Source organism: Arachis ipaensis, chromosome B1 (genome assembly GCF_059453495.1).
Source record: "Arachis ipaensis isolate K30076 ecotype BB chromosome B1, ASM5945349v1, whole genome shotgun sequence".
In the NCBI taxonomy this organism is placed as follows: domain Eukaryota; kingdom Viridiplantae; phylum Streptophyta; class Magnoliopsida; order Fabales; family Fabaceae; genus Arachis; species Arachis ipaensis.
In genome coordinates, this window is record NC_142436.1 from 31,810,548 (window position 1) to 31,882,636 (window position 72,089).

Sequence of the window (72,089 nt, forward strand, 5' to 3'; positions counted from 1 at the left end):
CCAAGATGAGTGACCAACTTTGCTACACACTTAGCATTATGGTCTATTTGAAAAAGATCCATTTCCACCCCTATTGGATTTGCCTCCTTTTCTCCTTCTTCGACCAAGAGATGTTTGTGTAAAATGTTATTGTTCTTGAACAGTTTTTGGTTTTCTAAACATTTTTAGCATGTCATCATGTGCAAGGAGAAGAATTTCTACCTTTACAGAGGGAGAATGATTCTAGTTTTGAGTTGATCATAATAAAAAGTATTTGATAATCTTCATCTAGCCCTTCAAAAAAGATATTAATATGTTTCTTAGTAGAGAGAGGACTACCTAGAGCATAGAGGGAATCAACAATAAGCTTGATTTTGGAGATGTACTTTGCAGCACTTAAACCATGCTTCTTGATTAACTTCAGTTGAATTTTGACTTGCTTCACCTTGTGTTTAGTAGATTTGTAGAAGTAATCTTTAATTTTATTCCAAATTTCATAAAAAAGAACAATCGACCATCTTGTTGGCGAAGATGGTTCCTTGGAAGCAAGCAAGAAGAAATCACATTGTAATATTTTTGTCTCCATTGTTTAATTTGTATGCCTCGAATTTAGTCCTAGTATTTTACCAGATTTAGAATTGAATTATTGTGGAATAGAATCTTTATTGAGGTGGTTTTCAAGATCTTGAACCCTTATGGTAGTTAGAGCTTGTTGCTACCAAGTTTTGTAGTTATTTTTACCTAGTTTATTTGAAATTGGATTTTGGTAAGACTTTAGGATAAGAACAACAGAAGTAGAAGGAAGGGCTAACTGGTTTTCTGGTGTAGCAACTATGGATCATAGAATTATGTTGTTAATACTATAAAGGAAAATTGATTGAACATGAAGAAGTTGATGTGATTAGAAGAGAAAAGGAATGAACTAAGACTAATGAAAGACTTATCTTGTGGATCAAAGAAAAGAAAAACAAAGAAAATTTGTAATGCAAAAAAAAATTGTGAAAATTAATACTACATATCTGAATTACATTGCTAACGACACTGAGTATATTTATACACTTTTATATTGACTTGGTCTATCAATTTGCCAACTAATGTAACAATATTATCAATTATAACTCTAACAAACTTAGAAACTGATTTTTAGCTACTGTAACTTATCTATAACTGCATTAGGTAACCTTTTATACGCTTATACTCTTTACGTTCCTAATTGTTGTGTATAAACTCTAAATTCAATTGTAATTTACACACACACACCCCCTCCAACAAATATTTGGTCGACATGCATACATTAGTTTAAAGGGTTACTTACACATACTCTAAAACATCATGCATTTACATATATTTTAACTCGTAAGTTACACATATTTTGCACTCTAAATTACATGTGTGTGTGTGTGAACTCTCTAAATTACATATATTGTTGAGTCAAGGTTTGGATATTAACCCTTTTAATAACAAATATGATTGATATTTTCTATGACTAATTTGTTACTCTTAGTATTATAGGTTTTTATTAGAAATCAATAAAGGACAACTAAACAAGAAAACTAAGATTTCAAAACAGCAATGAATAAAGAATATCAAGAAACCAAACAAATAAAAAAGTTTTTGCATAATTATATGAAGCAAAAGAAAGAAAATCTTCTCAATCAAAGCCAATGGTCTTAAACCTTAAATCATGCAGTGGCTACTACAATAAAAGAGAAAATTCTTCCCTCATTGAAGATAAGATTACATATATATATATGATGTTTTTCGCCCAAGGAAGGAGCAAGAAATCAAATTAAAAAAAACACAGCCTTTGCTACTAGAGTTTCTTATTTGAGATTGAATGTTGTTCTATTTTCTCTTATGTCTAGATTAAGTTTAATTTAAGATAGAGATAGAAAAGGTAAAGAGAGTTAGATCATACAAAAACTATTATTGATTTTGTTTGAGTATTTGATCCAAAATTGTACTAGGTGAGAGTGTAATTGGTTCCCCTTTTTCTAAGTTGGGTTAGAACTTAAAGTTGCAGTAAGATAGGTGTAGCTTAGATAAATGAAAGAATGGTGAAGTACTTTGTATTGGTGTTTATCAAACTTTGAGTATAGTGGAAATTCTATTACAATTTGAGGTGGAAACTAGATGTAGGTTTCAGAAGTGGATATTAAACCAGGTATTTTGCTATGTCACTGATGAGCGGATATTTTATACGCTTTTTGGGGATAATTTCATATAGTTTTGAGTATGTTTTAGTTAGTTTTTAGTCTATTTTTATTAGTTTTTAGGAAAAATTCATATTTCTGGACTTTACTATGAGTTGTGTGTTTTTCTGTAATTTCAGGTATTTTTCTGGCTGAAATTGAAGGAGCTGAGCAAAAATCTGATTCAGGCTGAAAAAGGACTGCTGATGTTGTTGGATTCTGACCTCCCTGAACTCAAAGTGGATTTTCTGGAGCTACAGAACTCAAAATGGCGTGCTTCCAATTGCGTTGGAAAGTAGACATCCAGGGCTTTCCAGAAATATATAATAGTCCATACTTTGCACAAGAATAGATGACGTAAACTGGCGTTCAACGCCAGTCCTCTGCCCAAGTCTGGCGTCCAGCGCCAGAAAAGGATCAAAAACTGGAGTTGAACGCCCAAATTGGCACAAAAACTGGCGTTCAACTCCACAAATGGCCTCTGCACGTGAATTGCTTAAGCCTCAGCCCCAGCACACACCAAGTGGGCCCCAGCACACAGAAGTGGGCCCCAGAAGTGAATTTCTGCATCATCCATCATAGTTTATCCAATTTTTGTAAACCTAGGCTACTAGTTTAGTATTTAAACAACTTTTAGAGACTTATTTTGTATCTCATGACATTTCAGATCTAAACTTTGTATTCTCTGACGGCATGAGTCTCTAAACCCCATTGTTGGGGGTGAGGAGCTCTGCTGTGTCTCGATGAATTAATGCAAGTATTTCTGTTTTCCATTCAAACACGCTTGTTCCTATCTAAGATGTTCATTCGCGCTTAACTGTGATGGAGGTGATGATCTGTGACACTCATCACCTTCCTCAAATCATGAACGTGTGCCTGACAACCACCTCCGTTCTATATACGATTGAATGAGTATCTCTTAGATTCCTTAATCAGAATCTCCGTGGTATAAGTTAGAACTGATGGCGGCATTCATGAGAATCCGGAAAGTCTAAACCTTGTCTGTGGTATTCCGAGTAGGATTCAAGGATTGAATGACTGTGAAGAGCTTCAAACTCCTGAAGGCTGGGCGTTAGTGACAGACGCAAAAGGATAGTAAATCCTATTCCAACCGGATCGAGAACCAACCGGTGATTAGCCGTGCTGTGACAGAGCGCGTGAGCGTAGTTTTCACTGGAAGGATGGAAGGTAGCCATTGACAACGGTGATCCAGCAACACACAGCTTGCCATAGGAGGACGTGCGTGCGTGAATCAGAAGACAGAGGAAAGCAGAGATTCAGAAGACAAAGCATCTCCAAAACTCCAACATATTCTCCATTACTGCACAACAAGTAACCTTTAATTTATGCTCTCTTGGTCATTCACAATTCAACTGATAAACATAATTGACTTCCTGACTAAGATTTACAAAATAACCATAGATTGCTTCAATCCAACAATCTCTGTGGAATTCGACCCTTACTCACGTAAGGTATTACTTGGACGACCCAGTGCACTTGCTGGTTAGTGGTACGAGTTGTGAAAAGTGTGATTCACAATTCGTGCACCAAGTTTTTGGCGCCGTTGCCAGGAATTGTTCGTGTTTGAACAACTGACGGATTATTTTGTTGCTTAGATTAGGAAAAATTTCTCTTTTTTTTTTTTTGGTTTAGAGTCCTTTATTATTTATCCCTTGTTAAAACACTTTAAATTTATAGCTCAGTTAGTTAGAACGTGGTGTTTATGTTCATGGTAATTGGCTATCATATTTTTTAAAACCTTTTTCAAAAAAAATTTTTCTATTAAATCCTGTGCCAAACTTTAAGTTTGGTGTTTTCTTGTTGATTTTTCTTAAAATTTTCGAAAATTTTCATAACTCATTTGGCTAGAGCGTTAATCTGTGTTCTTGGTAATTGGGTTAGAGTCTTTTATATTCTTTTCAAAACCTTCTTTTTCATAAATAATATTTTCTCTATTAAATTTTGTGCCAAACTTTAAGTTTGGTGTTTTCTTGTTGATTTCCCTTTGGTTTTCGAAAATTTTGGTGGTTTTCTAAAAATTTTAAGTTTGGTGTTCCTTGGTGTTTTCCCTCCAAAATTTTCAAAAACAAGGAGCATTAGATCTAAAAATTTTAAATCTTGTGCTATCTTATTGTTTTTCTCTTTCCTCACTAAATTCAAAATTATCTTTTCTCTCCGTTTTTAAAACAAATTTTCAAAAATTATATATAAAAAAAAATATTTTTTAAAATCATCATATCCTTTTCAAAACTTCCTAAACACTTTCTCTCTCCTCAATTTTTTCGAAAATCATAATTTTTTATTATTTTTATTTTTGGTTAAGTTGTCATCTTTCTATAAAATAAAATAATTAAAAAGGTAAATCAATCCAAGTTATATCCCTTTGTCCATCATGGACATAAGTGGAAATGAACAGTCCAGGAGGACTCTGGGGTCATATTCTAACCCCTCTACTGCTTCATATGGGAGTAGCATATGCATACCCTCCATTGGAGTTAGTAGCTTTGAGTTGAATCCTCAGCTCATTATCATGGTGCAGCAAAGTTGCTAGTATTCCGGTCTTCCACAGGAAGAACCTACAGAGTTTCTGGCACAATTTCTACAAATTGCTGACACAGTACATGATAAGGAAATAGATCAGGATGTCTACAGACTATTACTGTTTCCATTTGCTGTAAAAGATCAAGCTAAGAGGTGGTTAAATAACCAACCTAAGGCCAGCATAAGAACATGGAAACAGCTGACAGAAAAATTCCTGAATCAGTATTTTCCTCCAAAAAGGATGACACAGCTAAGGCTGGACATCCAAGGCTTTAAACAAGGAGATAATGAATCTCTTTATGATGCCTGGGAGAGATACAGAGAGATGCTACGAAAATGCCCCTCTGAAATATTTTCAGAGTGGGTTCAGTTAGACATCTTCTACTATGGGCTTGCAGAAGGAGCTCAGATGTCTCTAGATTACTCAGCTGGTGGATCTATCCATATGAGAAAGACAATTGAAGAGGCTCAAGAGCTCATTGATACAGTTGCCAGGAATCAGCATCTGTATCTAAGCAGCAACCCTTCCATGAATGAAGAGGTTAAAACAGTAACTGCTGAATTCAGTACTGTAAAACAAGCTGCTGAATTCAATCAGCAATTGGATTTTCTAACAAAGCAGCTAGCTGAATTCAAGGACAGGCTACAGGAGACAAGGATAGCTAATATACATATGGACGAACAGTTTAAGCAAACAAAGCAGCAGCTATCAAGGCAAATAGCAGAAGAATGCCAAGCAGTTCAATTAAGAAGTGGGAAAACATTAAATACCCCACCTCAAGGCATCAAAAATTCAAGAAATGAGCAACCCACCAAAGATTCACCTGAGGACAGTAAGAGCCCAGGGAAAAATAATTCTGGCACTAAAACGCCAGAAAATGGGTGGAAGGCTGGCGCTGAACGCCCAGACCATGCCCAAAACTGGCGTTCAGCGCCAGAAACAAGACAGGATTGGCGTTCAACGCCAGAAATGGGCAAGAATCTGGCGTTGAACGCCCAAATGGGGAAGAATCCAGCGTTGAACGCCCAAAATGGGCACATTTCTGGCGTTCAGGCGCCAGGAACAGACAGTAAGCTGGCGTCCAACGTCACTCCAGCTTCTGACTCTGGCACTCAATTGCCAGTGAGGGATCAGACACACACAAGTGCTGATAACAACCCCTCTAAAAAGGCTTCCTTAACCACTAAGGTTGAGGAATATAAAGCCAAGATACCTTATCCTCAAAAACTCCGGAAAGAAGAGCAGGATAAGCAATTTGCTCACTTTGCAGATTATCTAAGGACTCTTGAAATAAAGATTCCATTTGCAGAGGCACTTGAGCAAATACCTTCTTATGCCAAGTTCATGAAAGAGATCTTGAGTCATAAAAAGGAGTGGAGAGAAACAGAAAGAGTTCTCCTCACTGAAGAATGCAGTGTAGTCATCCTGAAAAGCTTAAAGACCCTGGGAGTTTTCTGATACCATGCATATTAGAAGGTGATTGCACCAAGACAGCTTTATGCGATCTTGGGGCAAGTATCAACCTAATACCTGCATCCACTATTAGGAAGCTTGGCTTAACTGAAGAAGTCAAACCAACCCGGATATGTCTCCAACTTGCTGATGGTTCCACTAAATACCCATCAGGCGTGATTGAAGATATGATTGTCAGAGTTGGGCCATTCGCCTTTCCCACTGACTTTGTTGTGCTGGAAATGGAGGAGCACAAGAGTGCTACTCTCATTCTAGGAAGACCCTTCCTAGCAACTGGACGATCCCTCATTGACGTCCAACAGGGGGAAATAACCCTGAGAGTCAATGATGATGAGTTTAAGTTGAACGCTGTCAAAGCCATGCAGCATCCAGACACATCAACAGACTGCATGAAAGTTGATCTCATTGACTCTTTGGTAGAAGAGATCAACATGGCTGAGAGTCTCGAATCAGAGTTGGAAGACATCTTTAAAGATGTTCAGCCTGATTTGGAGGATTCAGAGGACATGAAAGAGCCTCTGAACTTTCTTCTGAAAGAGGAAAAACCTCCTAAACCCGAGCTCAAGCCACTACCACCATCCTTGAAATATGCATTTCTGGGAGAAGATGACACTTTTCCAGTGATCATAAGCTCTGCTTTAAATTCACAGGAAGAGGAAGCACTTATTCAAGTACTAAGGACACACAAGACAGCTCTTGGGTGGTCCATAGGTGACCTTAAGGGCATAAGCCCAGCTAGATGCATGCACAAAATCTTATTGGAGGACAATGCCAAACCAGTGGTTCAACCACAGAGGCGGCTAAATCCAGCCATGAAGGAAGTGGTGCAGAAAGAGGTCACCAAGTTACTAGAGGCTGGGATTATTTATCCTATTTCTGATAGCCCCTGGGTGAGCCCTGTTCAAGTCGTCCCAAAAAAGGGAGGCATGATAGTGATTCATAATGAAAAAAATGAACTGGTTCCTACAAGAACAGTTACAGGGTGGCGCATGTGTATTGACTACAGAAGGCTCAATACAGTCACCAGAAAGGATCATTTTCCTTTACCATTCATAGACCAGATGCTAGAAAGACTAGCAGGTCATGATTATTACTACTTTCTGGATGGCTACTCAGGCTACAACCAGATTGCAGTGGATCCCCAGGATCAAGAGAAAACAGCATTCACATGTCCATCTGGAGTGTTTGCTTATAGAAGGATGCCATTTGGGCTATGTAATGCGCCTGCAACCTTCCAGAGATGCATGCTCTCTATTTTCTCTGACATGGTGGAAAAATTTCTGGAAGTCTTCATGGATGACTTCTCAGTATATGGAGACTCATTCAGCTCCTGTCTTGATCACCTGAAACTTGTTCTGAAAAGATGCCAAGAGACCAACCTAGTTTTAAACTGGGAAAAGTGTCACTTCATGGTGACTGAAGGAATTGTTCTTGGGCATAAAATCTCAAACAAGGGAATAGAGGTGGATCAAGCAAAAATAGAGGTAATTGAAAAATTACCACCACCTGCCAATGTTAAGGCAATCAGAAGCTTTCTAGGGCATGCAGGATTCTATAGGAGGTTTATAAAGGATTTTTCAAAAATCGCAAAACCTCTAAGCAATCTGCTAGCTGCTGACACGCCATTTGTGTTTGACACAGCATGCCTGCAGGCGTTTGAAACACTGAAAGCTAAGCTGGTCACAGCACCAGTTATTTCTGCACCAGACTGGACATTACCATTTGAGCTAATGTGTGATGCCAGTGATCATGCCATTGGTGCAGTATTGGGACAGAGGCATGACAAGCTTCTGCATGTCATTTATTATGCTAGTCGCGTTTTAAATGATGCCCAGAAAAATTACACAACCACAGAAAAGGAATTACTTGCAGTGGTTTACGCCATTGACAAGTTCAGATCCTACTTAGTAGGATCAAAGGTGATTGTGTACACTGACCATGCTGCTCTTAAGTATCTACTCACAAAGCAGGATTCAAAACCCAGGCTCATCAGATGGGTATTGCTTCTGCAAGAGTTTGATATAGAAATAAGAGACAGAAAAGGGACAGAGAACCAAGTAGCTGATCATCTGTCCCGGATAGAGCCAGTGGAAGGGACGTCCCTCCCCTTTCTTGAGATCTCTGAGACGTTCCCTGATGAGCATCTATTTGCCATTCAGGAAGCACCATGGTTTGCCGATATTGCAAACTATAAAGCTGCAAGGTTCATACCCAAGGAGTACAATAGAATACAAAAGAAGAAATTAGTTACTGATGCAAAGTACTACTTATGGGATGAACCCTATCTCTTTAAGAGATGTGCAGACAGAATTATCCGTAGGTGTGTCCCCAGAGAGGAAGCACAGAGAATCCTATGGCATTGCCACGGATCTCAATATGGAGGCCATTTCGGAGGTGAGCGAACAACCACCAAGGTCCTCCAATGTGGCTTCTATTGGCCCACACTCTATAAAGATTCCCGAGAGTTTGTACGTAATTGTGACAGTTGCCAAAGAGCTGGTAATCTGCCTCATGGTTACGCCATGCCTCAACAAGGAATCTTGGAAATTGAGTTGTTTGACGTATGGGGAATTGACTTCATGGGACCTTTTCCACCATCATATTCAAACACTTATATTCTGGTGGCAGTTGACTATGTATCAAAATGGGTTGAGGCTATTGCCACACCCACCAATGATACTAAAACAGTGTTGAAGTTCCTCCAAAAATATATCTTTAGCAGGTTTGGTGTCCCTAGAGTGTTAATCAGTGATGAGGGCACTCACTTCTGCAATAAACAGCTTTACTCTGCCATGGTTCGGTATGGAATTCGCCACAAAGTGGCCACTCCATATCATCCACAAACCAATGGGCAAGCTGAAGTCTCTAACAGAGAATTAAAGAGAATCCTGGAACGGACAGTAAATACCCGTAGAAAGGATTGGGCAAGGAGCTTGGATGATGCTCTGTGGGCTTACAGAACAGCATTCAAGACCCCTATAGGGACCTCTCCATACCAACTCGTGTATGGTAAGGCATGCCACTTGCCCGTGGAACTGGAACATAAGGCCTACTGGGCAACCAGATTCCTAAAATTTGATGCCAAATTAGCAGGAGAAAAACGATTACTCCAGCTAAATGAGCTAGAGGAATTCAGATTCACAGCTTTCGAAAATGCCAAGCTTTATAAAGAAAAATAAAAAAAATGGCATGACAGAAAGCTGTCATCTAGAATCTTTGAACCAGGACAGAAGGTCCTGTTGTTTAACTCTAGACTCAGGCTATTCCCCGGGAAACTGAAATTCCGGTGGAAGGGACTATACGTGATTACAAGTGTGTCACCATATGGTTATGTGGAGCTTCAAGATATTGATTCTGATAAGAAGTTCATTGTCAATGGACAGAGAATCAAGCATTATCTTGAAGGCAACATTGAGCAAGAATGCTCAAGGCTGAAGCTAGATTAAAAGCTCAGCAAGGTCCAGCTAAAGACAATAAAGAAGCGCTTGCTGGGAGGCAACCCAGCCATGGGGCATCAATCCTCTAAGCATTTTTGCCCTATTTTTATTTTTATTTTTATTTGTTTATATAAAGTTCACTGACACTAAGGTACAGAATCATTTGTATAAGTTTTCAGGGTTACAGAAGGAATCTGCACACAAAACAGAGATAGGGAGCTCAATGGCAAGAAAACGCCAGTAAGGGCAGCAATCTGGGCGTTCAATGCCAGAAACAGGCACCCAATGGGCGTTGAACGCCAGTAATGGCAGCAAATGGGCGCTGAACACCCAGGAGATCAGCATTTGGGCGTTGAACGCCCAAAACAAGCAGTGTTTGGGCGTTCAAACGCCAGGAAGACAGGGAGGAGCCAAATCCATTTATCCCACACGTATTTCCATTTTAATTTCAAATTTTATGCTTCAATGCATGATTTTTACATGAACATGTCAAGAACCCTGATTTCTAAAATCCTTAATTTCTAAAAAATCCATCTTTCCAAATTCAATCCAACTCTTTTCAAAATCTTTTCTGAAAACAAATCTATCTTTTTCACTCAAAAATCTTTTCAACTAATCCATATCTTTTTCAAATATCCATATAATCTTTTTCAAAATTCAGAGTTATCTTTTTCAAAAATCTATCATATCTTTTCAAAATTAAACTCTATCTTCTATCTTATCTTTTTCAACTCAATCTTTTTATCTTATCTCTTCCAATTTTTCGAAAACCCACCCCCCCACCCCTTTAAAATTGGGTTCGGCCTCCCCCCTCTTCCATCAACAACTGCACCTCGATCTCCTTCTATCCCTCTCCTTTCTTTTATTTTACTTGAGAACAAGCAAACCTTTAAGTTTGGTGTGTTTATCCGAGATCACTAAGATCATGGCTCCCAAAGGAAAACAATCCACTCCAAGAGGCAAGAAAGAGAGCGTTCCAAAACCACTTTGGAATCAAGGGAAGTTCTTATCTAAAGAACATTCAGACCATTATCTTAAAGTAATGGGTCTGAGATCAGTGATCCCAGAAGTTAGATTCGATCTGAAAGAAGATGAATATCCGGAGATCCAGGAACAAATTCGAATCAGGAACTGGGAAGTCCTAGCTAATTCTGAAACGAAAGTAGGAAGGAACATGGTCCAGGAGTTCTATGCTAATATGTGGCAGACTGACAAGCAAAAACTATCTGGAACTGCCTACTATGAATTTCGGACCACGGTCAGGGGAAAGATTGTTCACACCACCCCTGACAAGATCAGAGAGATATTAAAGCTACCTCAGCTAAAGGATGATCCAGACTCCTTCAACAGGAGGATGATGAGAGCAGACATTGGCCTGGATAAAATTCTAGAGGACATATGTATCCCTGGAGCCAGGTGGACCACCAACACAAAGGGCGTCCCAAATCAACTCAAGAGAGAGGATCTCAAACTAGTTGCCAGAGGATGGCTGGACTTCATTAGGCGTTCTCTGTTGCCCACTAGCAACCGCTCTGAAGTCACAGTTAAAAGAGCAGTGATGATCCATTGCATCATGATGGGAAAGGAAGTGGAGGTTCATCAGCTGATTTCAACTGAGCTCTATAAGATTGCTAACAAAAATTCAAAAGAGGCCAGGTTGGCTTATCCAAGCGTGATTTCTCTGCTCTGCAAGGACGCTAGAGTAAGGATGGGAATAACTGAATATATCCTAATTGAAAAGTCAATCACCAAAGCATCAATGGAGAGACAACAAGCACAGGAGGATCCTATCAAGAAGAGAGCACAGGAATTCCTCCCAGAGATTCCTCAAGCAGAATATTGGGAATATCTTGAGACGTCTGTCACCAAGATACAGGAAGCTATGGAGCAAATAATAAAACAACAGAAGGAACACAGTCAAATGCTGACCTATATGTTTAAAGAACAAGAGGAGCAGGGGCGTGACTTAAGGGAACTGAAGCGCCAAAAGTCTTCTCTTGTAGGACCAAGCATCCCAAGGATCAGAGGAACCCCCGTGCCCCCACAATAAAGGTTGTTAATTTCCAATTTCTGCCTTAACTCTGTGACAGTGTCCTTATAAAAGTTTACCTTAGAAGTCATATAATAGTAATTAGTATCTATTTGATTTTATCTCCAATTAAGCCATAGTTTATTTTTCTCATCATCATTAAACATGAATAAAATAGTAGATCTCTTGAATAAGAAGCAATAAAATTTCGAGTTCAATAAAAGAAATTCTAATTGGTTAAATGTGGTGGCAATGCTTTCTATCTTCTGAATGAATGCTTGAACATTGCATATGTCTTTTGAATTTGTTGTTTAAGACTGTTAAATATGTTGGCTCTTGAAAGAATGATGAACATGAGACATGTTATTGATAATCTGAAAAATCATAAAAATGATTCTTGAAGCAAGAAAAAGCAGCAAAGAACAAAGCTTGCAGAAAAAAAAAAAAATATATATATATATAGAAAGAAAAAGCAAGCAGAAAAAGCCAATAACCCTTAAAACCAAAAGGCAAGGGCAAATGAAAAGGATCCCAAGGCTTTGAGCATCAGTCGATAGGAGGGCCTAAAGGACTAAAATCCTGGTCTAAGCGGTTAAACCAAGCTGTCCCTAACCATGTGCTTGTGGCGTGAAGGTGTCAAGTGAAAACTTGAGACTGAGCGGTTAAAGTCAAGGTCCAACTCCAAAAAGAAGAGTGTGCTTAAGAACTCTGGACACCTCTAATTGGGGACTTTAGCAAAGCTGAGTCACAATCTGAAAAGGTTCACCCAGTTATGTGTCTGTGGCATTGATGTATCCGGTGGTAACACTGGAAAACAAAGTGCTTAGGGCCACGGCCAAGACTCATAAAATAGCTGTGTTCAAGAATCATCATACTGAAATAGGATACTCAATAACACTATCTGAATTCTAAGTTCCTATAGATGCCAATCACTTTGAGCTTCAATGGATAAAGTGAGATGCAAAAACTGTTCAGAAGCAAAAAGCTACTAGTCCCGCTCATCTAATTAGGATCTGAGCTTCAATCAAAAAACTCTGAGATATTATTGCTTCTCAACCTATTAGTCTTCTATTTTATTTGTCTAGTTGCTTGAGGACAAGCAACAGTTTAAGTTTGGTGTTGTGATGAGCGGATATTTTATACGCTTTTTGGGGATAATTTCATATAGTTTTGAGTATGTTTTAGTTAGTTTTTAGTCTATTTTTATTAGTTTTTAGGAAAAATTCATATTTCTGGACTTTACTATGAGTTGTGTATTTTTCTGTAATTTCAGGTATTTTTCTGGCTGAAATTGAAGGAGCTGAGCAAAAATCTGATTCAGGCTGAAAAAGGACTGCTGATGCTGTTGGATTCTGACCTCCCTGCACTCAAAGTGGATTTTCTGGAGCTACAGAACTCGAAATGGCGTGATTCCAATTGCGTTGGAAAGTAGACATCCAGGGCTTTCCAGAAATATATAATAGTCCATACTTTGCACAAGAATAGATGACGTAAACTGGCGTTCAACGCCAGTCCTCTGCCCAAGTCTGGCGTCCAGCGCCAGAAAAGGATCAAAAACTGGAGTTGAACGCCCAAACTGGCACAAAAACTGGCGTTCAACTCCACAAATGGCCTCTGCACGTGAATTTCTTAAGCCTCAGCCCCAGCACACACCAAGTGGGCCCTAGCACACAGAAGTGGGCCCCAGAAGTGAATTTCTGCATCATCCATCATAGTTTATCCAATTTTTGTAAACCTAGGCTACTAGTTTAGTATTTAAACAACTTTTAGAGACTTATTTTGTATCTCATGACATTTCAGATCTAAACTTTGTATTCTCTGACGGCATGAGTCTCTAAACCCCATTGTTAGGGGTGAGGAGCTCTGCTGTGTCTCGATGAATTAATGCAAGTATTTCTGTTTTTCATTCAAACACGCTTGTTCCTATCTAAGATGTTCATTCGCGCTTAACTGTGATGGAGGTGATGATCTGTGACACTCATCACCTTCCTCAAATCATGAACGTGTGCCTGACAACCACCTCCGTTCTATATACGATTGAATGAGTATCTCTTAGATTCCTTAATCAGAATCTCCGTGGTATAAGTTAGAACTGATGGCGGCATTCATGAGAATCCGGAAAGTCTAAACCTTGTCTGTGGTATTCCGAGTAGGATTCAAGGATTGAATGATTGTGAAGAGCTTCAAACTTCTGAAGGCTGGTCGTTAGTGACAGACGCAAAAGGATAGTAAATCCTATTCCAACCGGATCGAGAACCAACCGGTGATTAGCCGTGCTGTGACAGAGCGCGTGAGCGTAGTTTTCACTGGAAGGATGGAAGGTAGCCATTGACAACGGTGATCCACCAACACACAGCTTGCCATAGGAGGACGTGCGTGCGTGAATCAGAAGACAGAGGAAAGCAGAGATTCAGAAGACAAAGCATCTCCAAAACTCCAACATATTCTCCATTACTGCACAACAAGTAAACTTTAATTTATGCTCTCTTGGTCATTCACAATTCAACTGATAAACATAATTGACTTCCTGACTAAGATTTACAAAATAACCATAGATTGCTTCAATCCAACAATCTCTGTGGAATTCGACCCTTACTCACGTAAGGTATTACTTGGACGACCCAGTGCACTTGCTGGTTAGTGGTACGAGTTGTGAAAAGTGTGATTCACAATTCGTGCACCAGTCACTTTCTCTCTCTTTCCCTTATCTACATCATTGAGAGGAGACAAAATGATACGGGATTTTGCAACACCACAACTCGGTAAGTACACCGAATCATATCAAGTAATATCAGAGTGAGTGAGTTATCATTTTCACGAGAATTAAAGGACTAAGCAACAATGATTAATTGACTATTCTAATTAGACAAATCAAGAAACAAAAGAATGAATGAGGAACTATAGAAAACGTGGAAATAGAGGCAATAAAATAGCAAATAGTGAGTGAATGAAGACAATGATAGGAAGTAGTTTTTCAAAAACAGCATCACTTTTCATAAAGTAACTTAAACCAGATTTTTCAAACATACGTTTTTTACTAGCTAACATTTTGTCTAGGTTGCTGGAACTTAGAGAAAACTATGTTAAATCACGTTTCAAACCTCTAATAACCTCATGAAATAGTTCTTCGATGAGATCAAGTGAAGCATTAACCGATTGTTTGCTTTTAAGTTTTTCAATTTCAGGTTTAAAAATTCTATTTGTTCAACCAAATCAGTAACACTTTTAGTTTCCTTCACTTTCTCTTTGAGAAGATCATTTTCATCTTTTAACAAATCAATTTTAACTTTGTATTTATCATGCTTTTCCAGAATGTTTCTAACATGTGTAGTTAAGTCATCAATAATTATAAGCAGATCCTCATTAGATAGATTAGAATAATTTACCTTTTCCAGTTGATCTTGACTAGCCATGAGACATGCTTTTGCTTCATGTTTAGACACATTTTCATCATTAGAGTCATTTTCAAGATCCTCCCATGATGCCATCAGAACCTTCTTCTTGTCTTTCTTCATCTTGTCCCCCTTCTTGAGCATAGGACAAGCATACTTGAAATGGCCAGCCTCCTTACAATGATGACATATAACCTTGATGAAGTCCCTCTTGTATTCCTTTGAACTTAAGCATTTACTCTTTCCTTTACTTCTCATGAGTCTTCTCAACCTCCTAGAAAAAAATACAATTTTGTCTTCCGAAAAACTGTCATTGGAATCATCTTCCAATGAATCAATATTGTATTTCAAGGCCACTCCTTCTTTTGTTACAGTTCATGTGGGTGATTTCATAAGTAAGTAGTTTTTCTCTCCACTCATCATAGGTCATTTGATCTAAATTATTACTCTAAAAAAATAGTTGCGTTTGTTTTCCACTCTTTAGTGAGACTTCTCAGTATTTTCCTCACTAGCACTTGTTAGGTATGAGTCATTGATAAACCCCAATTTTGTGGTTTATCTTATGCTTAATTTGGGGGATTTTATCACCTTTTTTCATATTTATTCAATGAAATAGCATGGTTTTGCAATTCTCCCTTGATTTGTGCTTAAATGTGAAAACATGCTTTTTAGGCCTTAAAATAGCTAATTTTAATCCACTTTAATTCCATTCGATGCCTTGATATGTTTGTTAAGTGATTTCAGGTTCATAAGGCAAGTATTGGATGGAAGAAGTGAGGAGAAAAGCATGCAAAGTGGGAGAACTCATGAAGAAATGAAGGAACCGTAAAGCTGTCAAGCCTGACCTCTTCGCACTCAATCGACCATAACTTGAGCTACAGAGGTCCAAATAAGGCGGTTCTAGTTGTGTTGGAAAGCTAACATTCGGAGCTTCGAAATGATATAAAATTTGCCATATATTTCCTGACGCATAGGGGCGCGCACATGCCATGTACGCGCGCGCGCTGATGGAGCACGTGGGTCCACTAAAGAGAAATCGTGGCCAGCGATTTCTAGCTCATTTTGGGTCCAATCCAACTCATTTTTCATGCTATTGAACCCAAGAATTGGAGGGGGAATGAACCAAGTAGTCATAGTTGAGTTTTCATCATGTTTTAGGGTTAGAATTCTAGAGAGAGAGGCTCTCTCCTCTCTCTAGATTTTAGGGTAGTTTTAGTTAATTCTTCTTGAATCCAAGTTATAATTCTTGTTTTGATTTAGTTCTTCTTTTTAATTTCTTGTTATTACATCTCTATTCTTCTAGTTTTACTTGTCATTTCCTTTATTTTTCCATTTTTATGTTTATGAACAATTGTTGGATCTTGATTTCTCTTAATGCAATTTTATATTTCCATGTCTCTTTTATGTTGATATTGATTGTTATTATTGATTTCTTGCTTATGTTAGTTATGGGTTTTCTTAATTCTTGCATTTTGTTATGTTTACTTTTCTTGCATTCTAGGTGTTTGATAAAATGTTTCCTCTAGTTTTTGAGTAGTTTTCTTGACTCTTGGCCTAGGCTAAGGGAATTGAGTGACCTTGAGTCATTGGGTCTCAATGATTTGGTGATTTGAGAACCCTTGGTGATCAATTTGATACTCATTGACGCCAACTCACTACTAATCTAATTAGTAGGTAGGTTGGGACTTATGGGTTGATGTGATCAAGCCTATTTGACGTACTTCAAGTCTAGGAGTAGATATTACGTACTTAAGACTTTTGGAAGTAGACTTAATGAGCTTGGTTCCTCATAATTGTCAATATATAGTTTGTAGATAAGGATGGTGATCTCAATTACCTATGTCTAGCCAAGAGTACTTTTCCTTTATTTTATTTAGCTCTTGTCATTTTACCTTCTTGTCATTTAATTTTTCTTACTATTTACTTTCTTGCAAAAATCAAACCCCCCTTGAATTTTCATAGCCAATAATTGACCACTTCATTGCAATTCCTTGTGAGACGACCTGGAGTTCAAATACTTTGGTTAATTCTTATTTGGGGTTTGTTAATTGTGACAACCAAAATTTTTGATATGGGAATTGTTTGTTGGTTTGGATCTATGCTTACAACGAAGTAATTCTTTCTATGAGAAGAAAATCTAGACCATCGAGCAAAACTCGTTCATCAAAATGGTGTCATTGCCGGAGAGTTGTAATGGTGTTATGTTATTGGCTATTGTATATATGTTAATATGCTTCTTTGCTAGTTTTTTCTTGCTTTAGGAGTTAGTTTTTATTAGTCCTTATTAGTATTTTTTTTTGTTTTTATTTGCTATTATGAATTCTCATCCTCACTTTGGCTATGAGTTTGGCTCAAATTATATTGTAGGGAATGGAAGCTACAATGATAACATGCATCAAGGATGGAACAATCAAAGATGGGAGGAGCCTCAAGGGATTGATCAACCTTCTTGGCAACAACAACCTCCGAATTCTTATGGGTATAACTCTCATCCTAATGCATATCAATCTAATGGATGTGGTGACCCTTATTATGATTGTCAACAACCACCACCATATGCCTATGAACCACCTCCTCAACATAATTTTGAACTACCTTACAAGCCCCTTTTCACCAAACACCTCATTATGACCCTAATCCTTATCCACCATACCAACCACCTTATGAACCATATGAACCATACATGGAACCACCACCATTCCAACACAATTACTCTCAAGAACCACCTCAATATACACTATCTCCATACCCTTACCAAGATGAACCAACTTCCAATTATGAAACTTCCTTTCCAAACAATGAACCTTCTTTTTCCACACCACCTCCAATGGATGATTCTCTTCAAGAATGTGTTAGTTCTTATATTCAAAGGCAAGAAGAGAACCAGAAGGAGTTTAAGGAGATAGAAGCTAAGATAGCTATCCTAGCGGAAGCCGTTAGCAATATGGTCTCCTCCCACCTAAGCCTATGCGATCAAGGAACTCCCATTGTTGAATGTGGAGAAGCAATTAAGGAGCATAGTGAGGGAGTGAGTTTAGAGCTTCAAGGTGAAGAAGAGAAGTTGAAGAAAGAATTGCAACAAGAGGAGGAAGTTAAGATAATTGAGCCGGAAGAAGTGGTTGAAGCCTTTGAAGAGGTTGACCAAGAGATGGATTCAATCATTGAGAAATTCTTATGTACAATTGAATCCTCTCCAATTGGGTTTGACATAGAGGGTAGGGAAGAAGATACCTCACTTCCCATACCTTTGGTGAGCAATGAAGAAGAAATTGAATTGGAAGCAAGCCACCAAGAGGAAGAGGTTGAAGTTGAGGAAAGTTGTAAGGAGGTGGAGATAGTCAAGGAAGAGCACAAGGGAGTGGAGCTTGCAAGATCATTGGGACCACCCCTTCCTAAGTCACCATCCTACACAACATTCAAGTGGGTAAAATTCTTATCCCTAAGCTTTACCTTCTCACTTGAATATGGTTTGATTAAAAATGATGGTCAACTTAGAGCTCTTTGTGGAGTTAAGAGTAGGAGAGACTTGTGTAATGGTTGGACACATCACTCTAAGTTCATTATGGTTGCATGCTCAAAGTTTGATTGCAAGGTTTGGTGTGGAGCTAAATTGTATGGGTCTAGGAAGTTGTTTGGAGGCTTCATTGAGAATTCCAAGGCTAAACCACCCAAGTGGAATCATGATGATCACTTTGAAGATGGGTGTCAAAACAAAGTGTGGGATCCCGGATCGCACAAAGAAAATCAACTTTGGAAGCTCATGGTTTGTGAAGAATTCCATCAAATCTTGAAGATATTAACATTGAAGAATGGAGCTTATTGGAGATTCAAGCATTGGTGGATGTTCCAAGATGGTTACAAGCACAAGCCACCTTAGGAGGAGCTCCCCATAAGTCCAACTTAAGGACAATAAACAAAAGTGCTAGGTGGGAGACACCCCACCATGGTAAACTCTTTCCACTCTCTTTTAGATTTGGTTAATAAGTGATTTGAGTTGCCATTATAGGTAATTTTTGTTATTTTCTATACTCTTATACATTTTGCTTTGATTGATTGGTTGTTTCTTAGTTTGTTTTGATTAGTTTAGTTGTTGTTGAGTTGCATTTTGCTTGTAGTATAAGTTTTGTTTTTAGTGTGTTTGAAAATTTTCCAAAAACCAAAAAGATTTGTTGTTGAATTTAATTTTGGTTATATTAGAATGCTTATAGATTAGGAGAATGCCCTGCTTAAAAAAAATTAAAATTAATTAAAAAAATTTAAATAAAAATTTTTTTTCTTCCATCCTCTTTTATTGCATTTGCTTATTTTCATTTATTGCATTTTAATTTTATTTTCATACCTTGTTCTTATTTTCTTTTCTAAGTTTCTTGTTTTAACATTGGTGTTAGATTACTCTTACTCAATTGTTGAGAATTCTTTGGATTATTTTGGTGCTTCGTGACTTGTTTGGCATTAATTTTAATATTTTCTCTACACACAAGATTAGTGCTTTCGTCCTTCTTGACTCATGATCCCCTATTTTTTTATACCTCATCATCAGTGAGTTAGGATGGGACCAAATGCTTTCATGCTTATCACTAATCTTGTTTGTGTTAATTGTTGATTAAGCTTGATGCAACATGCTCTTCATGTCATTTACCTATGATTTGACTTTACTCTTGCATCAAGTATTAGTTGATATGCCCTTAGCTTGTATTGCTTTCTCACTCACATGTTGTAGCTACCATGTAGTAGAGAACCATACTCTTATTTGGAATTAGCCCCCGCCTATGTTCTACTTGCTTTGATATCTTTGTTGTAGGCTTAATTTTCTTTCTTTTTTTTTCTCTCCTTTGAGGTTAGCCACCAAGAAGGAAAGGAATGGAGAAGCTTCAAATGGGGCAACAAACAAGTTCACCCGCACAACCCTTTGAAGAAACTCATCAATTATAGCAACCCGTCCACATTGATCTTCTTTGCATGCACCGAGGACAGTGCAAATTTCTAAGTGTGGGGAGGTCGTCCGACCGATCTCTATGGGTAACAATTTCTTTCTTTCAACACCAATTCTTAATTTTTGTCTTTGTTAGTTAGTTGTTGCATTGCATGATAGGTTGCATGCTAGTTAGAATTGTACATATTTTACCACTTCTTTTTATGTTAGGACTACTTGGTTAGGGTGATGATTTCTTTTCCAAAAAAAATTGTTTTTAGGGCACCCTACCAATTTGAAATTTTTTTTTTGTTAAACTTGCTTGAAGAATTTATTTTGGAACATGGTTTTTGAGCTAAGAACACAAGCATGTGAGTTTTGAGCCAAATTGTGTGGTTACATCTTATAACCACTTATTTTCCATTCTTGTGTGTATTATTCTCTCTCTATGATTGTAATCCTTGCTTTGTTTGATTCTTTATGTCCATTATTCCATGTATACATACATTTATATGATTGAGGCCATCATTTCATTTAGCTCACTTACCCAAATAGCCTACCCTTCATCAACCATTGTTAGCCAATTTTGAGCCTATTTAATCCCTTTTGTTCTTAATGTTAGCACATCCCTACCCCTAAGTGAAAAACAATAAATGTCCTTAATTTGGAACTTTGATTAGCTTAGGCTAGTGAGCGTGTGTATCATTTGGGTATGGGAAACTTGGGACATTGGTTGAGAGAAAAGTGTATTTTTATATTTTTATTGAAGATTTTTGGGATTGGGTACATGCTTATGCATTAAATATGTAAAATCATATGCATTGATACATTTGTATATACTTTAGAAAAAAAATGATAAAGAAAAAGAAAAAGAACACACACACACACACACACACATATATATATATATATATATATATATATATATATATATATATATATATATATATATAGAGAGAGAGAGAGAGAGAGAGAAAAAAAAAAGAGAAAAAGAAATAAAAAGGGGACAAAAATGCTCCAAAGTAAAGTTCAATAAAAATCAATGCATATAGGATATGAATTGAAAAGAGAATGCATGAGTGTGTGAAAAAGTGGGAATCATGGGTAGCTAGGTTATGTATTAGAATTGTATAGGTTGTTACATGTGTTAGGTGAGAGCTTAGGCTAATCAAAGATACAAATTTCAAGCTCACTTGACCATATGCATCCTTACCTTGACCCTAGCCCCATTACAACCTATGAATAAGTCCTCATGATGAATGTATGCATGCATTGAATAATTGTTGATTGTTAGATGAAAAACAAATCATGGAAAGCATGATTAGAAGATAATTGAGTGATCGACCCTATACACTCGAGCGACTAGAGCGGATACACTTCCGGTGAGGGTTTGATGCTCAATTCCTTGTTCCCGGCTTTCATGAGCTTTCTTCTTGCAAGTCTATTTGAACTTCATTTTGATATTTGAATTGGTAGAGTTTGTGAGTTGTCATATGATCTTAGCCCTACTTGTTCACACATGTGTTCTTGGAGATTGATTTGCTTTTGACCAAGTAGGTAGAATCATCTTGCATTTAGTGCATTCATTTAGATAGGCTGCATATAGTTTCTTTGCATTGAATAAATGTTCATACCCTTTTCTTATCCTTCTTTATTCTTAGCATGAGGACATGCTTGGTTTAAGTGTGGGGAGATTTGAAAAACCCAATTTTGTGATTTATCTTGTGCTTAATTTGGGGGATTTTATCACCTTTTCTCACATTTATTCAATGAAATAGCATGGTTTTGCAATTCTCCCTTGATTTGTACTTAAATGTGAAAACATGCTTTTTAGGCCTTAAAATAGCCAATTTTAATCCACTTTAATTCTATTCAATACCTTGATATGTTTGTTAAGTGATTTCAGGTTTATAAGGTAAGTATTAGATGGAAGAAGTGAGGAGAAAAGCATGCAAAGTGGGAGAACTCATGAAGAAATGAAGGAACGGTAAAGCTATCAAGCTTGACCTCTTCGCACTCAATCGACCATAACTTGAGCTACAGAGGTCCAAATGAGGCGGTTCCAGTTGCATTGGAAAGCTAACATCTGGGGCTTTGAAATGATATAAAATTTTCTATATGTTGCCTGACTCATAGGGGCGCGCACGCGCCATGTACGCGTGCGCGCCGATGGAGCACATGGGTCCACTAAAGAGAAATGGTGGCCAGCGATTTCTAGCTCATTTTGGGCCCAATCCAACTCATTTATGATGCTATTGAACCCAAGGATTGGAGGGGGAATGAACCAAGTAGTCATAGTTGAGTTTTCATCATGTTTTAGGGTTAAAATTCTAGAGAGAGAGGCTCTCTCCTCTCTCTAGATTTTAGGGTAGTTTTAGTTAATTCTTCTTGGATCCAAGTTATAATTCTTGTTTTGATTTAGTTCTTCCTTTTAATTTCTTGTTATTACATCTCTATTCTTCTAGTTTTACTTGTCATTTCCTTTATTTTGTCATTTTTATGTTTATGAACAATTGTTGGATCTTGATTTCTCTTAATGCAATTTTATATTTCCATGTCTCTTTTATGTTGATATTGATTGTTATTATTGATTTCTTGCTTATGTTAGTTATGGGTTTGCTTAATTCTTGGATTTTGTTATGTTTACTTTTCTTGCATTCTAGGTGTTTGATAAAATGTTTCCTCTAGTTTTTGAGTAGTTTTCTTGACTCTTGGCCTAGGCTAAGGGAATTGAGTGACCTTGAGTCATTGGGTCTCAATGATTTGGTGATTTGAGAACCCTTGGTGATCAATTTGATACTCATTGATGCCAACTCACTACTAATCTAATTAGTAGGTAGGTTGGGACTTATGGGTTGATGTGATCAAGCCTATTTGACGTACTTTAAGTCTAGGAGTAGATATTACGTACTTAAGACTTTTGGAAGTAGACTTAATGAGCTTGGTTCCTCATAATTGTCAATATATGGTTTGTAGACAAGGATGGTGATCTCAATTACCTACGTCTAGCCAATAGTACTTTTCCTTTATTTTATTTAGCTCTTGTCATTTTACCTTATTGTCATTTAATTTTTCTTGCCATTTACTTTCTTACAAAAATCAAACCCCCCCCCTTGAATTTTCATAGCCAATAATTGACCACTTCATTGCAATTCCTTGTGAGACGGCCCGAAGTTCAAATACTTCGGTTAATTCTTATTTGGGGTTTGTTAATTGTGACAACCAAAATTTTTGATGTGGAAATTGTTTGTTGGTTTGGAGCTATGCTTACAACGAAGTAATTCTTTCTATGAGAAGAAAATCTAGACCATCGAGCAAAATTCGTTCATCAGTCATCCTCATAGCATTCAAACTATTTGTGATGATTGAAAATCTTTCAAACAGCTCATCGATGGTTTCTCCTTCCTTCATAGTGAACATTTCATATTCCTTTCTTGGCATATCAATCCTTATTTCCTTGACATGTTGAGTGCTTTCATGAGTGACTTGGAGTTTATCCCAAATTTCTTTTGCTGTTTTACATTTTGAGAACTTCTGAAATTTCTCAAAGCTAACTACGTAATTCATCATGTTGATTGCCTTGGCATTTAGCTCCACATTTTTCGTATCTTCATCGTTCCATTTGGATTCATCTTTAGAAGTGACAACTTCTTCAGCACTTGTGATTGTTGGGACTTGTGGACCATCCATAACAATTTTTCATATGTTGTAATCAACGGATTGCATAAATATCCATATTCTCTCATTCTAGTAATAAGTGTAGTTTTGACATTAAAGAAATGAGGTCTGTTGTTGGACTGACCCTCATTTTGTCTCATATTGAATGAAAACAGAAATAGAGCTGAGAAGAATAAATGACACAGTCATGTATCCTGATTCAACTACCATGTGCAATGTGGCCTACATCCAGTCTCCACCACATCTGTGGTGAAATTTCCATTATCTTTTTCAAAGATTTATAAACACCAATTTTCAATGAATCAACCAAATCCTATCAAAGACAAACCAAACTTCTAACCAAGCTTAATTTGGCTAGGTTTACTCCCTAGACTTTTAACCATTAAGTGCTCACTCAACTTAACAAGAGAAACCTCTCAAGTTCATGAATACAAAATACAAACAATAACATAAGAGTTTGACATAATTTTGGGCTTTTCTCCAAGATTACTCTCTTTGCTTTTACTCTCAATGAATTTTTTCTAATATCTCACATATTTACTTTTTTCCATTGATTTAAACAAAGAAAGATAAAACTAAAGAACAAAAAATTTAATGTTAAATCATGAAGGAGAAGAAGGTGTAGCTCGAAAGCTATGAAGATCCGAACAGTATGCTGACTCTCTTTTCTTCAATTTCTGACCGTTTACCCTTTTATACAGGAGTAAAGCTTCCAAAACTTGAGCTCGGTTGAACACCTTTGACTTTGTTTTTCTTTCCCATAAATCAAATCAAAGACATAGAGAAGAGAGGGGACAATAATAGTGATTTCATGGATAGGAGAATTAGCTTGGATTCTTATCTACACTACAACATTTTTGGCCTAAGGTAACCCTTATTTGAAGCAACATTTAATAAAAGTTGCCTTAGATAGAAAAATACAACATTTTTTAAGAGTTACCTTTGAGTAAGGCAAAGATAACAAATTTTTTGACCACCCACAAAAATTGTTGTCTTTAATATCTAAAGCAACACTTAAAAAATATTACAATATAAAACATTTAAGACAACATTTTTAAATAAAAATACAACATTTTATAAGGGTTATTAAAAAATTTAAATAAATAACTTTTATAAAATATTACCTAAAATCATTCATAGCTAAAAATTTTAGAGGAAAACTTTTCATCATATTCCCCCCAATAATTTCTTTCCAATCAAATAACTTAGAAAAAAAAAAGAAAAGACCTTTAGTTTCCTTAGATTATTTCTACTATTGTTTCAGTTTGTTCATCACTACCCAGCACCCACCATAAGCCCTAACTTTCCTAATCATCGACACAAACGGCAGCAGGAGGTCTCGTTCGCGGTGCTGTCCACCCCAACCGGCGACGGCACGGTGCTCCCTTTCATAGGCGTTGGCACGTTGCGGTGCTCTCCTCCAGGGGTGTCGGCAGAGTGCTCTCTTCTAGGGGCGTCGGCGCGGTGCTCTCCTTCGCGGTCTTCGTCTCCACGCACACTGCTCCACGGCTTCTCCTCCTCCTGTCTCGGCTCAACGTACGCGGTCACCTTCGAGAAACCTCTGTCGTTCTTCCTCTTCTTCCCCTGTCTCGCCTCCTCCTCTTCGCAACTGGCATCGGCACCGGAGCAGGCAATTCACATCATCACTCTCTCTGATCAACACTTTTGCCGTCGTAGCTCACCAAGTAATTCATTTTCTTCTTGCGCTCTCTGTTTTACCTATTCGATTTTCTCTTCCGTTTAATTTAATTCTTCAATCGATTCCAACTAGTGTCTCTGTAGTGGTGCCCATTGGAAAAAAAACTAATATGGATTAGATCTTTGTACTCACAAATTAGGAGAAGCTGTATTTGATGATAGATATGATGCAGAAGCATGGTTATTTTAATTAATAAATAGAAAACTGCAGAAGCATAGTTCCCATAGATTCAAAGGGTTTTGTAGGCAAAAGTAGTGTCCGACAAGTATGGTGGGGGAAACAGAAGAAGGTGAAGATGAGCCCATGCTTATTATTGGTGTGATCTGATAATCACTACTAATTTCAATTGATTATTGCTATCTTTATATGGTGTTAATTAACAGCTACAGTACACAAGCTCAAGCCAGGCAAATTTTTTATGATAGATATGATGATGCATCATCCAAGCCTAAAAATTGAACTCTTATTGATTCATAAACTTGAATTTATTAATTTCTCCTTTCCTTAAGTAATGGTTAATTCTCAGAAACATGTAATATTCTAGTATGTATATATAAGCTAGAAGCTAATCTATTAATTAGTAGTGCTCTTTAATTTGTAATTTCCTTTTCTTTAATTACATGTCACAAAAAAATATTAGTTAAGAGTGAAATTCGTGTTCTAATTTAATTCTTTGTTGTGGACTGCTGATGATAATTATTCTTGAAAAATATTCTTCTTTAATTTGTAGCTATGCAGGGTTTGTTTCTTTTGATGTTTATATAGAGACTATATTAATTAGAAGCAATTAAGATGCATGCTAATTAAGCTACTGCTCCCTACAGAAATGCTAAAACATATGTATTTAGTTCATCATTTGTTTTGATTTTAATCATGACACGGATTGTTCTTTCACATTTGTATTTGTGTTTGTATGTGAAGTAATGGAGGCAGCAATTATTTGTAGTTTTAGTGTGTTTTAGAATCATTTATGGTGTCTGATTTGAAGCATTTTCAATTGATTGTTCTGTTTGCCACTTTGATTGAGTTAAATTGTTTATAAAGAGTAATGTAAATTTGATACTTTACTCTGTTATAGAGAAAGATTGCTTCAAGGGAGTTTAAGGAACATTGGTGGACATTCTAGAGGGGGTTTTATTTCAATTTTTTTGAATTTTTTATGGTTCTGATTGTTTTTATGTAGATGACGGAGTGAAATTGATACATTGCTGATGTGCTTTTATGTAGATGACGAAACATATGCTATGAAAAGGTCCTCATCAAGAGCAATGAGCAGCTGGAGTTGGTCAGGGAGGAGATCCGTGTTTCATCACTATTCAACCACCCAAATCTACTCCCGCTTTTTGATCATGCAATCATTTCTGTCAAGGTAAGTAGTTACAACAGCAGTCAACACCCGCTCTTCTCTGAATCATATAAAAAAAATTCATCAAAACAAGAAAATGGTCTATTTATTCAACCTCCATATTTGTTCTTTAGCTTTGGCTATGTAATTAGATTTATGTCCTGAAGTTTTAAACATGCTATCTGCTGGGTTTGGAATTCAGCAGTTTCCAAATACTATGCATGAAGGCTGTAGAATCCAATGCCTTCTACGAGATACCTTCTACGGGCACTTGAACTATGCCTTGACCAAAAAACATTCAATAGTCAGTATTTGGTGTTTTATTGTAACTGGTTTAAACTGAAAGTAATTCATCTTTCCTATGTGCACTTTGAATGGAAAAAGGATGGGTATCTGGTTTTTCTTGTGGATGCTCAACAAAAATTCTTTTGAGATATGTGATTGCGAAAGGATTAGAATGAGACTCTCAAAGCTTGTCAATGTAATGGGATAGTGATATGTACCAAGTGAGATCCTGCATATCATGGCAAAGTTGATTCTAGTCTATTATTCAACCTTTTCAAATTGGATTATTTCGATAAGAATTGCTTCTTGCTTATAAAATTATGTCTTTGAAAACATAATATCACTATTAATTGTGCTATTTTACAAGGACCTCTATCTATTGCTGCTACAATGCAAGCCAGGAAGGAATCCTTTCCTACCTCCGATGTTCTTCAAATCTTTCAACAGCTAAAAGAACTTTCTTCTGTCATGTAATTGGCTTATTATAACCAGAGATCAGGTATCTCAAGCATCATAGTTGCAATTCAAGATTTTCAGCACATGATACTTTTACTTTTTTTTTTGGATAAAAACATATGTTACTTGTTTGGCATCTATTGTATCCTTTTCTGATTGTCATGAATTTCGTATATGTATTTACCTAGTAATTCTTTGGAATAGGTTATTTTCTCTGTTCAGAATCAAATTGAAAGATAAATATGGACATCTCTGGCCTATACTACTTTTATACTACTTTTATGTTTAGAATCTAAGAAGCAACTTTCTTTTTTAAAATATAAAAAATAAAAATATTAGTTTGATTCAATATACAGTTCTTTATATTCTAGAGTTCTTTAGTACTCTAACCTTACAAAAGTTTGATTTCTTCTGAAATCCTTTTAGCCCTGACAAATTAACTCAACAGCTTTGTTCAGGACTCAAGCATATGCATGGTTTAGATACTCCATATGCTCATAATGATGTCAAACCTGGTAATGTTCTTATAACACATAGAAAAGGACAACTGCCTCTTGCCATACTCATGGATTTTGGCCGTGCTCGTCCTTCCAGGAAGCACATTGGTTCCAGATCAGAGGCACTCCAGTTGCAGGTGCTTTGTTCAGCCCCTTTTTTTCTCTCAATTTTTTTATAAATGAAATTCATGCATTGTGCTAGCCGCATATTATATTTATTGATTTATTGATGCTTTTTCCCCATTTGTAGTTTGTGAGCTTGTATTTCCTAATATTGTAGAAAGTAGGCTTATATGCATCAGCAGGCTAGTGTGAGATCATTTTGATTTTGTTACTCCATATAATAGCTTCTGTTCCATTTGTAAATACTCAATTGCTTATCTACATTCTCATTCGGGTTTTACATGTATGGGAGGATTGTGTTTCAATTTCAATCATCTGACCTTCTCTTTTCCTATTTTTTATCTTCCTATATAGGGTTGGATGAAGTTTTCTAGAGAAATAAAGGCGACTCTTGACACAATGGTGAAGCACAAAGTCTTTTTGGTTTCAAATGGAAAAACTAGTTTCTTTTTTGTTCAATTTCATCATGAAAAAAATATGTATTTTGTTTACTTATGTTTATTATTTAGTTGACTTGATAACTTAACAAGTATGTTAATCGACACTTAGAAGACCTTTCTATATATATGCAATATATATTATTAGCTTATTCTCCCTATTGACACTTGGAAGACTTTTCTATATATATGCAATATATATTATTAGCTTATTCTCCTTATATTGATTAATTGAGTTCAAATATTTAAATATTATTAATGTGTACTATAAATTCTTTAAATGTCATATAAATATAACAAAGATGAAAAATATATTGCTTTAGATATAAAAAAAGAAAACCTAAAAAAAACTCAATGAGGTGTTGCTTTAGGTATTAAAAAAAGACAACTGCAAATAAACTTAGATAAGTGTTGTTTTAGGTCTATGAAAAAGGCAACTTAACAAAATTTGGACAAGTGTTGTTTTAGGTATATGAAGAAACAACCAGAAAAAATTTATACAAGTGTTGCTTTAGGTATATGAAAAGGCAACTAAAAAAAATCTGGACAAGTGTTGCTTTATGTATTAGAAAATACAACTCGTATAAAGTGTTGCTATAAAGTTTTATCTAAAGCGTTGTGTTTAGGTGCTCTAAGACAACCCTTTTGCGGAGTTGCTTTATTTGCAGAAAAGGCAACGTTTTTTGAAGGTTGCCGTAAAAAGGGTTCCCTTTAATACACAAAAACGTTGCCTTAGACCAAAGGTAACGGCCGTATAGCCAACCCCCCCAAAAGCGTTGTTTTTTGTCAAAAAGTGTTGCCTTTTATCAAAGACAACACTTTCTCTTATTATAGACAACGTTTTTAAAGGGTTGCCTCAGCCCGAATTTGTTGTAGTGCTAACTTCTTCTCTTTCTTTTTTTTTCTCTTGACTTCAAAGATCTGAACCATTGATCTATTCTTTGGTTCTAAGTTTCAATTGTGACTTTTGATTTCTAATAAATAAAGATAACCTCTATTTTCTTCTTCTTACCCGAAAATGTGCAATAGGAGGATGGTAGCTTCAACAAGCTAGAATGGTTGCACAAAGATGATAACTCATCTTTGATTTTCTTCTACATCAAATCATATTTGATTTTTCCTTTAGCTCCAACTTTTGACTTTTTCTTCTCTTTTCTTTTCGATACCAAGAATTGGTGATCTACTTTTACACATTGCTTGAACCCAATCTGAATATACTTTTTTATTTGTGAAACTTCTTTTCATCCTTGATTTAAGGTTAGTCACATGGATTATGATTAGAAGAGAGAAGTGAGTACTAGTTACAGGCTAAAGAAGAGAATAAGTGCTGGCTTTTATAATTGGGCCTATTTATTTTCGGGACAATAACTACACACATTACAAAAACTTTTGGGCTTTAACCCAACTAATTAATAACGTTTTGTCGTCATCAAATTATTATTGTTTTTCTTTGAACTCAACAGTAATCAAACTTTGATTATAGTAAAAATTTTACTGTAGTTTATGGTAAACTCGACGTAAGTCTCAGTACTAGAGGCCAAACCAAGATATATTGTTGTATCACTCTTTCTCTTTTTTCTTTCTCTGCACTGTTGAGACAAGACAAAACTTAAAATAATTTCTTGAGTTGCAAATACTACATAATCTATTTTATAAGCTATCAAAAATGATTTCTTGATTCAACCCCTCTCAAATTCCTTGAAAATTTTCAATTGGCATCCAAGTTTTAGGTTCAATGGGTAAGCTTAATAACTTGGAATAAGCAATCCATAACAATTAACATTACAGTATACACTCTGATAAAAGGATAATTCAATAATAGACCATCATATTTCAATAGTACTTAGTCAGTATAAGCTACTCTTTCTTTGGCAGCACTTAGTTATCAACGTATTTTATAAATTGACTTTAAGAAAAAATTAAAATTTTTCTCGATAAAAAAAAATCTTACGTACTTTTGACATTTAAAATTAGATTACAAAAATATGATGAATTTAAATTTAGATTAAACGATAGAACGTGACAGAAATCTTATTGCATTTTTCACACAATTTATATAATGAAACTCGACTGACACATTTTGAGTTCTTGACAAGCAATTGCAAAGAACACTACACCGTGTTCTACTTAAAAGAATTATTAATTAAATACTAGTGTTAAAGTAAATAGTTAGGTATATACAAGACGGATCCAGAAATATTATTATAGGGGCCAATAATATATATAATATAAAAAAATATATACAAATAAATTATAATGTAAGATGCATTACAAAAATATACTAATAGAGAATATATATTTAAAGTACAAAAAAATGTGTACTTTTTACTAACGAAGTGGTACACGTCGATTCTTCATATCATAAAATTCATCGATAATAGAATCTGTGTCAAATCTTTCAGCAATCTTCTTCTCAATGTAAATCAAAAGACAATTAGCAAGCAATTCATCTTCCATTTTTTCTGAGTCTATTCTTCACAATATTCATAGCTGAAAAAGATCTCTCAGTTGTACTAGTTGAAACAGGGAGAGTTAATACTAAGCAAATCAAACGATCAATCAAAGGATATGTTAAATACTTTCCTGTCTTCATTAATCCTTGACATAACTCCAAAATTATGCACAAGTTAGTTAATTCAACATGATTAGGAACATCAAGTTCATAATGTTGAGCTTGCATTCTAATGTGAAATTTTTCTTGGTCACTGAAGTCACCTGGATAAAACCGTTCTATTAATTCACATACTTTTTATTGACACTGAAGAACTTATAATTATCTCTGGGATCTAAAGTTGAACTTAAAGTAAGCAATTCCACCATATTATCATTGAATCTCCATTAAGCTCTTGCAATTGTGTATCAATTACAACCAGAAATAAATTAACACGGTAATGATGCTCTACTGAAATTTGATCAACAATTTTGCGAGTTTGGCCTCTTCTAGGAATATACAATGCATCCATATAAGGAACTTCAACTTCATGTTTCTCACAAAATAATATAACTTCTTTTATGAAAGCCTCCCAACTTGATTCTCTCATTCTTTGGATTAAAGTCTTCGTAGTAGAAACCAGAGTTAAAGCATTCAATATGTCTTGATTTTTTCGTTGCAAGGCTTGACAAAGATCATGACTAATTTCCAAAATATTTCTCATCAAATGCAAAACAAAGACAAATTCAAAGGATGTGATAGCATCATAAGCAGCACTAGCATCACCATGAGGGAAAAAATTACCTTCTTCGGTGCTTTTTTCAAGAACTTCACAAGTAGCATCAAACATGCATAACAAGCTACGTACAGAATTCAAATGAGACCCCCCATCTAGTATCTCCAGCTCTTTACAAAGTACCAATTTGATTAAGTCCACTACGTACCTATCACAATTTGATCATTGGCAATTAAGTTTGCAACATTATTTACTTGAGCAACCCTTAACTGATCATGACGTTTAGGAGAAATAGTCACAACATTCACAATTAGTGTAAGTTTTGAAAAGAATTGATGAACATAACACACTTCTTTGGCTACAGAAACAAGTGCTAATTGTAATCGATGAGCAAGACAATGAATGTAATAAGTAAAAGGGCAATCTTTCAAAAATAGAGCTTGCAATCCATTCCATTCACCACGCATATTACTAGCTCCATCGTACCCTTGTCCCCTAAGATTTTGAACATCAAGATTATGACGAGAGAGAACAGATGAAATTTCTGTTTTCAATGTCAAAGAACGTGTATCAGAAACATGTATAAGATCAAAAAATCTTTCTAGAACACAATCGTGCTTGTCTACAAATCTCAAAACTACAGATATTTATTCTCGCTTTGACTCATCTCTTGCTTCATCAATAATTATACAAAATTTAGAATCACCAATTTCTTCTTGAATTGTTGCACGCACTTTTCTAGCAAAGATATGCAATATATCTTTTTGAACACCGGGAGATATATATTGAGCATTTCCTGGAGCATTTTCAAGGACAACATTATTAACATTCTGATTACAGGAAGCTAAAAGCTTAATTAACTCAATAAAATTTCTCATATTCAAAGATCTAAGACTTTCATCATCGCCTCTAAATGCACATGCTTGAAATACAAGCCATCGAATAGCATTAATAGATGTTTTCAACCTTAGACGGTTATTTGCAATAGTTTCATCACTATGCCTATCAAGAACTTTGTCTATATGCTTAGATTGAGCCATTAAATCATCACAAGATTTCACACATAAATTATTCCTTTCTAGTAAAGAGATATCCACATCTCTTTCTAATCTTGGTACTTTAGTTTCATGTTGATGTGTATTTTGAGTAAGATTAGAGAGCTCACTTACTTGAACTTCTTGTGAAATGAGATTAGAGGGTTGACTTATTTGAACTCTAACATTATCAATAACTTTTTTTTTGAAAGTAAAAGAGCTCAACACATTAGAGTGGAGCAAGCAGTATGAAATAAAATAACAAGACAGGCAACTCCCACAAACTCCTTGAATAGAGAACAGCATCCCCACGTCATCTCTGGCATAGCCATCAACAACCCTATGGATGCACACCTGCCCACTCTTCACAGCTAAGGATGGTTAGTGTGATGATATCTTCTACCCTCTTTCTTTGGTTATGAAATATCCTCCTGTTTCGCTCCAACCAAATATGCCAAATGATCGCACAGAAACATCTTAACCGCTGCTTTCGATCTGCTTTCCTTCACAGTTCATCTGTCCAACTCAGGAAATGATCTTTCAATAACCCCGGGACATCCCAACGTCGGCCAGCCATAGACAACCATGCATTCCACACCTGCCAAGTAAAATCACAGCCCAGAAACAAGTGATAGACCTGCTCAACATCCTTATTACATAAAACCCAGCTCTTATCATCCTGGCTAATTATCCCGATCCGGCTTAGCCGTTCTTTGGTGTTCACCCTGCCTACCAGGACGAACCAAGCAAACAGCTCCACCCTTGGTGGAACAAACCTTTCCAGATGGTCTTTGTGAAGCTGTAACTGGTTACCTCCTCCGATAGCATTCCTTCCTGTAGCACCTGCACAAAGGAGTTAGTCGAAAAAATACCAAGTTTATCATATTTCCACACGACGCTATCCTCCCTATTATTCGCTTGCCTCACAGGTCTCAGAGCCTCATGTAACTGACTCAGAAGGTCTAACTCCCATTGAAAGAGCTCCCTCCTCCATTGGAAGTTCCAAACCCACTCTAACCCATCCCAAAACCCACACTCCCCAATCAACGCCCCACATTAGTTTGAAACAGAGAAGAGCCTAGGGAAGCAATCTTTCAAGGAACCACACTGCAGCCAAACATCCTCCCAAAATCGTGTCCTTCGCCCGTCCCCAATCTCCATTGCCAGACCTGTAACCATCTTATCCCGCAGATGTTGCTCCTGAAAATCTATATGGCAAATATCCCTCCATGGGCCCCCTCTAGTAGGCAGCACTTGAGAAGACAGTAGCTCATTTGGCCTCAAGTTATTACAGGAGCAGACCACCTTCTTCCACAATGGACACTCTTCCTTAGCAAAGTGCCACCACCACTTAAACAACAGTGCTGAGTTCCGAATCATAGCATCCCCTACTCCCAGCCCTCCAAATTTCTTCGGGGCCTGTACCATCTCCCACTTCACCAACACCATTCCCTGTCTCCCATCCTCCTTACTCCACAGAAATCTCCTCTGTAGAGAAACTAGCTTCTTAACAACTGCCTTCAGCATCTTGTATAAGCTCAGATAATACACTGGCAAGCTATTCAAGACTGATTTAATAAGAACCAGCTTACCCACTTTATTTAGCACCTTAGCTTTCCACAGGCTTAGTTTCTTTTCCGCCTTGTCGATTATCGGCTTCCAAGTCTTAACCAACCTCGGATTAGCTCCTAAGGGGACTCCAAGGTATTTAATAGGGAGCGTGCCTTCCTTGCATCCCCACAAAGTACACATACTACGCACCCACTGCTCTTCACAGTTGATTGGAATCAAGCTGGACTTATCGAAGTTGATACTGAGTCCTGACATCAACTCAAACCATCGCAGCAGCCGCTTATAATTCCGCATAGTCTCATCTTCTGGCGAACAGAACAGAATGGTATCATCAGCAAACTGAAGGTGTGAAAGCTCCACACTGTCTCGGCCAACCAGCAAAGGAGAAATACGCCTGTTCCTGACCACCTCACCAACCATCCTATGTAGTACATCGACAACCAGCACAAACAAGAAAGGGGAAAGCGGGTCACCTTGTCTCAAGCCCCTCTCCATTTTAAACGGTTTAGACAGCGATCTATTAATCAAAAGCGACATCGAAGCTGTGGTCACACATTCCATAACCCAAGCCCTCCACCTGCGCCCAAACCCCATCTTTTCCAGCACAATATCGACAAAGCTCCACTTCACTCTGTCATATGCCTTTTGGAAGTCCAATTTGATTATGGCTGCCTCCTCTTTTCTCCTTTTAAGCCAGTGCACCGTTTCACACGCTATGAGAGCCCCGTCATAAATTTTTCTACCCTGCACAAAGGCACTCTGAGTCTCTCCTACTAGCCCATGCATCACTGCTCTCATCCTTCTAACAAGCACTTTCGAAATGACCTTATACACACACCCAACCATGCTGATAGGTCTGAGGTCTTTGATTTCCTTCGCACCAGTGAACTTGGGGACCAGCGCCACCCACGTAATATTGGAATCTGCAGGTAGCCTGGATGTCTGAAAGAACCCCATAACTGCTCCTGTAAACTCCGCCCCAATCTCATTCCAGCACCGCTTAATGAAATTCATGTTGAACCTATCATACCCTGGCGCCTTCGAAGACTTACAATCTCATATTGATTTCCTGATTTCCTCAGCAGATGGCATCGCCTCCAAAGACACAGACTCTTCCTCAGCTATCTTAGCCACCAAACCATCTTTGAATCCCAGCAAAGGAGAACTCTTCTGATGATACAGATCTTTATAAAACTCTCTTATAGCTATTTTTATTCTAGCTTTGTTCCTAACCAGTCTTCCGTTGACTACCAGAGCATCAATCCGATTATTCTGCCTTCTTGCCGATGCTATATTGTGGAAGTATCTTGTGTTTCTATCCATTTCCTTTGCTTGCCGAGATCGAGACATTTGCTTCTAGTGAATTTCTTTCCTCACATACCATCTCTCACAGCAGGTGACTAACGCCTTCCTTCTAGCCTCCGTAGTTGCATCATACACTCCAGTACTTACCAAGTCATCAATCTTTTTGATATCTTCCTCAAACTTCAAGATCTTCTTGTCCATCTCACCAAATTTGTTCTTGTGCCAACTTCTCAAAGGAGCCGCTAGCGCCTTCAATTTATCTTTGAATTGCATCTCCCCTAGACCCCTCCATTCCTCCTTGACCATCCGGAGAAAGCCGTCATGTGTGAACCATGCGTCAAGGCTTTGAAAAGGCTGAGGACCTTCCTGCATCCGCTGCTCTTCCACAATAATAGGGTAGTGATCTGACAAGCCTCTTGGACTCCCTCGTAACCGGGTCTTAGGGAACTCTTCTAACCATTCCACACTCACCAAAGCTCTGTCTAATCAACTGCAAGAGCGACCTCAAAACCACGTGAATTTGCGATCTGTAAGCGGCAAGTCCACTAGGTGCATATCCTGAATCCACGTCTTGAAGTCCTCTGCTGACACAGGTAAGCTAACAGTCCCTCTCCGTTCCTCGATGTTCACTATCTCATTAAAATCCCCCATAAAGCAAAAAGGAACTTGACATAACCCACCAATGTAACTCAACTCCTCCCACACCTGTCTCTCCTCATCTCTACTATGTGCACCATAAATCAAGACAAAAGCACAGTTAAAACTATTCTTTAGCAAAGCACCTTCAACAGATAACCACCATTCCCCCTTATAGCAGTTATTCATATTAAAATACGTGTCATCCCAAATCATCAAAAGCCCCCCGGATGCACCGTCCGAGTCTACATATTCCCACCCTGCCCCAGTACACCCCCAAATCCTTTCAACGTCAAACCTTGTCACAGCCCGTCTCTTGGTCTCAATCAAGCCTACCAAGATCAGGTTATGTTTATATTTTAAATCCTTCACCATTCTCATCTTCCCATGACCACGTAACCCCCTAACATTCCAAGAACAGAAAGTCATTTAAAACTAATTTTACACACCTGGCTTTTACTTTTTGGTCTACATCGTCACAACTTCGCCTTTCGTTTCGTCAATTTCATCTTTTGTGCTATTTCTTTGTTTTGAGCCTGAAGAATTGTCATGATGTCATCTTTCTCGTTGCACAGCACCGCCCCTGATTCCAAAGCCAGCTCCACGGTCTTTTTATTTTCCATCAATTGTTCCTCCAAGCACTGGTTATCCGTATCTCCCTGTTCACTCCGGATTCCGTCTGCGACCCTTACCCTGGCACTCCCACCAGCCGCGCTCACCTCCCCCTCTTCCACAGCAGCGTGGTCGTCTCCATCATCCTCGGCTTCCACCGTCCTCAACGCCGCTTCACGACATTCCTTCGCAACCGGATCGTTGGGTGGAATTGCTACTTCGTCGATCTCATGGCCAGCCACCCCGTCATGGCTTGCACAAGCTCTGCCTCCGGTCCATGTCCAGTCATCTTCAGCGCTTCCCGGCCGTCTCCCTGGATTCAAGGCCAACCGTCGCTCTCCGTTCGCAGCCTCGATTCTGGTGTCGCTCTCCCCCTCAAGGCAGCGCAAGCAGTCCCCGAGAGAACTCTGCTGCGCGATCTAGAGTTCCTTAGAGGGTTGCCTACAGCGCTTCCCCTGACTCGGTTCGAGCCCAAAGGCTGAAGGGGTGAGGCCCAAACCAGTAGTGCCTCCTTCCATACCTGCATAGCTGTCCTTGGCCCAATGCTTAGTGCAGCTCCCTTTTCTTGTTTTTTCCTTTTCCATAGAGCTATGCCTGGCCCAATACCTAGTGAGGCCCCCTTTTTTATTTTTCCTTGTGATTAGATAAAATCCGTTGCAGCCCATAATACAACGTACACAAGTTGCTAGTCACGTTTCTATCTGAATCTGCTACATAACTGATACGATTTTCACATTCAAAATTAGTAAGCCCTTGAATGCCGCCGTTATTTGGAACCGTTACTAACTTTCTGCGATTTTGATTTTCACTGCCCTTCATCCACTCATTTAAAATATCAGCAGAAATTACTATTCTGCCCTCCTTGTCTGCCCCTACACAGTTCACCGCCATTAACGAAGCTTCATCTTGCTCGACTCCCCTTGATGAAATCAACCTCCTTCTCTGCCCCTTTTCTCCCTCGGTACTCGTACTTGCTATGCTACGGTTCAATATCCCACCGGTGTTAAACCCATTATCCAAAAAACACTCCCTGCCCTGCATGCTCCCCATTCCATGTCCATATTCTTTTACCAAAACGTCAAATCCCCCGGACCCAACAGAGACATGGATCCTCTCCTGAATCACTTCCATAATACCCGTATCAACCAATACACAGCCTACAGAAAAGGAAGTGCACAATTCTGTCTCTTTTGCACAGTCTACTACTACTTCCCATTGACCCCCTATCAAAGTAAACGTCTCGACTGACCATGCATGCAACGGGACTCCGTAGCACTCGAGCCACACCCTTCTGGTATCACTATGCTCTGACTCGGTCCACCTTCTCACCTTGTGAAAGATTTGCAGGAGGTAATTCAACTTAAAATTGTACACTTCGTCTACACTCAGAACACTATCAAAAGTCAAGAGAACTTTAAAAGCTCACATTTCCCAGATTTGGACTACAGAAGGCATATTCTTAGATATCATATCCCTCAAGAAGTTAAAACTGATCGGCTTTGTCGTAATCCCTATAAGGCTTTTCTGTAACCATCCAATATTTCCTGGCACCACGGCCGCTTCCAGCATCTTAGTCTCGCCAGTCCCATGACGGGATTTTGCGATTTCCTTCATCCGTCCCTCTTCCTTATTCAGCAAGGAGTCTTCGTCGCATGTGATTCGATGTAGTTGCTGTGCCGATGGTTCTGGTGTACGATCTTCCCGTCATCCCTTATCACCATTTGTTGGTCCCGACTCTCTTCTGTACTTCACCTCGCCTACATAAATGATCTTACTTCTCAGCCTCAGGCAGTTTATTTCCGCTATAGCTTTCAACGCCCCTCCTTTCGTCGTGTATCGGATGGAAGCAAACATGTAGATGCCTCCGTTTTTCCATTTTTGGGACAGGTAAATATAATTGATGCACCCAGTCCAGTTGAACAATTGAAATAACTCTCTTTTTGATATATCTTCCGGTAGATTATCCACAAAGATGGAGAAAGACTCAGATTCCAGCCGTCGATACTCTTCCCTGTTCCAAACCCTGGGATCCTTCCCATGATCCATGGACCTACCCCTCACCGTGTTCCCCCCCCCCCCATGCTCTCGCTCTCTCGCTCGCTCTCTCTCATGCTCTCACTCAATAGTTAGCCTAAGTTTCATTCGATTAACATTATCAGTAACTTTTCTCTTAAAAATTACATCAATTTTACTTTGCTTTTTCATCATAAAATGTTCTAGTTTATTTTTACCTGAAAAAAAAGAACTCAAATAATTATATATACTTACATGAATAAACAAAGTCTAAGTATTTTATCAATAATAATAATTTTTTCACTAAATCACTATCAATTTCATTAAAAAATAAAATAAAAAAATAAGAGAGAATAAATCTTAAAAATAGGTCAACAATTTTTCTTTGTAAATACAAAGAAATAAAATTATATTATTTTATAATAAAAAAGTGCTTTGTTAATTAATAATTTTATGTAATTATAGAAAAGAAGTGAAAAATAAAATGAATACCTTGTTTTAATTGATATGAATATGATTGAAAACTTTACTAGAGACTGGGCAATGGCAGTGACATGACTCAGTGAGGGCGCCGCGTGACTCGTGAGCCGTGAGGAAACAAGAGGATTAGAAAAGAATAGGAAACGTGAAGAAAGAGAATTAGTTTTAAGGATTTAAAAAATTTTAAAAGCTATTATGTTTTATTTGGGTTGGGTTGGGCTTCTGACTACTACTTTTTTTTCAAAAAAAGTTGGGGCCAAGCCTCCACTTGTCCCATGTATCCGTCCTTGGGTATATAATAGGTGTAAAATTTAAATATTATTGTTTTTTTTTATTGTATTTTCTATCAGTTATGCATCATTTTTTGAATAGTTTTCTAGAGATGAAAGGCGAGAATATTTATAGCAAGAAAATAACATAATACGTTATTATAACATTAGGAAAAGTATAGGTAACTAACAACATTATTGAACAATATGAATAATAGGGTTAAAAGAGTAAATTAATCCTAAATTTAATTAGGGTATAGTGTCTTTTAGTTGAAATGGACCAATTTTAAGATCTATTATTCATGTTGTTCAAATAAATCATTGGTTACCAAGCATTGCCCAGAATATTATTAATTTATTACATCATTAAAATTAGGGTTAATACTCAAATTCGTCCCCGAAAAATTACGCGATCTTCATTTTCGTCCCCAAATGATTTTTTAATCAAATTAGTCCCTAAAAGATAACAAATAAGTCAAATTAGTCCTTCTATCAGATGGGCGATGACGTGGCACGTTAAGTGCCACGTGGCATGATGACGTGGCATGCCACGTGGCAAATCAACGCTACGGTCAACGCCACATGGCAGGTCAGCGACACGTGGCATACCTGTGACATGCCACGTGTCACTTGACATGTACAATAGAATTTTATAGTCAAAATAGTCCTTGAAAGTCCAGACGTAAGTCATTTTCATCCCTCAAATTTTAAAAAATTAGTCAAACTAGTCCTTATATAATTTTTTTTTATTTTTTCTTCATAATATTAAATTTGAAATATTTTTTGATACTACTAATTTTAATAGAAATGTAATTGAGAAACAAAACATTAGTAATTGTATATTTTCTTCTTAAAAATTTTTTTTAATAAAATTATCTCTCTCCTTTAATTCTTCTCAAAATCTTTCTTATTCTTTTCTATTCTAAAACATTTTTCTTACATTATTATATTTTGCTGGAGTATATATATATTCAAAATTGAAATGTATGTATTTATTAACCTAAACAAAATTATATGCTCGAAATCAAAATTTATGTATGTTAAGCTAAACAAAGTTATACCACTACTTTTTTTTCTACTACATCTTTTTTTTTGGTCCATTACGGTATTACTTACGTATAGGATGTAATGATAGTAATACTTAGAGTCAAAATTTGTGGATCTTCTTGAATTTTGATTCTAACTATCACTACCATTACATCCTATATGTAAGTAATACCATAATGGAAAAAAAAAATATGTAGTAAAAAAAAATAGTGGTATAACTTTGTTTAGGTTAACATACATAAATTTTGATTTTGTGCATATAACTTTGTTTAGGTTAATAAATACATACATTTCAATTTTAAGTGTATATATATATATATATTCCAGCAAAATATAATAATGTAAGAAAAAGGTTTTAGAATAGAAAAGAATAAGAGAGATTTTGAGAAGAATTAAAGGAGGGAGATAATTTTATTGAAAAAATTTTTTAAGAAGAAAATATACAATTACTAATGTTTTGTTTGTCAATTACATTTCTATTAAAATTAGTAGTATCAAAAAATATTTCAAATTTAATATTATGAAGAAAAAATAAAAAAAATATATATAAGGACTAGTTTGACTAATTTTTTAAAATTTGAGGGATGAAAATGACTTACGTCTGGACTTTCAAGGACTATTTTGACTATAAAAATCTTTTGTACATGTCAAGTGACACGTGGCATGTCACGGGTATGCCACATGTCACTGACCTGCCACGTGGCACTGACCTGCCACGTGGCGTTGACCGTAGCGTTGACCTGCCACGTGGCGTGCCACATCATCATGCCACGTGTCACTTTAAGTGTCACGCCATCGTCCATCTGACAGAAGGACTAATTTGACTTATTTTTTATCTTTCAGGGACCAATTTGATTAAAAAAATCATTTGGGGACGAAAATGAAGATCGCGTAATCTTTCGGGGACGAATTTTCTAGAGATGAAACGCGAGAATATTTATAGCAAGAAAATAACATAATGCATTATTATAACATTAGGAAAAGTATAGGTAACTAACAACATTATTGAACAATATGAATAATAGGGTTAAAAGAGTAAATTAATCCTAAATTTAATTAGGGTATAGTGTCTTTTAGTTGAAATTGACCAATTTTAAGATCTATTATTCATGTTGTTCAAATAAATCATTGGTTACCTAGCATTGCCCAGAACATTATTAATTTATTACATCATTAAAATTAAAAGAAAATTTGATGTATCACTAATAGACAATAAAATAAAAAATAACAATAACAATATTCCTAACTCTACATACACCTAATTTTATTTACTTTTAACATGGACTTGTTTTAAATGGAGGTGTAGTATTCTTTGTATTTCTTGTCACACTTTACTACATGATACATGTCGCATTTTTTTGCACAGTTTTCAAACATCACATTTTATAATAATTTTTAAAAATTTTTTATTGTTGTCATTAATTTTTTATTTTCCTTTTATTAAGGTGAAAATACACTAATAAAATGTGTGTACTAGCTAAATTTGTTAGCTAATATAAATAGAATTTGTTGGCCTACTGAACATTGCTTATTCCTCAAATACGAAATGGTCCAAATAATATCATAATGGAAGAATCTATAATTACATATTTATTTTGTCGAATTTGCTTTTATGATATAAGTCTTCAAATAATTAAATCATATATTATGCCAAAAACACTCAAGGAAGACCAAATTTACAAAATCATATTTGGTTTCAAAACTAATGTCTAGTCTAATTACACACTTAGATGATTGGCAAGGTTGGCTGAATTATTTAACTAAAGAACCCGTTTCATCAATGAGTTTTTCTTGCAAGGTAGGGCACCTGTCACTCGCATTATGACTATGACATGAGTTTCAACGTAGCCATGCGTAGGTTCTTGACAAGTTCATTAAGGGTCAAGTTGTAACCTTCGCCCGCCTGCAATACAGCATTAATCAAATACGATTAAACATCATCCTGAATTGACAATTTCCATAGTTAAAAACTAAACCACCACATTGGTTAAGAGAGAAAATAGGTTAGGCCAAACTAGCATACTTTATTTATTCAACAACCTAGGTATAAACCAAATCATTAAAATTAATAATTATTAATTTAAAATAATATTAAAACATAAAAAATATATTAAAAATAAATTAAACAATATATAAATATTTAGTATTAATTTTAGTGTACACATAACATATTTACTTTTTATATGATTCATATATCCGTTATAAAATAGAGAGACTCACACTACTATAAGTGGTAGACACTTTGAAGAGTTGGACATTTGTTTTGATGTTTTAAAATTTTTCTAGGTCTAAATTAAGAATAATTAGAGATTAACTAGAATTGTTTAATTTGTTTAGAAAAGCAAATTTGTAGTATAAATAATCATCTTGAGTTTCTCCTATAGCCTATTATTATATAGGTGGGTATTTTTTTATTTTTGTTTTATATTTTTTAAGTTTAAGCATAAGCCTGTACACCAATAGAAATTTATAGATATTTAATTTTTTAATTTTATATAAAAGTAGGAAATTTTTTGTATTTTTATTATTATATCCTTTAAAAGCAGTCTTCAAGTTTCTGTATAGATTAAGGTGAAGATCCTCTTCATCAAGTGGAAAAGGAAGAAAAAGGGTAAAAGAAGCTTTGACCTGAACAATGATGGTTATGTCAAGAATGGAATCTCCAAATGATAAGACACTGCTATTAAGAACCATCAATTGAAGGCTTTGAATCTCAGACAATATTCTGACCAAAATGCCCTCTTCCTTCCAGCAGTGGATTCGAAGCAACACTTGTTGCCCCCACTCTCTTGCTTCAACCTGTGGAAGACCATCAATGGTCTCTTCTTCGCATAATGAGGAGAACACAGCAGCACCATGAGCATGGAGTTGTTCTGCTTTGTTCAGAACCACCGTAGGCAGAGCCTTTGTTTTCTTGGATTCTTCTTCGAGCACTGCCAAACGCTCTTTCAGCTCTTTCACATACTTGATAGAGTCCCCCAACACAGAAGCCTTGTCCATCTGTGTCAATCAGTGAACATATTTCATTAGGATGAGTTTGGTTTTCACTGAAAATAAAATACAAAAAATATAAAAATAAAAATAAATATTTTTATATTTTATTTAATGATAAATTGAATATAAAATAAAATAAATAATAAAAATATTTAGTATTATTTTTAGGTTTAATTACTCTCTTAGTCCCTATAGTTTTACCAAATTTTTAATTAGGTTCCTATACTTTTTTCCCTTTTAATTGGGTCTCTGTATTGCTTTAATTTTGTAATTAAGTCCTTTCTAGTATAAAAAATATTAGAGTTAACTGAATATTTTTTCGCAAATTGAAGATATTTATAATTAAAAACTTAATTAAATCTTTGACCACATGTATTTTGGTAAAAATATTATGTTAATTTTAACATTTTTAACATGAAAATGACGTAATTAGAAAATTAAAAGCAGTATAGAGACCAATTGAAAGAAAAAAAAAGTATAGAGACTTAATTAAAAATTTGATAAAACTATGGAACCAACAGAATAATTAAACCTTATTTTTAGTTGTCAATAATTGTGTTAGAAATATAATTATTAATGTTACTTTTCTATTAGTTTAAATTTTTTGGGATAATGGTTTTATAACAAGGTATTAAAACTTTATATTGAAAAAGTCTAAAGTTGATCTTTGATGAGTATTAAAATTTTAAAAAAAAATAGCATAAGGTAAATAAAGGAGAAAAAGAATGCTTAAGAATGTCTATACAACAAAATTAAGCAAACTCAAAAAAAAAATTTATTTAAAGAGAAATATTATAAATATAACAATTAATGTTACTTATTTTTATCACCATAAATTTTTGGGATGAGCGATTTCATGATAAATTATTTTAATAATTATAAAAAAAATATTCAAAATATTTGTATATATAATCATTTAGGTGTCAAAAGGATCTTAGTTGACAATACTTTTAATGATATTTGGTTATCATTCATGATCAAAATGAAGTGTTAAAAAATGTATTGTCAATAACACGTTTTTTTTTTATAATTAAGTGACTATTGAAGTGTATTTTTAAAAAATTATATTGACGAAGTTATTGATTGTTAAAGACATTAGATATTTTTTTACTATAATAAAGCAGCTATAAAAAATATATTTAAAAATGATTTTTTCAGCATTTATCTTTTTAGGTGAAAGACAAAATGTCTCTCGACAATGTTAAAATAATTAATCGATCTCTAGATGTTAAAACTTTTAGTTAAATTAGTCTTTATAATTGATTATCAAATGATTATCGGTCGATTTATTAGTTATGGGATTCATATAAAATTAGTTTGAGAAACAATTTTGCTAGATAATCAACAAAGGTCTAACTAACAACAAGTTAAGTCAACAAATATTTTTGAATTACATTCTATATTAAATAATTATTATTAATTAGTGATTATTTAAATTTTATTTTTTAAAAAATATAAAATTATTGATTATTAATTACAGTTATTTAAAGTTGGCTAGTTAAAAATATTTTCCTTTGAAAAACAATGTCGCTAATAAATTCCTAAATTAGGAACTAATTAATGTGAAGATTTTGAATGTGAAGGATTAAAGTTTGCATGGAATAAATGTTAGGGGGGTAAATTAAAATTAGTGTACCTTCTTGAGGCCAGGAACAAGGGCTGCAAGAGCAATGAAACTCTGACTGATCTTCTCTCTTCTCTTTCTCTCAGCTATGATATGATCGTGAGCATGAGATGGTGACCTCTTACCAAGTGTTGAGGTACTCTTTGCTTCCACATTTTGTGTATTCAAGGAATCACTCTTTTTATTATTATTATTATTTGGAGTTTCAACTGAGTCTTGCCTTTGGTTTAAGCTATTTTTCAACTCATAAAACTGTGTCGTATTATTGGGTGGAGATGATGATAATGAGTCTGAGTTATCAAAGGACAGAATCTGAGAAGATGATGAAGAAAGTTTGGGTGAAAAGGTTTCATCGTTGATGTTTCTTAGCATCTCTTCAAAACTCATCATTTCATCGGTGCAACAATTACTTAGCTCTTTGGAATTGCACTCTGCAGATAAAGATTGGTCCTACCGTTGAATGTGATGGTGATCATATCAGAAAATTAAAAAGGTTGTTAATAATAATAAAAAATTCAATAATATTACAGAATAAGTATAATTTATAATGAAAACATGACATATTTTTGTCAATTTTTTTTTTGTTCGACCGAAAATAGTTGAATTTGAAATAACTCAACCATTTAGTTTCTTATAAATAAAATAAAATTGTTAATACTGATCAAGGATGTTTTTCTTCTCATCATTATTAACTATTTTTATTTTATTTTACTTTTAAAAAACCAGATTGACTAACAATAAAATCGTTAATAATATGATTGATCCTATAGTTAATTATTTTATTAATAATATGTAGAACAACAGGTGTATATATATATGATTGATCCTATAATAATTTTCAGTGTCTATGGAATATTTTTGCAAGAAAAAATTTAGTAACTAATAAATAATTAATTAATACCTGTAGTGCAGACTTCCCTTGAAGATCCTCACTTGCTATTAACTCATGTGAAAGAAAATCTTCCTCATCGACTAGATCAAAATCAAGGTCCGGGAAGAAATTGTAATCCTCATCAATTTCCTGCTAAAGTTTAACAAATTAAATCAGATATATACCACTATGAGTAATTGTTAAATCATATATATATTTTTTTGTTAAACTTTAAAGAAATTATAATCCTTTACTATCTGTCCAAATTCGCTGACTTTTGAGTAATTGTTAAAGTGTTTTAGTTTTTGGACTACTATTAATTAATATATATAAACCGAGTATGAGTTTCTAGTGCTATATTATTATCAATAATGTAGCTAGTATCACATCAATAGTTTTGTAAACTTAAAAAGAAAATAAAAAATGTTTACTAAAACTTGAATCATCACAAACTAATCATTTAGTGCATGTACGAAACCAATTCTTTTAATGTATTTCGCAACCACTCCAAAATATTTATATTAGTCAATTTTTAGTTGATTACTTTTATATATATGTTATTTCAATTGACCACTTTTTCTTAACATTTAAAAATTAATATACAAATTATAGTTAAACACATGTTGCATGCATTAAGTCCTGAATGTATCTAAAATGTGAAATTAACTCTCATTATTAACAATGAAAATATTTTGTAATTCCAAGTATAAAAAATTTGTAACTTCTTTTACTAAAAAAAAAAAAAAACTAAAGTGAGATTTGAGGAAAAAAAATATAAAATTCACATCTTGATTACTTTATAAATATCGCAAAACTATTTAGACCAAACAAAACTTAAACTGTGAAATAGAGGGATGTACATGAATATTGTATCTATCACGCTCTCTCATACGTAGAAAAGTTATTTGTGAACTTGAAGCATGAATTTGCAATTTTTTCAATTTTTGTTTCATATTATATGAGCTAAATTTCAAATTTTTTTGTAACAGAAATTTTGGTAATATTAAAAAAAATATTTATCTTAAAAATTTTAATAATGTTACACATACAAGCATTTTTGTAGGCAAGTCCTACCACATTGACACAAGTCTAACAAAAAAAACATGCACGCATGTATTAGCGTTTCTCCTTTTTCATGCTATTTTAGCACAATTTTGTTTTTGGAGAGCATAGAAATTTATAACAGATAAATTTTTACACATAGCATAGAAATTTTTACATATATAAAAATTTTTACACATAGCACATAAATTTTTGTTATGAATATATTTTGTTGGTTAAGTGAATCAATTATGGTCCTTTAAGTTTTTTTTTGCTTTCCATTAAACATTTTTTTGTTGCGCATCAAAATTTTTTGTGCTATGCACCAAAATATTTGTGGTATATGCATTTTGTTATTTGGGTGTCAATGTTTTAGACATGTAATTTTTAAAAAATTTTTGTATTGTGCACCAAATTTTTTATACTATATACCGAAATTTTGTACTCTGTGTATATATTTTGTTGATTGAGTGTTAACGTTCTAGGCATGTGGTCCTTTAAATATTTGTGTTATGCATTAAAATTTTTTGTATTGTAAATCAAATTTTTATGCTTTAGTTTTTTAAACATATATAAGAGAAGAAGAATACAAAGACAATGACCACAATGATAATAATAAAGGAGGACCGAGAAACAAAAGAAAGAGGGAAAAAAATTAAATAAGAAAAAAAAGTTGTTATTGAAGTTGGCAATATTGTTAGAAGAGGAGTGCTAGAGGCCAGTAACTTTTGTGATTTATAGCTATCAAATAACTATCAATGATGATTTTAATGTTGTGAGATTAGTGTGAGATTTCATCTAATGGTTCATTTTTTTTTGCTGATTATATGCTGGACAAAATTTAAAAAAGTTGTTGGTCCTCCAAACTTTTCCTTGTTAGAAAACAAGAATAAAAAAAATAGGACGACCACGATGATAATGATGACCATATTAAAAAAAAAAAAACGTGCATATCTAAATTAATTGAAATTTAATCGATAAATTATTTGTCCACGTAGTTTTATTGTAAAAATTTATATTACTAAACAAAACACATTAGTAACTTATTATAATAATTTAAATAATTAAATAAAAATACATAAACCATTACACATTTAACGGTATATTAGGATTTGTTTGATAATATTAAGTTATCTAAATATCACAACACGTAAAACATCAAAATTAGATGAGTTTAGTTTCTTACCAATTCAGATAACCAGCTGGCTGCTGATGTGTCCATTGGTGTGTTCGATTTCTCCATAAGATCCTAGCTATATATGGAATTCCTACACAACGTAGCTTTTTGGAGAAATATTGCATACAACATATCTATGAAGTTCCTATATGTTTTGTAAGAATCGGAGTTCTTTATATATAGTGGGATTGCCATCTTTTAGATCATTTAATTAATTAATTTCTTCCTCTAACATTAGCCACAGACCCTACATGCCAAAAACATAAAAATCGATAATATTAAAAAAAGGCACGTCAGGACAAGCTAGTTTCTAGCTACCTTAGTAGCTTGTCTTTATTGCTATAAATGACGATTCATGCATAATGGAGTTTACTTAATTAATTAGTATTATAAAAATAAAACTAACAAAAAATGCATGGTGGCGAAAGACGTATAGTATGACGACAAACAAGAAATTTCATATTGTTATGTGCTATCTCAATGGGCCTTTTAAATGTTTAAAATAAATGAGATATTACTATCATATTATTTTAAAGTAATTTTTATTACAAATTTGTTTTCTTTTAATTTATGGAAACAATCATAGAGTGTTAGGTATCACGTTTTGTAAATAATATTTTACAACAATTTTACAGGAAATATTTAAAAAGCTATAACCTACTAAATTATTACAGTTACAAAGTTTTGTGCTTACTAATATTTTTAAAGCTGCAATAACTTAGCATGAGCATATATGGTAATACTAAAACGTAACAACCATGTGATGATTTAGTTTAAAAGTTCCTAATACATACCCTTATGCTAGCACAACAATTAGTGGGAAGAACACCCAATACCAACTAGAGGTGTACTAATCGGCCGGATCGCATCGAGTTTGATTAGATTTGAATCTGACTCGAATATTTTATTGAATTTATTTTAAAGATTTAAAAATTGATTTTAAATTAACCTAAAATAAATTGAATCACTACAAAAAAAAAAAAAACGTTAGTGACCGTTGGATTAATCAAATAAATTTACCGTTAAATAGATTATCGTCGGATTTACGATCGTTCTGTAGTGAACGGTATAAATGGTACTAGAAATTTTTTATCGGCGGATTTTTTCCTCCGTCGGTGATTTTAATGGATTGTCAAGCCTAAAATTATAATTACCATCGGATTAATCCGACAGTAACTTTAGCGTCATTTCGCTTGAAATGGTGCCAAAACTTATCGTTACATCCGCCGGTAGGTTTTTTAGTTTTTATATTTTTTTGGGCACAGTTTAGTCACAACTAATAGTCAAATCAAATTAAAACTCTCGTTAACGAAATTGTTATCAGAAATCTAAAATTAGCAGAAATCAACAAATTATTTTATTAAAAATAAATGGTATGAATACAATAAAATGTCACAGAATTAAGTAGAGTAATGTACCATAAACAAAAAAATGCATAAAACCCTAACCCCTACAGATTGTGATAATCCTTGTCATCGTTGTTGGTGTCGTGGTCCCCCTGTGAAGGCAGCGGAGTAGGTGCTGCCGTCAGTGCCCTACCAGCAATGTCGCTGTTGCCTGCAGCGTGCATCTGCTGGTTGTACTCCTCCATCTGCTATCACAACTGATCGAGCTGCTCCAGATTCTTTGTCAGATCTGAGCTGGTGGCAACGTGTGCAAGAATCTCTTGATACCTCTGCTCAGACTGCTCCTGCTGCTAGTGAAGCTCCTGTGTTAGCTTCTGCACCTCCTTCCTCAGGTCGATAACTTCCTGGGAATCAGTAGGGCTAGTGGCAGAGAAAGAGGCGGCGGAAGCCACCAATGCGGAGGAGCGGAGGCCACTAGCGAAGAACGAGACTAGCTCAAAGCGGGAATTCTTGTGGGGTTCAAAGGCGGTCTCGCACCAAATCTTGTTGGGATCCACGACTAAGGTCTCGGAGCCGACTTCGGCAGCTCCACTAGGCAGCTGAGATTGCTGGGTCACAGCCTGCAACCTTAATTGATACTCCTCCTGTGGCACACACGTTAGTTGTGATTAGGATAATAGTTAAATCATTGACTTTAAACTAAATAAAGCTAAAATTTAGGATTAATTTAAACTCACATAGTGGGCCGCCGACCGGTCGTTAGCAAATCTCTCCTTGTTTGCTTTTAAAGTATGGGTATACTTGAAGGTCTCCGCCAATGTCACCTCATGATCCAACGACTTAAACTACAAACAAATATATTAACTAAACTAAACAATAAAATAAACGAACAAATTAAAAAATGACAGACAAATATATATGAAGCAGGAAATCTTAATTCTAATTTCGAAAAAATAATTTTAATTTTTTCGATTTCACTAAAAATATTATAAAAAGTTTGACAGAGTCTCCCCTGAAATTTGGATTTAGCCACCCTTGAAGGGTTCCATCTAAACCAAATTAACATAATTATGTTTACAGTCAAGCATTTTTCAAACAATTTCAGTAGCAGGAATGAACAAACAGTTAAATAATCCAATATTTTTCAGCAATCTCAGAATCTAATCTAACCTATCCTAATCATCTAAATCCACTAAAACTGAAAATTAAACGCCCTAAAATCTACTAACTCTTTAAGTAACTTGATAATGAAAAAGAAAATTAAATACCTTAAACTCTACTAACTAATTCAAGTAACTACTATAATACAAAACAATTCCAAAATTCCTACCAGTCTCGTCTTCATCTTCATGAAGGTCACCGACCCACCCGTATATCTCGACGACTTGGGCGAAGCCCTATTGGCGATGTTCGTGAGACGGTGATACCTGAACCCCTTGTTATCTCTAAAATGAGTCTCCAAGTTACGCTTGATGTTTGGACGGATCCACGAGGTCAGGTGATCTTTTCCCTGACCAACATCACTCGTCACCTGCTGAAAACATTTGGCCGTCCCGTGGTCGTAGATCTTCCGGATCATGAGGTTATGCTCCGCATCCCATATAAATTTCAACTACACAAAGTGATTCACCAACATTAGTTAGTTGGAATAAAATACAGTTCAAATACAGTAAATTAATTCTAACCAAATTGGGTTCTTTCCTTTCACTTTTGAAATCAGCACTCTCTGGTCTCAGCCATGATCGGTGTGTAGGTCGGCCACGGGTAGTCGCACATAGACTTAATGACCTCGGATATCTGCTGTGTGCAAGCATTGGTGTTCGGTGCAAACCTGTCAGAGAACAGACCGCACAATTGCACAATAACAATCAAATAAGATAAACAAACTTAATATTAAAAAATTAAACTCACAACTGCATGCCATCAGGCCAAATCTTCATCCTGATGACGAGCAGTGGTGGAGGGGCATCCTGCTCAGGGGCATTAGAGGTATCACCCACTGCTAGCTCTGTCGATGTCATTGCTACATCTGCAGGGGGCGTAGCAGAAGGAGGCACCCAGTTCTGGTTTGGGACCATGATAAATTGCTGGTCCGATGGAACCGCCTGTGACATCACAGGGGTCGACAGAGTAGCCAGGATAGAGGGCGATGACTGAGCAGCCCTGGGGGATTCGGTGGAAGCCCACCCTCTACTACGACCACATGTCCCACTCGACCTATTTCTGCTTCCTGTCGTCATGTCTGTATAGAGAATACATTAATAACAAATTAATAACGTAACAAACACCCACAAATAATAACATACTCAAGAAATAATAAATAATTCGAAAAGTGCTTTAGTTTAGTAAATGAAACAAAAAAGAAATTACATAGTGTTTTAGTTTCAAAATAATGAAATTAGACTTTCAAACAATTCTAACTTTTTTTATCTTATTTTCTTTTCAAAATATTCTAACTTTCATAGTATTCTAACAAAAGCATTCTAACTTTGTTAACAATTTTTCAAAACATTCTAACTTTCAAAGCATTCTAACAATTCAAAAAATTATCCTATGCAAATTTAAGAAAACACAAAATAACGTGATGAAGCATCACTAGTAATGCATATGGCAAAACACTGTAATTTTTCAGCATAAACCAACAGTTCCAGCAGCAATATAAATCAGCAAAATAAGCATTAAAATAGTAATTTTCCAACAAAGCAACAACAACCAGCGAATCATCAAAACAGGTAAGCATTGCTCAAACAAATTCAGTAATAATTCTTCAACCAAATTAACAATAAAACACAAAATTAATGATTCAGACTAATTCAAATAATCCAAGCAACAAGAATCGACAATCTCAGATAATAATTCCAAACACATTGAGTAGAGATTAGAACCTATCAATCTAACTAAATTATCCTAACCTAATCACGTAAAATTAATTTACTGTAACACCCTTACTGTCAGAATGTCACGCTTCTGGCTGCGCCACTTTGATAGTGAGAATGTTACGATGATTTTCATATATTTAATAAAAAGATATGAGCCTTTAACTCGAAACCGTATGTTGTTTTCTTTTGTAAACTGGAAATACTTTTTTTATTTTAATCAAACATGCATATACAACCAAAATCAATCACTAAATCCTCATATATATATATAAACATATCAAACTTCATATACAATTAACTTACAAATATTATGAACATACATATCATTACAACTCCTATATCTCTTACAAGGGTATATAATAATAAAAGTGAGGGGAAACTATAACATATACAATAATATACAATACAATCAGATACACAGAAGGAACTCCTTAAACTCTTCGTGCATCCCGAAAAAGAAAATTTGTTGGGGGTGAGAACATCATCCTTGCTGGTTCTCAGTAGAGAATTTTTAAGAATTGTCATAAGAGGATAAGCATAAAATAAAGAATTGATTTCAACTGCAGTGATTATAACTTGTCTTATGAATATATTCAAATCATTAACAATTAATTATCCAAAATTCAAAGTTCACTTTTTTAGTTATAAGAATTTCAAAACTCAATTAATATCCCATAAAATAACCCAGTACGGCCTCCGACCCAACTCAAATCAAATCACCATCAAAACTCAATCTAAAAAAAAAAAAAATCAATTTTCGGCATCAAACGGTACAAGGCAAATACAACATAGGGGATCTCTCAGTACCATATTAGGAACAACCATTAACGTCATGATGAATGGATTTTTGACGGTTTAGAATTTCACAAATGAAATCTCGTTGCAAGTATAGTTTCTAAACCAACAAATAATCCTTTCATACAAAAGATTCTTTGTCACAAGTACAAACCCCTAAAATTATAAACAGAAGTATTTAAACCTCGGGTCGTCTCTCAAAGAAATTGTAGGGTAGTGTTCTTGTTATTGGCTATAGACATGTATATTTTGGGGTTTTGGATGAGGAACAAGAAAAGTAAATGGCGATGGAAATCAAATGATGAAAAGGTCTTGGCAAGGTTTGGTGGTCAAGAATCTCTATCCTTATCACTAAACACAATATGATAATCGCAAGGATCAATCCCATTAAGTCATCCTTTAACAAGTAGAAGAAAGTCAAATGAGCTATATCAATCCAAGTCCATAAGTCATAGCCATTCACTAATTGAATTAATGAGAGCTAGAGCCAATGGCTACCAACTATCAATCACTTGGACATTAGCAACTCAAGAATTCCTAAGTTACATTCCCAAGCCAAGAGTGTAAAATCATACTCTAACATCCTCTCAAGAATTTTGACAAACACTTGGAAGGTATAAAAGAAAAGCATCGTAAATTGACAACAAGAATGAAATCTAACAAAAATTATTGCAAAGAATTAACAACAACAATCAAGAAGAACATTATTGACATGAATTACCTCAAATTGAATTGAAAGAAAATAGAAGAAGCAAGAGTAGATCAACAACAAAGTATAGAAACAAAGTAGAAGAAATCATAACAAAAGAATAGAGGAACAAGATATAACAACAAGGAATTGAAAGGTAGAAGTGGATGAGAGCATGACTTAAAACCTAGATCTAAGCTTATTATCCTAAACCTAATCATAATTCTAGTGAGAAGTGAGAGCTTCTCTCTCTAAAACTAACTAGTACTAAGCCTAATGATTCCTAATGATCCAAGATGTGAATGATGATCCATTCCCCTTCAATCCTTGGTCCTTTTAAGTGTTTTGGTGCCAAAGTTGGTTTAGATTGGGCCCCACGGCCTCTGAGAATTCGCTGGGCACGTTTTCACTTAAAAATCACGTGCTAGCACCGACGCGTACGCGTACAGCACGCGTGCGCGTCCCTAAGGTTTTTGCGATCCACGCGTACGCGTCCAGTGCGCGTGCGCGTTGATGGGTGCATCCAAATCATTAGCTTTTTCCATGTGTTCTCCACTTTGCATACTTTTCTCTTCACTCCTTTGATCCATTCCTAGCCTTTTCAACCTGAAATCACTAGCAAACACATCAAGGCATCTAGTGGAATCAAAGGTGAATCAAAATTAGCTAATTTAAGGTCTAAAAAGCATATTTTCATATTTAAGCACAAATTAAGGAAGAATCACAAAACCATGCTATTTCATTTAATAAATGTGAGAAAAGGTTGATAAAATGCTCTAAATTCAACACATGATAAACCCTAAAAATGGGGTTTATCACGTCATCACCACCAGCATAAGGGATCTCTCAGTTGTTCAAGCACAGACAAAACAATGCAAGAAATACACAAACATGGAGGACAATTAAGGCAATTAGTTCAATTAGCATATAGGTACAATTATTCAAATAGACAAGCTAAATACAAGATGCACACCCAAACAATAGTAAACAAATGCAGTATGATACATGTCTGTCCTACTAGCCATGAGTTCACATGTCGGTTACTTTACTAGAACCCGACACATCCAATAGCTAACCCGGATATCGTCCTCTTGAAAATCGGTGGGCGGTAAACCACTACGATCCCTCCCTGGTGAGCGGTACACCACCACGATCTCCACCACTTTGAGCGGTACACCACCATGATCTTCACAAGATTTTCAATTGAAAAACTAGTAGGCGATAAATAACCACGATCTCCACCTCAACTACAACCCTGGACAAGCAGTACACCACCGTGATCCTTGCCAGGTGCATAAATTACATACAATAATTTATATCCACAATCCACCTTAATCAACATATTCAGCACTGGACAAGCAGTATACCACCATGATCCTTGCTAGTCAGTAATCACATTCAAAACCACAATCTTTTAAAATCACAACCCGGAGCAAGTGGGATAAGCCACAACTCTTGCATCTACCCATGAAGCTTAAATACCAAAATCTCTTTTAAAAGAACAATTTAAATCCATTTCTCTTTAAAAAAACTCATTTTCACCAAATCAGAAGTATCAAACTAATCTTGATAATCCATTCTTCAATTCCATTTGAAATCCCCAAAAGCATAACTCTCAGATTTGAAATCACTGCATAAATCTCACTTTCAATTTCATTCTCAAGTTCAATAATTTTCCAAGAGACACAAAAATTATCTTTCTTCACCATTCAAATTCAAATGTTATAAATTTACCAAAACCTCTCAAAAGGTAATTCTTTATTTCAAAACCCAAAACATAATTGTTTTCGTATTGGATCGAACTCAAAATATAATTTCTTTATTAAATAATTCAAACTCAAAACATAATTCTCTTTTCAAATAAATTAAACTCGAAACATAAACCTTTCATTGATAAATCAAATTCAAAATGGTATAATTCTTTTTATAAATAAATAAAACTCAAAACATAATTCATTTTTTTCTTAATAAATCAAACTCAAAAGGAAATCCTTTTCTTAATAAATAAAACTCAAACATAATACTTTTCTCAATAAATAAAACTCAAAACATAATTCATTTTTTTTCTTAATAAATCGAAATCAAATAATATAATTCTTGAATCCAAACTTTTCTAAATAATATTTCAAACCAAATCTCCAATTTTTATAAAAATTTTGGCAGCATCTCCTTTAAAATACGGACTTTGCCACCCTTCAAGGGTCCCAACCAAACCAACACAAACGTCTCTCAATCATTCGAATCACTTTCAACAAACCATTAACACAACAACAACAACTCAACTTAAGAAAATCAACAAAGTCTAGAACTCAAGCAACCAATCTCATCAATCATAATTCAAACCAGCTTCAACAAAATCAATCAATAAATAAGAATTCTTAGCCTTCTCAAACAGTTTCAAAACCATACCATTCCTCAATATAAATATATATAAAATCCTACGCAACTCATTTCTCGATATAAATATACCAGTCAGATTTCCGAATCAATCTTTCATTAACTATCACAATGCCAACTCAATCAATTAAGAATTAAATCAAGTAAACAATCGCATTCTTTCAAAATAGCTCAGTCAATCTATAAGACTCACATAATCCGCAAGAATATAATTTTTGCATCAATATCTATTTATAACAATTCTAGAGTTTAAGAAAAGTGCCCCTACCTCAGTCTCGACTCAACTACGTGACAAACTCCCTTTTTCTCTCAGCTCGCAACAGTGGCAGCCGCAACCACAACTCCATGACGTCGCGGCAACAACAACCGTAACATTCACCTCAGTGGTAGCAACCTTAATGATTACCAAGTGACCACAATAAATACAACAGCAATAACGCATATAAAATAAAACAAGGCAAGATGATGCAATAGTAGCTCTAGCAGGCACCTCCAACAACAACGGCGGCGGAGCAGTTCAACGGTGACAGTCCCACCCAATGCAAATAGCTACAACACCAACGGAGGCAATAGTGGCTTCGGCAAGCAAAAAAGGAACCAGAAACAAGTAGAGCCGAGCAATCGGACAGTGGTTCCCGCGGTGGTGGTTTTCCGGCGACGACACCAGTCATAACAGGGACGGCGGCTTCAACGATGGCGTGCAGCTCGCCGGCGACAGAGACAGTACCCTATTCTCTCTCTCTCTCTCTCTCTCTCTCTCTCTCTCTCTCTCTCCGAGCCCCCTCTCTCTCTCTCTCTCTCTCTCTCTCTCTCTCCGAGCCCCCTCTCTCTCTCTCTCTCTCTCTCTCTCTTCGAAACCCACTATGTCGACGGCGACGGCCAGCAATGATGATGGTGACGGCTCCATCATCGATAACAACAGCAACTGGCCTGATGACAGCTCTCTCTCCCTTCTCCTCGCTTCCTGTCGTAGCTCTCTCTCTTCGTGGTTCTGGCTTTTAGATGGCGGCGGTGAGACCCAGCAGTGCTGGTGATAAACCCCATTTTTAGGGTTTATCATGTGCTTAATCTAGTGGATTTTATCCATTATTCTCACACTTATTCATACAATTCGCATGTTCTACATTTTCCTTCCTGATTTTGTGCTATGATTGAAAACATGCTTCTTTGGCCTTATATTTGCTAATATTAATCCTCTTTTATTACAATTTGATGCCGTGATATGTGCGTTAAGTGATTTCAGGGATTATAGGGCAGGAATGGCTTAGAAGATGGAAAGGAAGCATGCAAAAGTGGAAGGAATACAAGAAACTGAAGGAACTACTAAAGCTGTCCAGCCTGACCTCTTCGCACTCAATCGACCATAATTTGAGCTATAGAGATTCAAATGAGGCAATTTCAGTTGCGTTAGAAAGCTAACGTCCGGGGCTTCGAAATGATATATAATATGCTATAGTTTCTCTGACGATAAGTGATGCGCACGCGTGAATCCATGCACACGCGTGGTTCTGCAGAAAATCAGCGACCTGTACGGACCAGAATTCGCCCCCGGCGATTTCTGGGCTGTTTCTGACCCAGTTTTCGGCCCAGAAAATACAGATTAGAGGCTATTAAGTGGGAGAATCCATTCATTCAAACAATACAACATTCATTATTCACAATTTTAAGATTTAGATGTAGTTTTCTAGAGAGAGATGCTTTCTCCTCTCTCTAGGTCTTAGATGTTTAGAATTAGGATTTCTCTTAGAGTATGGTTATTTCTTCAATCCAGGTTCAATGTTCCTTTAATTTAATTTCTCGTCTACTTTTATTCATTCTATTACTTTAGTTGATTACTTGATGTTTCCAATTTGGTTTATGGATTCCTATGTTTAATTTTATTTTCTATTCAATAAATTTCCAGGTATTTCAGATCTATGATCTTCTTAGCTTTAATTGATGAAAAGGCATTTCTATTCGAGTATATTTTTTTCCCTTTTGGCTTTGGTTGAGTAATTGGTGATACTTGAGTTGTCAAACTCAGCTGTTGATTGAAAATTGGAAATTGCTGATTGATTTGGATCCCTCTAAAGCTAGTCTTTCCACAGGAGTTGACTAGGACTTGAGGAATCAAATTGATTAGTCCACTTGACTTTCCTTTATTTAGTAAGGGTTAGCTAAGTGGGAGCAATAACAATTCTCATCACACCTGATAAGGATAACTAGGATGGGATTTTCAGTTCTCATACCTTGCCAAGAGTTTTTCTAGTTATTAATTTAATTTCCTGCCAATTTATTTTCCTGTTCCCTATTTCAAAAACCCAAAAAGATACAATTTCATAACCAATAATAAATCATACTTCCATGCAATTCCTTGAGAGACGACCTGAGGTTTAAATACTTCGGTTATAAATTTTATTGGGTTTGCTTAAGTGACAACCAAAACTTTTGTACGAAAGGATTCTCTGTTGGTTTAGAAACTATACTTACAACGTGATTATTCTTATAAAATTCTTTACTAGCAAGAATCTAATCGTCAAAATGGTTCCGTTGTTGTGAAATTGCAAACGTGTGCCTTATTATTGGTTACTGTAAATATTTTATTTTGCTTGTTTATTTATTTTTATTTCTGTTTTTAATTTTTATTAGTTACTATGAGTTCTCACCCCCGTCGCTTTGAGTTTGGTTCTAATGTTGTTGAAAGGAATGGAAGCTATAACAGGAACATGCATCAAGGTCGAAACAATCACAGATGGAAGGAGCCACGAGGATCTGATCAACCCTTTCGGCAACAACACCTTCCAAGATACCATGGAACACGACCATTCTACAATGCATGCCAAGACAATAGTTATGGTGGACCCTTTCGTGACAAACCACCTCCGCCAAATTACTATGATCAAGAGCCATTCCAGGGAGCGTACCAAGATGATGAATATGGTGGACCCCCTTGTAGTTACCAACAAGCCCCACCATATGCCAATGAACCACCTCCTCAACATACCTTTGAACCACCAAAGCCCCTTTACACCATTCACCTCCATATGACCCTAACCCTTATCTACCCCAATTCCAATCCAATTACTCCCAAGAACCACCACTTCCATATGCACCATGTCTATATCCATCAACCCAAGAATCACAGGATCGCTTCAAGGAAACAGTAGATCAATTTCATGCAACCCTTCATCAACTGGAGCAAGCAATAAATCAATTAGCTTCCCGACGTTCGGAAACTTAAGGAACCCCCATGGCTTCATGTGGAGAATCTAATGAAGAACGTAGCATGAAGGAGACACTAGAAACTCTGGTAGACAGTAAGGAGCATGACTTTGTATTAGAACAAGTGGAGGAAACCAGAATTATCGAAGAAGAAGAAGTGGTCGAAGACTTAGGAGATGAGGAACGTCCATGGGAAAGCCCAGTCAGAACCCCCTTTTAAGGAGTTTGAATTTGATGTTGAGGAGGGTGTACAACCTCCAAGGCATATCATGGTTGAAGACTTTGAATGGGATGATCAAGAGATGGATTCAATCATTAATGAATTCTTATCTACATTTGAATCCTCTCCTATTGGACTTGATATGGAGATTAAAGAAGAATAAGCACAACCTCCCATGCCCTTGGTGAACAATGAAGAAGAGATCGAATTGGAAGAAAGCTACCAAGAGGAAGAGGTTGAAATTGAAGAAGCTTGCAAGGAGGTGGAAGTTGTCAAGGAAGAGCTCGAGGGAATGGAGCTGGAAATCACCTTGCCAAAATTGTTGGAGTCCTCTCCCCCAAAGCCATCACCGTCCATTCCTTCATTCAAGTGGGTAAATCTTTCATCTCTAAACTTAATTAGCCCACTTGAATATGCTTTGCTTGAGACGGATGGGCAATTTAGAGCTCTTTGTGGCTATAAGAGTAAGAGGGAGATGGTTAGTGGTAAGAGTTGTCATGCAAGGTTCAATATGGTTGCATGCTCCAAATTGAAGTATAAGGGTTGGTATAATTCTCAATTGAATGGGTCTAGGAGGCTGTTTGGATGTCTCTGTGAAAATTCCGACCGTTCACCACCCAAGTGGAAAAATGATGATCAACAAGAAGACGGGTGCAAAAGCAAGGTTTGGGACCCCCGAATTCATTCTGGCAATCAACAATTTTGGGGCCTTGTCAGTTGCTTTAACTTGCTTGAAGGATTTATGCAACTATTGTAGGATCCCGGAGGATATTGGAATTGCAAATATTGGTGGGGATTCCTGGATGAGTTCAAGCACAAGCCACCATAACAGGGAGCTCATCAAACGTCCAACTTAAGGACTTTAACTAAAAGTGCTAGGTGGGAGACAACCCACCATGGTATGATCGTTCTTTTTCAGTCTTAGTTTTATTTTATTTTGTTTTATTTTTAGTTCTATTTTATTTTATTTTTTTTCTTAGTGTTCATTCATAGTGCCTGCATCAGCATTTGCATTTTGCATTTTGTATTCTGCATAAAAAAAAAAGCATGCGACGTGCAAACGTCGTTGACGCATCCGCGTCATTTGAAAAACTAGCCTCCCACGCGTGCGCGTCACCCATGCGCATGCGTGACCCTGTAAAATCGACGTAAAGAGGTAAGTGGCAGAGAGTTATGATAGAGTGGGACTGGAATGGTGTTGGAAGCACAAGCCCTATCACGCAAACGCGTGCCCCACGTGTCCGCGTCCGTGTCATTTTTCAAATAGAAGCCATTCACGCGTGCGTGTCACCCACGTGCACGCGTCACCCTAAATTTTGGCAATATGCGTACAAAATAGAAAGTTGTGTGTGCGTGAGGCTGCACTCGCACCAATAGCACAAATCAGGTCACACGTCTGCGTCTGATGAGCGGATAATTTATACGCTTTTTGGCATTGTTTTTAGGTAGTTTTTAGTAGGATCTAGCTACTTTTTAATATATTTTTATTAGTTTTCAAGAAAAATTCACATTTCTGGACTTTACTATGAGTTTGTGTATTTTTCTGTGATTTCAGGTATTTTCTGGCTGAAATTGAGGGACCTGAGCAAAAATTTGATTCAGAGGCTGAAAAAGGACTGCAAATGCTGTTGGATTCTGACCTCCCTACACTCAAAATGGATTTTCTGGAGCTACATAAACCCAATTGGTTCGCTCTCAATTGCATTGGAAAGTAGACATCCTGAGCTTTCAAGAAATATATAATAGTCCAAACACTGCCTGAGTTTTGATAATGCAAACTGGCGTTTGAACGCCCACTTTCTACCCTATTCTGGCGTTAAACGCCAGAACTGGCATAAAAGCTGGAGTTAAACGCCCAAACTGGCACCAAATCTGGCGTTTACCTCCAAGAAGAGTCTCTACACGTGAAAGCTTCAATGCTCAGCCCAAGCACACACCAAGTGGGCCCCGGAAGTGGATTTCTGCACTATCTGCACTTAGTTACTTATTTTCTGTAACCCTAGCTACTAGTTTAGTATAAAAACTACTTTTAGTGATTTATTTTATATCTCTTGATCAATTTTATGCTATCATAGATCATTGTACACGTTTGGAGGCTGGCCTCATGGCCATGCCTAGACCTTTCACTTATGTATTTTCAACGGTGGAGTTTCTACACCCCATAGAGTAAGGTGTAGAGCTCTGCTGTTCCTCATAAATTAATGCAAAGTACTATTGTTTTTCTATTCAACTCAAGCTTATTCTTATTCTAAGATATTCATTCGCATACAAGAACATAATGAATGTGATGATCAAGTGACACTCATCACCATTCTCACTTATGAACGCGTGCTTGACAAACACTTCCGTTCTACATGAAAACAAGCTTGAATGCATATCTCTTAGCCTCCTGGTTCACGATCAGAGTCTTCATGGTATAGGCTAGAATTATTGGTGGCCATTGCTGAGATCCAGAAAGTCTAAACATTTTCTGTGGTATTCCGTGTAGGATCTGGGAAGGGATGACTGTGACGAGCTTCAAACTCGCGAGTGTTGGGCGTAGTGACAGACGCAAAAGGATCAATGGATCCTATTCCAACATGAGTGAGAACCGACAGATGATTAGCCGTGTGGTGGCCACGCATTTGGACCATTTTCACTGAGAGGACGGACGGTAGCCATTGACAATGGTGATCCCCCAACATACAGCTTGCCATGGAAAGGAGTACGTATGATTGAATAAAGACAGTAGGAAAGTAGAGGTTCAGAAGGAACAAAGCATCTTCATACGCTAATCTGAAATCCCACCAATGAATTACATAAGTATTTCTATCTTATTTTATATATTATTTATGTTTTAATTCCCAAAACATCATAACCATTTAAATCTGCCTGACTGAGATTTACAAGATGACCATAGCTTGCTTCAAGCCGACAATCTCCGTGGGATCGACCCTTACTCACGTAAGGTTTATTACTTGGACGACTCAGTGCACTTGCTGGTTAGTTATGTGGAGTTGTGAAAAGAGTTGAGATTACGATTGTGCGTACCAAGTTTTTGGTGCCGTTTCAGAGATCACAATTTCGTGCACCAAGTTTTTGGCGCCGTTGCCGGGGATTGTTCGAGTTTGGACAACTGACGGTTCATCTTGTGGCTCAGATTAGGTAATTTTATTTTAATTTTAAGCTTTTTGTTTTTATTTTTTTTATTTTGGAAAAAAAAATTTTCAAAAAAAAATAAATTATTCTATGACTTCAGAATTCTTAAGAATGAATTCTAGAGTTTCATGATGATCTGTTGAAGTCTGGCTGGCTGTGAAGTCATGTCTAATCTTTTGGACCGAGGTTTCAACTTATCACCATAGGAGCTTGTTGATTTCTATCAATCTTGCTGTTGAATGTAATGATCTGCTAAAGCTTGGCTGGCCATTGGCCATGTCTAGTGTTTTGGACTGGAGCTTTTACTGAAATCTTGGCTGGCTGATAAGCCATGTCTAATTCCTGGACCGGAGTTTTAGACTAACATTACATGATTCCTGGAATTCTCATTAAAAAGTTTTGAATTCCTTACTTTCTCTTTTTCCAATTAATTTTTGAAAAATTACAAAAAAAATTATAAAACCATAAAATCAAAAAAATAATTTGCGTTTCTAGTTTGAGTCTAGTGTCACATTTTAAGTTTGGTGTCTTGCATATTTTTAATTCTCTTGCATTTTTCGAATATATGCATTATGTTCTTCATTAATCTTCAAGTTTTTCTTGATGATTTATTTGGGTCTGATCTTTAAATTCTCTTGTTTTGTGTCTTTTGTTGTTTCTCATGTGTATTCTCAAGTTGTTAGTGTCTCTAACATGAAAAATTTCTAAGTTTGGTGTCTTGCATGCATTGTTTATCTGATCTTAGTTTTCCATGATTAGTTTTATTTTGTTGTTTTTCATCGTTAAAAATTCAAAAAAATTTTTCAAAATTTTGTCTTTTCAAGTCAATAATACAGAGAATTGAAGATTTAGAACATACAGCAAAGGAATCACAGAGAAAAAGCTAGGCGTTCAAAATGCCCAGTGAAAAAGGAAAAATGGTGTTTAAACGCCAGCCAGGGTACCTGGCTGGGCGTTAAATGCCCAAAAGGGTAGTATTTTGGGCGTTAAACGCCAGAATGGATACCATTCTGGGCGTTTAATGCCAGGATAACACAAGGGAGACAAGTTAGTTTTTGATTCAAATCTTTTTCAAATTTTCATAATTTTTCAAAATCAAATCTTTTCCAAATCATGTTTTTTCTATCATATCTTTTTCAAAATCAAATCCTTTCCATTTTTTTCACTATTTTCGAAAATCCTTGCTACTAATTAATGATTTGATTCAAAAATTTTAAGTTTGTTACTTCTTTATTAAGAAAGGTTCAATATTTGAATTTTAGAATTATATCTTTTAAATTTCTTGTTAGCCAAGTCATTAATTTTAAAAATCAAATCTTTTTAAATTGTTTTTCAATCATATCTTCTCAATCATATCTTCTCAAACACATCTTTTTCAAAATAATTTTCAATCATATCTTTTTGATTGCCAATTTCAAAATCTTTTTCAAAATCACTTAACAACTTTCTCACTTTTAATTTTCGAAAACCATCATCCACTTTTTCAAAATTCTTTTTAATTATTTTAAAATTTTTACTTTTATTTAAAAATTTGTTTTCGAATATTTTTCCCCCTTCTCACTTTTTTTTATTTAAGACTAACACTTCTCCTCTATTAGCAATTCGAACACTCCCTCTCTATAAGTTCGAATTCTCTTCTCTACCTCATCCTTCTATTCTTCTTTTTCTCTGACACCTCAAGGAATCTCTATACTGTGACATAGAGGATTCCATACTTTCTTTGTCTTCTTCTCTATCATATGAGCAGGAACAAAGATAAAGGCATTCTTGTTGAAACTGATTCTGAACCTGAAAGTTCCTTGAAGAGAAAGCTAAGAGAAGTTAAGGCACAAAACTCTGAAGAGGACCTGATAGAAATTTTCGAAAAGGAAGCAGAAAAACAAACATGGCCGAACCCAACAACAATGGTGGAGATGCAAGAAAGATGCTTGGTGACTTTATTGCACCCTCTTCTAACTTCTGTGGAAGGTGCATCTCAATTCCTGCAATTGGAGCAAACAACTTTGAGCTTAAGCCTCAATTAGTTTCTCTAATGCAGCAGAATTGCAAGTATCATGGACTTCCATTGGAAGATCCTCATCAGTTTTTAGCCGAGTTCTTGCAAATCTGTGACACTGTTAAGACTCATGGGGTTGACCCTGAGATCTACAAACTTATGCTTTTCCCTTTTGCTGTAAGAGACAGAGCTAGGACATGGTTGGACTCACAACCTAAGGACAGCCTGAACTCTTGGGAAAAGCTGGTCAATGCCTTCTTGGCAAAGTTTTTTCCACCTCAAAAATTGAGTAAGCTTAGAGTGGAAGTCCAAACCTTCAGAAAGAAGGAAGGCGAATCCCTCTATGAAGCTTGGGAAAGATACAAGCAATTGATTAGAAGGTGTCCTTCTGGTATGCTTTCAGAATGGAGCATCATATGCATATTCTATGATGGTCTGTCTGAACTGTCAAAGATGTCATTGGACAACTCTGTAGGTGGATCTCTTCATCTGAAGAAGACGCCTAAAGAAGCTCAGAAACTCATTGAAATGGTTGCAAATAACCAATTCATGTACACTTCTGAAAGAAATCCTGTGAATAATGGGACAACTTAGAAGAAAGGAGTTCTTGAGATAGATACTCTGAATGCCATATTGGCTCAGAACAAAATATTGACTCAGCAAGTCAATATGATTTCTTAGAGTCTGAATGGATTGCAAGCTGCATCAAACAGTACTAAAGAAGCATCTTCTGAAGAAGAAGCTTATGATCCTGAGAATCCTGCAGTGGCAGAGGTGAATTACACGGGAGAATCCTATGGAAACACCTATAATCTTTCTTGGAGGAATCACCCTAATCTCTCATGGAAGGATCAACAGAAGCCTAATCAAGGCTTCAATAATAACAATGGTGGAAGAAACAGGTTTGGCAATAGCAAACCTTTTCCATCATCTTTTCAGCAACAGACAGAGAATTCTGTACAGAGCCATTCTGGCCTGGCAACTATAGTCTCTGATCTATCCAAGACCATACTAAGTTTCATGAATGAAACAAGGTCCTCTATTAGAAATTTGGAGGCACAGGTGGGTCAGCTGAGTAAGAAGATTACTGAAACTCCTCCCAGTACTCTCCCAAGCAATACAGAAGAAAATCCCAAGAGAGAGTGCAAGGCCATAACCATAACCAACATGGCCGAACCTAGAAAGAGTGAGGAGGATGTGAGTCCCAGTGAGAAAAGCCTCGTGGGACGTCCTCTGGACAGAAATGTGTTTCCCTTTGAGGAACCAAAGGAATCTGAGGTTCATACAGAGACAATAGAGATTCCATTGAACTTTCTTCTGCCATTCATGAGCTCTGATAAATATTCTTCTTCTGAAGAGGATGAAGACATCACTGAAGAGCAAGTTGCTAAATATCTAGGAGCAATCATGAAGCTGAATGCCAAGTTATTTGGTACTGAGACTTGGAAGGATGAACCCCCCTTGTTCACCAATGAACTGAATGCATTAATGAAGCAGACATTACCTAAGAAGAAACCGGATCCCGGAAAATTCTTCATACGTTGTACTATAGGCACCATGACCTTTGAGAAGGCTCTATGTGACCTGGGGTCAGGGATAAATCTCGTGCCCCTCTCTGTAATGGAGAAATTGGGAATCTTTGAGGTACAAGCTGCAAGAATCTCACTAGAGATGGCAGACAAATCAATGAAACATGCTTATGGACTAGTAGAGGACGTGCTAGTGAAGGTTGAAGGCCTTTACGTAATCCTAGACACTGGGAAGGATGAGGATGTATCCATCATCCTTGGTAGACCCTTTCTAGCCATAGCAAAAGTTGTGATTGATGTTGACAGAGGAGAGTTGGTCCTTAAGTTGAATGAGGACTACCTTGTATTCAACACTCAAGGTTCTCCTTTTATAACCATGGAGAGGAAGCATGAAAAGCTTCTCTCAATACAGAGTCAAATAAAACCCCCACATTCAAACTCTAAGTTTGATGTTGGGAGGCCACAACCAAACTCTAAGTTTGGTGTTGAGAGGCCACAACGAAACTCTAAGTTTGGTGTTGAGAGGCCTCAACCCTGCTCTGATTATCTGTGAGGCTCCATGAGAGCTCACTGTCAAGCTATTGACATTAAAGAAGCACTTATTGGGAGGCAACCCAATGTTATTTAATTATATCTATTTATTTTCCATTGTTATTTTATGTTTTCTTTAGGTTGATGATCATGTGAAGTAACAAAAACAACTGAAAAATAAAAAATATAATAAAAAATAGCATTAAAAATAGCTCACCCTGGAGGAAGAGCTTACTGGCGTTTAAACGCCAGTAAGAGTAGCAGAATGGGTGTTAAACGCCCAGTCTGGCACCATTCTGGGCGTTTAACGCCAAAAATGGGCACCAGACTGGCGTTTAATGCCAGAAACAGGTACTAGTCTGGCGTTTAACACCAGAACAGGGCACCAAGTTGGCGTTAAACGCCAAGAAAGGGAGAAAAGCTGGCGTTAAATGCCAGAAACAAGCAGTAATCTGGCGTTTAACGCCAGAATTGCACTCTAAGGGCGTTTTGCACGCCTAAATGGAGCAGGGATGTTAAAGTCCTTGACCCCTCAGGATCTGTGGACCCCACAGGATCCCCACCTACCACACCTCTTCTTCTCTCCTCTTCACACCTTTCTACAACCCTCTTCCCCAAATACCCTTCACCTATCAAATCTTACCCTCTTCCCCAAATACCCTTCACCAATCACCTCATTCACTTTTCCCCAAAACACCAGCTACCTTCAAATTCAAAACTCTTTTCCCTCCCAAACCCAACCCCAAATACACAAACCTAACCCTACCTCACTCCTATATATACCCCTCATCACTCCTTCAATTTCACACGTCACACATACCTTATACACCCTTGGCCAAATTCACCCTCTCCCCCCATCTCCTCCATTTTCTTCTTCTTCTCCTTCATTCTCTCTTCTTTGCTTGAGGACGAGCAAACACTCTAAGTTTGGTGTAGTAAAAGTATTGCTTTTTGATTTTCCATAACCATTTATGGCACCTAAGGCCGGAGAAATCTCTAGAAAGAGGAAAGGGAAGGCAAAAGCTTCCACCTCCGAGTCATGGGAGATGGAGAGATTCATCTCAAAGGTCCATCAATACCACTTCTATGAAGTTGTGTCAAAAAGAAGGTGATCCATGAGGGCCCTTTTCAAGCTCAAAAGGAGTGAGTATCCGGAGATCCGACATGAGATTAGAAGAAGAGGATGGGAAGTTCTCTCCAATCCTATTCAACAAGTCGGAATCTTAATGGTTCAAGAATTCTATGCAAACGCATGGATCACTAGGAACCATGATCAAAGTATGAACCCGAATCCAAAGAACTAGCTTACAATGGTTCGGGAGAAATACTTAGATTTCAGTCTGGAAAATGTAAGGTTGGCGTTCAACTTGCCAAAGATGCAAGAAAATGCACGTCCCTACACTAGAAGGGTCAACTTTGATCAAAGGTTGGACCAAGTCCTCATGGACATATGTGTGGAAGGAGCTCAATGGAAAAGTGACTCAAGAGGCAAACCGGTTCAATTGAGAAGACCGGACCTTAAGCCTGTAGCTAGAGGATGGTTGGAGTTCATCCAACGCTCTATCATTCCTACTAGCAACCGATCTGAAGTAACTGTGGATCGAGCCATTATGATCCATAGTATCATGATTGGGGAGGAAGTGGAAGTTCATGAGATTATACCTCAAGAACTCTACAAGGTGGCTGACAAGTCCTCCACTTTGGCAAGGTTAGTCTTTCCTCACCTCATTTGCCACCTGTGTAATTCGGCTGGAATTGTCATAGAGGGAGACATCCTCATTGAAGAGGACAAGCCCATCACTAAAAAGAGGATGGAGCAAACAAGAGAGCCCACTCATGGACCTGAACAAGAGCATGAGGAAATTCCTCATCATGAAATCCCTGAGATGCCTCAAGGGATGCACTTTCCTCCACAAAACTATTGGGAGCAAATTAACACCTCCCTAGGAGAATTAAGTTCCAACATGGGAAAACTAAGGATGGAGCACCAAGAGCACTGATAAACCACTATTTTATGGTTTATCTTGGGCTCAATTGAGTGGATTTTGTCAATCTTTCATACACTTGTTCATACAAAATACATGTTTTACATTCTCCTTCCTGATTTTTGTGTTATGATTGAAAACATGCTTCTTTGGCCTTATATTTGCTAATATTAATCCTCTCTTATTACCATTAGATGCTGTGACATGTGTGTTAAGTGATTTCAGGGATTACAGGGCAGGAATAGCTTAGAGGATGGAAAGAAAGCATACAAAAGTGGAAGGAATACAAGAAGTTGAAGAAGTTGCTAAGCTGTCCAGCCTGACCTCTTCGCATTCAAACAGTCATAACTTGAGCTACAGAGGTCCAAACGACGCGGTTCCAGTTGCGTTGGAAAGCTAACGTCCGGGGCTTCAAGTTGATATATAATATGCCATAGTTGCCCTGAAGCTAGGCGACGCGAACGCGTGCTCCACGCGGACACGTTGTAGTGACAAAAATCAGCGTGGCAGATTTCTTCTCCAGCGATTTCTGGGCTGTTTTCGACCCATTTTGCGGCCCAGAAAACACAGATTAGAGGCTATAAAGTGGGGGGATGCATCCATTCATTGAGGGGCCTTCCGATTATTCACTTTTCATAGTTTAGATGTAGTTTTTAGAGAGAGAGGTTCTCTCCTCTCTCTTAGGTTTTAGGATTAGGATTCCTCTCAAAGGAATTAGGATTTCTTATTATTTCAACTTATTATTTCAACTTCCTCTCAGGTTCAATATTCCTTTTACTTTATATTTCTCTTTTACTTTCAGATACTTTAATGCTTTTATTTAATTACTTATGTTGCCAAATTGGCTTATGAACCATTCATGTTAGGATTTTCTTTATTTGATATAAATTGAGGTATTTCAGATTTATCATTCTTATTTAGCTTTTTTATATTCTTGGCTTTAATTGATTAACTGGAGGCTCTTGAGTTATTAAACTTATCGTGATTGTTAATTGTTATTTTTGCTAATTGAATTGAATTCCACTAACTCTAGTCTTTCCTTAGGAGTAGGCTAGGACTTGGGGATCTAACTAATTAGTCCACTTGACTTTCCCTTGCTTTCGTAAAGGTTAAATAAGTGGGATTAAACTCAATTCTCATAAGGATAATTAGGATAGGACTTCTGAATTTTCATACCTTGCCAAGAGTTTTATTAGATATTAATTCATTAATTCCTGCAATTTATTTTCCTTGTTCAAACCTTTCAAAACCCAAAAATACTGTTTTCCATAACTAATGATAAGAACACCTCCCTGCAATTCCTTGAGAAGACGACCCGAGGTTTGAATACTTCGGTTTATAAATTTTATTGGGTTTGTTACTTGTAACAACCAAAACGTTTGTAAGAAAGGATGATTGCTTGGTTTAGAAACTATACTTGCAACGGAAATTTATTCTGAATTCTAAACCGTCAATCATTCGTTCTTCAAAATGGCGCCGTTGCCGGGAATTGCAAACGTGTGCCTTATTATTGGTTATTGTAAATATTTGCTTTTTGCTTGTTTATTTGTTTTTATTTTTATTTTTATTTTTACTTTTTCATAAATTAAGAGGTTATTGGTTTTTATTTAGTTATAAAAAAAATTTCAGATTTTTATTTTCAAATTTTTTTATCTTATCTTATCTTAGTTTTAAATTTCAAAATTCAAATACTTTTTCAAAAATCATATCTTTTTCAAAATCTTATCTTATCTTATTTCAAATTCAAATTTCAAATTTCAATTAAATTCCAAAATTCAAAATTCAAATTTCAAAATTTAAATCTTTTTCAAATCCTTATCTTATATTGTTGGCTTTTTCAAAAATTCAAATTTCAAAATTTAAAATTTAAAATTCAAAATTTAATTTTCAAATTCAAAAATTTAAATTTCAATAACCTTTTAATTTAAATTTGTTTTTATTTTTGTTTTTAATTTTTATTTGCTATTATGAGTTCTCACCCCCACCACTTTAAGTTTGGTTCCAATGTTGTTGTAAGGAATGGAAACTATAATGAAAATAGGCATCAAGGTTGGAACAATCAAAGATGGGAGGAGCCACAAGGATTTGATCAACCCTCATGGCAACAACCACCTCCAATGGACTATCAACAACCGTTCTGTGATGCATATCAAGGCAATGGCTATGGTGAGCGCTCCTTTGATTATCTACAACCACCACCATATGCCTATGAACCCTTTCCTCAACATGACTTTGGACCACCATACTCACAAGCCCCTTACCACCAAACACCACCATATGACCCTAACCTGTATCCACCATACCAACCACCATATGAACCACACCCAGAACCACCACCTCAATATTCACCAATTTCATATCCTTATCAAGAAGAACCACCTTCCTATTATGAACCCTTTCTCCAAAATAATGAACCCTCATATCTACCCCAATCTCCAATGGATGATAAACTTCGTGTTCTTCTTCAAGGACAAGTGAAGATGCAAAGGGACGTACTGGAACTCACTACTGCCTTAACCGAGTTAGTAAATAAATTAGCTTCCTAACATCTGAGCACTCAAAGTACTCCCATGGCTACATGTGGAGAATCAAGAGAAGAGCGTAGCATGAAGGAGACACTAGAAACTTCGGTGGATAATGAGGAACATGGCTTTGTATTGGAACAAGTGGAGGAAGCCATAATAGTTGCAGAGGAAGAAGTGGTTGAAGATTTAAGAGATGCAGAACCTCCATGGGAAAGTCAAGTTATAGAGCCTCCTTCAAAGACGTTTGAAATTGATGTTGAGGAGGGTGTACAACCTCCAAGGCATATCATGGCTAAAGACTTTGAAGAGGTTGATCAAGAGATGGAGATTAATGAAGAAGAAGAAGCTTGCAAAGAGGTGGAAGTTGTCAAGGAAGAACTCAAGGGAGTGGAGCTTGATATCACTTTGCCAAAGTTGTTGGAAACCTCTCCACCTAAGTCACCATCATCCTTCACAACATTCAAGTGGGTAAAATTCATATCTCTTAGCTTTCTCATTCCACTTGAATATGGTTTACTTGAGACAGATGGTCAGCTTAGAG

At 36.2% G+C, this 72,089-nt stretch overlaps 2 protein-coding genes and 1 pseudogene across 2 annotated transcripts; 1 reads left to right on the forward strand and 2 right to left on the reverse strand.

Moving 5' to 3' along the window:
• Positions 1–24,269: 24,269 nt before the first annotated feature.
• On the forward strand, positions 24,270–28,226 carry LOC107605010 (uncharacterized; annotated as a pseudogene).
• Positions 28,227–31,274: 3,048 nt separating this feature from the next.
• On the reverse strand, positions 31,275–32,683 carry LOC107605019 (uncharacterized). Its single transcript, XM_016306758.1, has 4 exons — positions 32,350–32,683; positions 31,994–32,187; positions 31,852–31,912; positions 31,275–31,735 (listed from the first exon to the last, which is right to left on the reverse strand). The coding sequence occupies exons 1-4, from the start codon at positions 32,681–32,683 to the stop codon at positions 31,275–31,277; spliced, it is 1,050 nt and encodes a 349-aa protein (XP_016162244.1).
• A 9,531-nt stretch (positions 32,684–42,214) lies between these two features.
• Positions 42,215–48,448, reverse strand: LOC107617512 (transcription factor bHLH25). Its single transcript, XM_016319292.3, has 5 exons — positions 48,328–48,448; positions 46,131–46,250; positions 45,242–45,679; positions 43,240–43,611; positions 42,215–42,514 (listed from the first exon to the last, which is right to left on the reverse strand). The coding sequence occupies exons 1-5, from the start codon at positions 48,382–48,384 to the stop codon at positions 42,437–42,439; spliced, it is 1,065 nt and encodes a 354-aa protein (XP_016174778.1). The 5' UTR covers positions 48,385–48,448; the 3' UTR covers positions 42,215–42,436.
• Positions 48,449–72,089: the final 23,641 nt, after the last annotated feature.

Coding starts and splice junctions, on each gene's coding strand:
- LOC107605019 (XM_016306758.1), bottom strand. CDS start 32,683: ATGGCTCAATCTAAGCATATAGACAAAGTTCTTGATAGGCATAGTGAT. Junction 32,188..32,349: donor AACAATTCAAGAAGAAATTG/GTGATTCTAAAT, acceptor CATTGAAAACAG/AAATTTCATCTGTTCTCTCT. Junction 31,913..31,993: donor TTGTTTCTGTAGCCAAAGAA/GTGTGTTATGTT, acceptor CGTCATGATCAG/TTAAGGGTTGCTCAAGTAAA.
- LOC107617512 (XM_016319292.3), bottom strand. CDS start 48,384: ATGGAGAAATCGAACACACCAATGGACACATCAGCAGCCAGCTGGTTA. Junction 46,251..48,327: donor CCAGCTGGTTATCTGAATTG/GTAAGAAACTAA, acceptor AAACTTTAGCAG/GAAATTGATGAGGATTACAA. Junction 45,680..46,130: donor AAGGGAAGTCTGCACTACAG/GTATTAATTAAT, acceptor ATTCAACGGTAG/GACCAATCTTTATCTGCAGA.